The sequence below is a fragment of the Oncorhynchus masou genome, chromosome 1 (genome assembly GCF_036934945.1).
Source record: "Oncorhynchus masou masou isolate Uvic2021 chromosome 1, UVic_Omas_1.1, whole genome shotgun sequence".
Classification (NCBI taxonomy): domain Eukaryota; kingdom Metazoa; phylum Chordata; class Actinopteri; order Salmoniformes; family Salmonidae; genus Oncorhynchus; species Oncorhynchus masou.
The window spans coordinates 47,361,281-47,433,369 of NC_088212.1; the positions used below are offsets into that span (position 1 = coordinate 47,361,281).

The following is a 72,089-nucleotide window of genomic DNA, read 5'->3' on the forward strand; positions in this document are numbered from 1 at the left end:
TGAAGTCGTATTTTTATAGTTGAAGGATACTTCTCTGTACCCTAGGCGGGGCAGCGGCTAGTGGTTTCCTCACGATTGACTCAAGGGGCTTGTGGTCGGATTCCACAATGACTTGTCGTCCATATATGTACTGATGGAAACGTTTACATCCGAACAGAATGGCATAGAGCTCCTTTTCGATTTGAGCGTAGTTGATTTCACAGTCTGTGAGAGATTTGGAAGGGTAGCCGATGGGCTTTCCTTCTTGCAGTAGCACTGCATCTTGTCCATACTTTGACGCGTCCACTTGGAGTCTGAGCTCTTTGTCAGGGTCGTAGTAGGCAAGGATTGGTCCTGATTCTCTCGTGATCAAGTCTTTGACATTCTGGAATGCAATGTTGTGTTGCTTGTCCCAGAGAAACTCACTGGACTGCTTTAGCAGTTGACGCAGGGGTGCATTAGCATTGGAGAGGCTGGGTGCGAACTTGGCTAAGTAGTTGACCATGCTAAGCACGGTTTCTAGCTCTGCACGATTCTTTGGTGGCTCCATTTCTTTTATTGCTGAGATCTGGCTTGATTCCATTCGCTGTGAGAAGATGTCCGAAGTAGCTGACCACTGTAGCGCTGATCTAGAATCCATGACACTGAAGTAGTGTGCTCCCGCTAGCTTGTGTGTGACGCCATCTAGCGTCGGTAAAGGATAATGGGGGCGTTTGATAGCCTTGTTCAAGTCTCTTGGGTCGAGACCTACTCGGAGCTTGCCTGTGCGTTTACCCAGTCAACACTAACGCGTTTACCCAGTCAGTCGGTTCTGTAACCTTGGTGACTATGTCAGATTGCTCCATGCTCTCCAACTCTTTCTTCAGACAGGCACAGAGAGCAAGGGGAATCTTTCTCGGTGGATAGACCACAGGGGTTGCGTCTGGGTCAATGTGAATGGTACATTCTCCTGGGAATAATCCTATTCCTGTAAAAACATCAGCAAACTCCACTAGTACATTGTCTGTCTCTACTGGTGGTGTCACTGATAAAACTAGCTTGATGAGATCCATGTCTAAACATGCTTTAAGACCTAGCACTGCAGGTGCTCTAGTGTCAACAACATAAAAGTCCAACACCATTTCATTTTCCTTGTATTTGCATTTGAAAGTGCATGTGCCTTTTACTGGGAGCTGTTCACCACCATAACCAGTCAGTCTGCGTGTGGTGGGCTGTAGCTCACACTCAGATGTCAAGCTGTGGTACTTATTCGGAGGAATAATGTTTACTTGTGCACCAGTGTCTAGTTTGAACTTTAGCTTTGTGCCTTGTGTTCCTATCTCAATGTCAGCAAAGGCTTGCTCTGTCTCTGATATTTGACTTTTCTGTATCACTGAATCAATAAACAGTTCATCAGCATTTGACTCTTTGATTGACCTTTCATTTTCACTCACATCTTCACTCACTCTGTGTACCATTTTTCCACGGTAAGCTCTGCACACTATTGCAAAGTGATTATTTTCCACATTAAGTACACTGTTTGCCTTTAGCTGGGCAATTTCCTTGTTCCTCATGCACTTTTTATCGACAATATCCACATGTTTTGGGGCGTTTTCAGTCTGTGTCGCTTTGTTTTGGAGTTATGTCTCTCTCCGTTTTAAAACAGCTCTCTGTGCACCAGAGGTGTGCTTTGATGTCTGACTGACTGCGTACACTGCTTGTTCACGCGATGCGCTCGTGCTGCAGCGCGAAATGGTTTTCATCTGAGCCTGTGCTAGCTCGTGAGATCTGGCTATGTCGATAGCTTTGTCCAGCGTTTACCTCAGACCCAACATTCAAAAGTTTCTCTCTCACTCGCGTTGAGTGTATTCCAAATACAATTCGATCCCTGACCATCTCATCCTTGTTTGCATAATCACAGTCTTTCACAAGCAGATGCAGCTCTGTCACAAACTGTTCAAAAGACTCGCTTGCTCCCTGTACTTTCTCATGGAATTTGTACCTAGGGTTGGATCCTGTGTTTTACATTATAGCCATTGGTATATATATATGATTAAATATCATCTGATGTTGGTTGTGTGAGGTGTCTGCATTTGTGCACTAGAGCATCATTATGAGATTAAACAACTGCTTGCTACTTGCCTGTTTGTGTGTGACAAGAACTGAGTAACACGGTGTGACCTGGATGTTGCAAAACTGTAGATAACAGCCCAGCAGATGCTTTGTCCTTGTGTTTGTATGTAACAATATTGAACACATGGTGTGACTTGCTGTATCTTACAAAGTTGTGATAGGGAGGGGTGGTCATCACGAGGTTTAACTGAGATGGAAAAATACTGAACAACACAATAGCAGGAACTGAGCAACTAGGCTGTGATACCAGAACAGTAAGGATCTATACATGGAGGAGGGAGAACTCCAAGAAGCGCCAAGAGGCGGGGACACGCCTGAGCGCCTGCAATAGGTGGTGCAAGTTTAAATCACGCCCAGTCTCTACTGTGATAGGCCAACAGATGTGTTGGAACTATGTCTATCACAGTATAAAGAATACTGTTTACATACATCCTGTCAGTTCTCTGTTCTGCGTGGTATTACAGAGAGCCCGTATATACAAAAGTTGCATTTGCCATTTATTACTTAGCTAATAAAAAATACATAGTATAAAATCGGTTGTTATATTTATCCTGATACCAGATTTGAATTTACGCAACCCTAACACTAGCGAAAATCGTATTTGTCTTCAGCGCAACATATGCTTCAAAACGATCTTAGTATGTTTTCAGTACCTTTGATTCAGCCTTGGTAAGTGTCCATGTGTTGCAAATATCTCTCCCCTTTTCACCGATCCAGAGGAGCAAGTAGCTGCATTTTCCCTCTTCTCCTCTGTCCTTCAGATGACCCGTGAACATTAGCTCCACATGCTGTTTGAACTTACGCCATGCATCAGGTAAATTTGTAGACTCCCAGTCCATTCGAGGTGAAGGAACTCCAGAAAAATCCATCTTGTAAGACCTTTTACTCTGACACCATTTCTTGTTTTGCACACTTTGTACAAAATAATAAAATGCAGTACTATAGGATATTTCTTAACGTAGATCTATATTAGCTAGCTATAACTGGCATGTTCACATATCGCCAACCAGGATCAAAGCTGAGATGACCTAACCATTTGGGTGGTTACCAATCATAGCACAGTATGATATGGTGGTAAAATGCATCCAATTACAATTCAGTATGTTTACACATGAATATTATACCCACAGCCGTGGAAAGAGTGACTATGCGCTACAATTTGGAATTACAGTGTACAATGCTTTCAACACGTGCTACATGTTTTACAATAGCCAACTGTTTTACAACTTGAAACTTACACCATCAACACCCCTTTTCCCCTGTACCCATTGCCCAACAGGTGGTAATCCTCTGTATGCCATGGGCTACCCAGTGCTTAATTTGGCAAACCAAGTGAAATCTGTTTGGTAACATCAATAGTAATATGTTTTTGCAACAAAACATTTCACTAAACTTGCTGAAGAGTGATTAGTAATTATGTTCCGGCACCCAGACCATCCGCTCAACAAAAAAACTATAATAATGCTGCCTTGGCTGAATTTAGTTTAGTTGATGATCCCTGGCCTACGGCTATACGTTCTCTCCCAGACTCATGGATAGATATACACACACATACACAGTTTGGAGCATAGCATAAGATAATCAGTCCATCCAGGATGAATAATACAGCCCACACTCAAGGCGATTACTCAAATTTGTTTAAATTTGGAGTCTAGGCTCGACCAATGATAGCTTAAATCAGTTTTGTTTAATGTTTTTCTGCCATGCGTAATATGCGGTAGGCTATAATTGTAAAAAAAAAAAAAAAATTCAGGCCTGGGCTAATAAGCATATGCTCTAACATGCATATGAGTGTTTTGAATTAAGGCCAGATCATTCAAGATGTTCATAGATAACCAGTAGGGTCAACTAATAATCACAGTGGTTGTAGAGGGTGGAACAGGTCAACACCTCAGGAGTAAATGTCAGTTGGCTTTTCATAGCCAGGCGGAGGTCGAGAGAGTGGTAGAGATACAAAAATAGCAGGTCCAGGACAGGTCAGGGTTCCACAGCCAGAACAGCAGAAACTGAATCAGCAGCACAACTAGGTGGACAGCCAGGAGTCATCAGGTATGGTCCTCGGAGAGAGCGAGAGAAGGTAGTTATGGGAGGATCAAATCGGAGAGATATGTAGGAGAAAGTCCATGTAATGCTTTGTGGGTTAACAGTATAACCTTGAAATCAGCCCAAGCATTAACAGGAAGCAAATGGTTTTGTTCAATTTTTAAATTGACACCACCTGTTAGCTAGAGACGACATGCAGGAGCTTGTAATTTTGCTTGTCTGCTTTGATGCTTAGTAGCATTTCCAAATCCGAGTATAAGTAGAGCCAAATATATTGATAATTCCTTGTCTGAGAGAGATTTACATGGTTATCAAAATGTCACGCCCGGGTAATGCCACACGAAACAGCCCATAAGTGTTTCTAAAATCCTCCATGGGGAAAATTGGTGGAACAAAAACTGGAACTATTTCCGTTTGACCACTAGGTTTTATTATACCTCCACTGTGGGGCTCTATTGGACATCAATGGCAAGTAATCCATACCCAACTCATCCATACCCGTCGTAATGCACTCACTTCCAAATCTAGTTTTGGATTAGAGACTGATCAAAATGATCCTATTTACTCTTTATAGTCAGTTTTGACACTATAATCAATGTTTGACTCATATTGATCACACATAGGCTTTTAAAAACAGAAGTTGGTTTGAGGCAGTTCCCATTTAAGACCTAACCAATCAGGTGAGGTCCTAACTAATCAGTTAATTGATCAATCAAGTACAAGGGAGGAGCAAAACTCAGACAGTTCTGGGAATAGAGTTTGGCACCCCTGCTCTGTGGTGACCTCTCAATAGAGACAGAACCTGTCTGATACTCAGGCTGTTCCTCATAATTCTAGTCCAGTATCCAGTCTGGGTTTGTATTTATCTTTTTGGTCAAACACTATGAAATAAAATGAATATTCTAGTTGATCAGAAGATGTCTCAATTCAAAATGTACTTTAATCTTGGTCAATTAATACTGATTACCTCAGATCTGATTGAATCCTGGCCTTACTCAACAAGATGCGTAAAGAACACCTGCAGTTCCACTGTAACCCCACTAGATGACACACATGTAATAAGGAACAACTAGCTGATAAGGGGTAGAATTGCCTGCGATTGTAAAGCACTATCGCGCTTAAAGTAACTCCCCAATATTCAAGCTGTTTCATCAGTTCCAGAAGACTTGAGGTGAAAACACAGTGGACTGTGTTTTAGATCATGTGGAAAAATTAACATAGGATTACAAAGTGCATCCAGCCAGTGACGTCACCACCTGCTGACAACACTGAGGTCGTGTTTCTAGTTTATAGTCCCTCTATTTAAAAACCTAATTTCTCTGCAGTTGGGTCTTTATTTTTCCTGGCTGTGTCAGTCTGTAGGATATATTTATCTGATTCGCTCTGTTCTCCAAGGTGCGACGCACTTAAAAAAAAATAGGGTTCTTCAGGAAGGGTGATGTTCTGTGTGGAACTGTAATGACTAATTACTGAGCTCTTCAAATGGTTATTTGCAGTTCAGAAAAAGGGCTTTTTCGTCTTTTAGAGATAATTAAAATGTGGAGGCACATTACAATATTTTCGGGGTGTAACTTGTGCACAGCTGTTGTGCAACCGTGAGTCATTCCAGTTTATCTAATCTGTTGTTTTGCTGTGAAAAGGCTGGCTGATGCATAGCTGCTTTTAGCTAAGCAGGTCTTTTTATTTTACATACAATTAAGAGCAACGCTAGTGTATCGGGTTGCACAAAAACAGACAGAACATTAAATATTCTAATAATTCTATTTCAACTTTGCCTTTGGGCATGATGGTAGCTGATGCCCTTCACATTAAAAGGTTTTCACTGAAAGTCAGGAACAGTTCCTTCTCAAAATGCGAGATTTATTTGAATAAATATATAAAAACAGCCTAAAACGATTAAGACCTACAATAAAACAAACAGGTATTTCCTTGCTCACCTCTCACTCAAACTGGCAGTCTCCCACAAACATTTAAACACCTGTAGTGCATCCACTCAATTAGTGGGAGGAGCCCACAATTAGCCAACCTGTGTTGTCATACCAACATTCCACACACACGTTCAATTAAAGACAATCAACTGATTTAGGCAAAATGGTGGAAAATATATCACTCTATAGCCAGATGAAATGGTGATAGAAAACAGGGCCATTTATTTTTTTTTTATTTTTTATTTATTTTTTATTTCACCTTTATTTAACCAGTCTAGGCTAGTTGAGAACAAGTTCTCATTTACAACTGCGACCTGGCCAAGATAAAGCATAGCAGTGTGAACAGACAACACAGGGTTACACATGGAGTAAACAATTAACAAGTCAATAACACAGTAGGAGAAAAAAGGGGAGTCTATATACAATGTGTGCAAAAGGCATGAGGAGGTAGGCGAATAATTACAATATTGCAGATTAACACTGGATTGATAAATGATCATGTACAGATATTGGTGTGCAAAAGAGCAGAAAAGTAAATAAATAAAAACTGTGGGGATGAGGTAGGTGAAAATGGGTGGGCTATTTACCAATAGATTATGTACAGCTGCAGCGATCGGTTAGCTGCTCAGATAGCTGATGTTTGAAGTTGGTGAGGGAGATTTACACAATATACAGTACATTCATAAATACACAGAGCAAAACTTGGGAAATGTTCAGTCTTTTATTAAGTGAGGATGTGTTCACATCGTCACATATGTCATTACATGTTTTTTAGGACTATGGATTCATGTATGGCCTTGTGTCATTTGAGAACAGTTGACTAAATCAGTGGTTCTCAATTCTCTCCTCAGGGAACCCCAGCAGTAGTGATGGGAAGTTTGGCTTTTTTCACTGACTCAGATCTTTTTGACTCCTTCAGTCAAAAGAACAAATCTTTCGACTCATTTGAGCCAGTAATGCCCAGAGCACGCAGGACCCTCTACCGATGAACTGAAAACTCAAAAGAGTCATGATTCTACAAGCCTCTCGTTCACGTCATTCACCATAAGGGGCTTATTGGAGCTGTCATTTGTGACTGAAACTTGTAAACGTGTGCTTTATACAATGCAGGATATAGTTGTTAACTGCTAGCCATACAACTAAGGTTTCTTGAAACATTTGAAACAAGATCTAGTTGTGGCCGCAGCTGGACTTCATTGTGAACAACTCTTGGCGGAACGCATTGCTAGACTGCCGTGAGATGGTAAGCACAATGCCGTTCGCAAGTTCGGGTTTATTGAGCAGAGGCTGTGTATATTTTGGTTGTGCAAAGCTGTGTCCATAACATTTAATAATCAATTATTTGCAGTCATTCTTGCACCATGCAATCAATTATCAGTTCTTAACATGTTTTTTTCTTCTATATGCTCATGATCTATTTTCCTATAAGGATATGACAGACAGTTGACGGTTGGAGCATGTCTCTGTAGCCGCTGAGCCGGAGGAGCATGAATTAATCCTGCTGTAGTACTCATTGCGGCCACCACTAGCAGGTCAAACAAACGACTCAAATGAACGAGTCACTCAGAAAAAGTAATCATGTCTCTTGAGTCTATCATAGTATTCTCACATTTTGTTTGTGCATGCTGCCGCCTACCTTGCGGGAGTGTGTGGGCGATCATGTTACATTTTGTGATAAAAACAATTTTAGGGAAGAAAGAAAGGAAACAATAGCACCACCAACTAACCCTACACCTACAGTATACACCACAAAAAGTATATAAACTGTATGGATAAAAAAAAATGACAATACAAACACACCACCTCATTCCACTACTTTGACCCTAACTGATCCTATACCAGGCCGACAGCCTGGGAGGACGGGACTCTTTCATTCAACACACCTTGTAACTCTTCTGCATTAAAACCTCGTACACCCAAGTACTTCTCTGCAGCTGCCACCACAACATCTATTTTCTATGATATACTTTGCATTTCTGCAGTACACTTGATAACCATGGTAATGAATGCTAAGAAAGCCAACCTTACTGAAGCATAAATTCGTATATAATATAACATTTTATCCAAAGCAACTTACGGTCATGCGTACATAGATTTTACATATGGGTGGTCCTGAGAATCAAACCCACTACTCTGGCGTTACAAGCACCATGCACTACCAACTGAGCTACAAAGGACCACATGTTGGCCCATGCCACCTCTGTATTGGCCTATGCCTACTACTCACCCTTGACCCATCCTCCTCAACTCTCTTCACTGTCTCACCATAAGACACCTTCTGTTCTATTCTGACCCTGGTAACCTCAACCTGTCTCTCTCACACAGGACACTTTGATCACCAGCAACATTGGCACCTCCACTGTTGATACACATTTCTTTCCATCAATACTACACATTCCTTTGTTTCATGCCCTCTTGTACACTTCTCACATCTCAGAATCTCCCTCCTACACACTGCTGCAACATAACCTTAATCTTGGCATCTTAAACACCTTAGTGGGTTCGGCACAAAAGCTCTCACGGGATAACTTATATATGCCAAAATGACGTTGTCAGGTAAAGACGGATTCAAACCTCAAAAGGACAGCCAGTGTCTTCTCTGTTTCACCATGCTCGCCACCGGGTCTACGTCACACCAAACGGCGGGCATCATAGACACAGGTAATATTTCAATCTTTCATTCCACCTCAACACCCAATAATCACTCCTTTCAAAGGCGCCCTGCTCCAGAGAGCAAAGCAAGTCACAGATCTTGTACACTTAGAGCTACCTTCACCTATTTAACAGTACCCAAACGATTTTCTACCCAGCCTGAGACTACATATGGGTCAGCCAAAAGGCAGGACCAATTTTCTCCAAAAATGTAACTCCCACTGGGCTAGAATCATTGTTTGCATGACCACGGGGGCGAGGCTCAGACTCAGAGGCCTTCACCACACCTGCAACCACAGGTGGACATCCATCCATGCAACCATCATCACTCTCGTCAGGTTCAATTTCTAAGCCATCAGAGACAGCAGAGTACGGTTCTTACTTGGCACCGTTCTTCCTCACCACTGTTATACAGTGCCTTCATCCGCTGTAATGCACGGATGGCCTTTCTCCAACACCCAACTTCTGTCCCTTAGCCCAATTTACTAGTCTGGCTATCTCTGGCCTCTCCATGATATGCAAAACCAGGGCTACATTGCATCTGAGAGCATAGTCCTCCGGGGCTGACACTTGAGTCATTCAAAAGAACGAATCGTTCTCGACCTGCACATTAGTGTACATTGAATTAACTTTTCAATTAACACAATAACGCCTATGGAATTCTAACAATATACAGTTGAAGTCGGAAGTTTACATAAACCTTAGACAAATACATTTAAACTCAGTCTTTCACAATTCCTGACATTTAATCCTAGTAAAAAGTCCCTGTTTTAGGTCAGTTAGTATCACCACTTTATTTTAAAAATGTGAAATGTCAGAATAATAGTAGAGAGAATGATTTATTTCAGCTTTTATTTCTTTATCACATTCCCAGTGGGTCAGAAGTTTGCATACACTCAATTAGTATTTGGTAGCATTGCCTTTAAATTGTTTAACTTGGGTAAAATGTTTCAGGTAACCTTGAATTTTGGCCCATTCCTCTTGATAGAGCTGGTGTAACTGAGTCAGGTTTGTAGGCCTCCTTGCTAGCACACGCTTTTTCAGTTCTGCACACAAATTTGCTATAGGATTGAGGTCAGGGCTTTGTCATGGCCACTCCAATACCTTGACTTTGTTGTCCTTAAGCCATTTTGCCACAACTTTGGAAGTATGCTTGGGGTCATTGTCCATTTGCGACCAAGCTTTAACTTCCTGACTGATGTCTTGAGATATTGCTTCAATATATCTACATAATTTTCCATTCTCATAATGCCATCTATTTTGTGAAGTGCACCAGTCCCTCATGCAGCAAAGCACCCCCACAACATGATGCTGCCACCCCCGTGCCTCACGGTTGGGATGGTGTTCTTCGGCTTACAAGATTCCCCCTTTTCCCTCCAAACATAACAATGGTCATTAAGGCCAAACAGTTATATTTTTGTTTCATCAGACCAGAGGACATTTCTCCAAAAATAACGATCTTTGTCCCCATGTGCAGTTGCAAACCGTAGTCTGGCTTTTTTTATGGCGGTTTTGGAGCAGTGGCTTCTTTCTTGCCCAGCGGCCTTTCAGGTTATGTCGATTTAGGACTCTTTTTACTGTGGATATAGATACCTTTGTACCTGTTTTCTCTATCTTCACAAAGTCATTTGCTGTTGTTCTGGGATTGATTTGCACTTTTCGCACCAAAGTACATTCATCTCTAGGAGACAGAACGCCTCTCCTTCCTGAGTGGTATGATGTCTGCGTGGTCCCATGGTGTTTATACTTGCGTACTATTGTTTGTACACATGAACGTGGTACCTTCAGGTGTTTGGAAATTGCTCCCAAGCATGAACCAGACTTGTGGAGGTCTACAATTGTTGGCTGATTTCTTTTGATTTTCCCATGATGTCAAGGAAAGAGCCACTGAGTTTGAAAGTAGGCCTTGAAATTCATCCACAGGTACACCTCCAATTGACTCAAATTATGTAAATTAGCCTATCAGAAGCTTCTAAAGCCATGACATTTTTATTTATTTTCCAAGCTGTTTAAAAGCACAGTCAACTTCTGACCCACAGTCAATTATAAGTGAAATAGTATGTAAACAATTGTTGGAAAAATTACTTGTGTCATGCACAAAGTAGATGTCCTAACCGACTTGCCAAAACTATAGTTTGTTAACAATAAATTTGTGGAGTGGTTGAAAAACAAGTTTTAATGACTCCAACCTTAGTGTATGTAAACTTCCGACTTCAACTGTAATATGGCTAACCAGAATAAAACAAAACCTGTAGTTCTTCAAAAGGATCTATAAAGAACCTTTCAGATTGACGAACGTTCTTTTATAGAACCATTCTCCATAAAGATTCTATAAAGAAATATATAAAAAGGTTCTATATAGCCCCAAAAAGGGTTGTAACCGCAGCAGAACACTTTTCTGGTGCTATACTGTATATGCCCTTTTATTAATGGTTCTTCATATAACTTTAGGAAAGGGTTATTTAATGAACCATAAAGCTTACATTTAGAACCTTGTGAACATGTTTCTTTACAGAACCTTGACAACAAGGTTCTATATAGCACCAGAAAGGAATAACTAGTATTTGGCACTATATACTGTAGAAGATACGTTTTTTTGGTGTGTGTGTCGTTCTACATGTGTTTCTCTTCCTTAAGGAAATATGGTAAGGTGTCATCAATGAAATTTGAATTTAAATAAATATAGATTTATTGATCAAAGTCATGTTTCCCTATGTTTTATTCAAATCAGGACAGTTCACATCTGTCACAGAGATTAGTAAATAATATATTACAATTTAATATTTACACTTTTTTTAAATGTCACAAGTGTAACAACCTTTACTTTATAATAGTACTGTCACGTCCTGACCTTAGTTCCTTTTTCTATGTCTCTATTTTAGTTTGGTCAGGGCGTGAGTTGGGGTGGGCATTCTATGTGTTGTTCTATGGTTTTGTATTTCTGTGTTTGGCCTGGTATGGTTCCCAATCAGAGGCATCTGTTTATCGTTGTCTCTGATTGAGAACCATACTTAGGCAGCTTGTTTTCCCACTATGATTTGTGGGTAGTTGTTTTCTGTCTTTGTATTAGTTACCAGTCGGAACTGTTTCGGTTGTTCTTTTTGTTTACTTTGTATTGTAGTGTTCAGTTCAGGTTAATAAATGACGAACACTTACCACGCTGCGCATTGGTCCGATCTTTACCGTTACAAGTACATAGATGATTAATGTCAAAAAATGTCTGAAATATTATTCAAATAAGATTTTATACAGAGAGATTTGCAAAGCATATACAGATAAGGCATATTGATTCAATATTTTAAAATATACTTTTTTAAATATTAATTTTAACATGAACCATTTGCGAAGTAGGATCATAGTTGAGAGCATCATTTAATAAAATGTCTTCAACAAGAAGGCCACAGATCAGACCAGATCTCTGACCAGATCAGAGAACTTGTATAAACAAAGTACTATTTCATCTCCTCTCTCAGATATTACATAATCTGTAGAAGAAATGTTACTTCCTCTCTCCATCTCTCTCAACCCCCCTTATCGGGACTACATCTCTGTCAGAGAGACCTCTGATTGGCAGATATGTATATCAGGATGGTCAGCATCACCAAACTTTCCATTAGAGAGGTATGGGTACATTCTCTCAGTAAACGTGTCTTTGTATTTGTAGATGTGTGTCATGTCTTTCAGGTCGTAGAAAGACACCTCCCTCTTGTCATAGTCCAGCTGCACACTGGTCCTCTGGGGTTTCCTCTTCATTGTGATGCTTATCTCCTGCACTATATTTACCTCTCCTCAAATATATGGATTAGTATCTATACACCGTGGTTGCAAATATTTCCTTCTTCCTGTTGATTGACTCCTTGGCCACACCTATATGCCAGTAAGAGTGGTCCCCTACCTCAAGCTCCCAGCTGTCTTTTCTTGACCTGAACCCTTCAGAGCCTAGAACATTGGCGTAAATGTTGTTCCTCTCTGGGTTGTCAGGGAGCTGCTGCCTTTTTTCTAAATGTCTCACAGTGGTCAGATCATCAGACGGAGAGAGCCTACATTCAGCAGTATTGGAGTCCAGAATCACAGGAGTGTACTTGCCAATCCTTCGTATCTTCTTTCAGACTATGAACTGCAGATTTCCCAGGTGTTTGACCACATCTACCAGTGCTCCTGAGACCAGCTGTGGATCTGGCAGTGTGAACTGGGCTCTGGAGCTTGTCTGGGTGTGTTTGTAGCTCTTGAGAAATGACACATTCTGTTTCCGCAGGTTCTGTTTCACAGCAGGGATGATTTATGTAAGAGAGGTGATCTGGTCCTGAATGTTCTTTCTCTCTGGCGATTATCTTACCCTTCTCCTTCTCTTCCTCCATCCGTGCAGTCAGTCTGGCCTCCTCTTCTTCTCTCAGGAACTGGTGAAGCTTCTCAAGCTCCCCCCTGATCTGCCTCTCTGTCGCTCCCAGCTGCTTCCTGGAGCATTACATGTCTCCTCTAAGTCTTCACATTTGGTCTACTTGTCCTGCAGTGACTAAAACAGATGTTAGTTTTTCCTTCAGGTATTGCTGTAAGGGTATGAATGTGTGTCCATGGTCATCAGGAGATTCACATTTGTGACCCACAGCTCTCTGCTTCACCTTACATAACCACTTTGGTTCATCTGTATGTTTACTACAAATTATCTCTCTGTCATCCTTTGGATAACTATAATTTCTCCCTTCCCTGGACCCTCCTGCTTTCTATATCCCTGCATATTTGTCAGCCAGCTGCTTTAATGAAAAATGAATTGCAGCATCCTTAGAAGGTTTCCTCTTACAGACTAGACAGTTCTTGTTTTTGGTCTGATCCCAGTATTTTGGATACAGGTTCTCTGAAAGTCTCTGAACAGATATGACAGCACTGGTAAGTATCCGGTAGAGCTTTCTCAGCCATTTTCTTGAACAGTGCTGATGGTATCCTAGTGTCCTTTGATTAGCAAAAAAAAACAATTGACACTAGAGCAACCACTTCACTTCATATGCGTAAAGCTAAATTGTAGTTTTAACGCTAAATTGTAAATATTTCGCCACTATGGCCTATTTATTGCCTTACCTCCCTAATCTTACTACATTTGCACACACTGTACATAGATTAGTCTATTGTGTTATTGACTGTACATTCGTTTATCCCATGTTTAACTCTACATTGTTGTTGTCGCACTGATTTGCTTTATCTTGGCCAGGTCGCAGTTGTAAATGAGAACTTGTTCTCAACTGGCCTACCTGGTTAAATAAAGGTGAAATAAAATAAATATGACCAAAATAAATAAAGAAAATAAGTATGTGTCTGTGGTCAGACGCCTCACAAGTCCTTAACTGGCAGCCTCATTAAATAGTACCCGCAAAACACTAGTCTCAACGTCAACAATGAAGAGGTGACTCCGGGATGCTGGCATTCTAGATAGAGTTGCAAAGAAAAAGCCATATCTCAGACTGGCCAATAAAAAGAAAAGATTAAGATGGGCAAAAGAACACAGACAATGGAAAGAGGAACTCTGCCGAGAAGGCCAGTATCCTGGAGTCACCTCTTCACTGTTGACGTTGAGCCTGGTGTTTTGCGTGTGCTATTTAGTGAAGCTGCCAGTTCAGGACTTGTGAGGCATCAGTTTCTCAAACTAGACACTCTAATGTACTTGTCCTCTCAGTTGTGCACCGGGGCCTCCCACTCCTCTTTCTATTCTGGTTAGAGCCAGTTTGTGCTGTTCTGTGAAGGGATTAGTACACAGCGGTGTACGAGATCTTCAGTTTCATGGCAATTTCTCACATGGAATACCTTCATTTCTCAGAACAAGAATAGACTGATGAGTTTCAGAAGAAAGCCTGTTTCTGGCCATTTTGAGCCTGCAATCGAACCCAGAAATGCTGATGCTCCAGATACTCAAAAGGCAATTGATAGCTTCTGTATGCTGGCTTTGGACTCAGGTCTCACGGTAGAATTGGTTAAGGACCATACTGAACACCATTTTCACAATTTTCAGCCAGTTAGAGAGGGTGTTGAAGTTCACACTGTTCTCTGCCAAATTATCTTCCATGCATCTAGACACCATCTGTGGTCACCTTTGCCGTAACCTAGAGAGAGGACAGACCAGAACAACAGTTTAGTTTAGGGCATTTTCTAATTCAAAAAATCCAGTCTTCTAAGACAAATGTCTCAGAGAATAACACACTGTTGAAAAAAATGTGTTTCCTATTTTTTATTTAATTTAATTGGCTTATACTCCCCTATGATCTTGGCGATCTCACTGCAGAGTTACATGCCAGGCAGTCAGAGTGCTAATCCTTAGGAAGAAATCCCAACCATCCAGCAGACCCAATCTGGTGAGATTTGTTATTAAAGCAAGACAAAAACAAACAAAAAACAACAACAAGGCAATACACATATCACTGGAGGTGGGGAAAACTTCAAATGATTTGGAGTAACTGTCAACCATTACCAACATCTCTTTTTTCCTTTTACAGGCAGGCATGTGAATAAAACAATTTGCATATTTACCAAAGGGCCCCAGTGTAACGGCGTTCTTTTGTTGTTGAAGGAGAGTCGGACCGAAATGCAGTGTGTAAGTTACTCATGTTTATTGAATGAAGACAAAACGAACGAACTAACACGAATAACTAAATAAATACAAAAAAAACAACAAACAGAACGAAACCTAATACAGCCTGACTGGTGCAACCTACACAGAGACAGGGACAATCACCCACGAAATACAAGGCGAAAAACAGGCTACCTAAATACGGTTCCCAATCAGCGACAACGAGAAGCACCTGACTCTGATTGAGAACCGCCTCAGGCAGCCAACCTAATTAACACACACACACCCCTAATCAACTACCAACCCAAACACTACAAACCCCAATACAGAAATACAATACAAAATAACCCCATGTCACACCCTGGTCTGACTAACTAATAAACTAAAACACACAATACTAAGACCAAGGCGTGACAGAACCCCCCTAAGGTGCGGACTCCCGAACGCACCTCAAAACCATAGGGAGGGTCCGGGTGGGCGTCTGTCCATGGTGGCGGTTCCGGCTCCGGACGTGGACCCCACTTCAAAAATGTCATTGTTCCTCCACTTCGCGTCCATGGATAATCCACCCTAACCGCCGACCATGGCCGAATAGTCCTCACCCAGAACCCTACATAATAGAAAAGCAGCTCGTGACTGAGGGGCAGCTCGGGACTGAGGGGCAGCTCGGGACTGAGGGGCAGCTCGGGACAGAGGGGCAGCTCGGGACAGAGGGGCAGCTCGGGACAGAGGGGCAGCTCGGGACAGAGGGGCAGCTCGGGACTGAGAGGCAGCTCAGCACTGAGGGGCAGCTCAGCACTGAGAGGCAGCCCAGCACTGAGAAAAAGCCCAGTACTGAGAAAAAGCCCAGCCAGGAAGTAGAATCCGGTAGATCCAGGCTGACTGGCGGATCCTGGCTGACTAGCAGATCTGGCAGATCCTGGCTGACTGGCGGATCCTGGCTGAAGGCAGATCTGGCAGATCCTGGCTGACTGGAGGATCCTGGCTGACAGGCAGATCTGACAGATCCTGGCTGACTGGCAGATCCTGGCTGACTGGCGGATCCTGGCCGACTGGCGGATCCTGGCTGACTAGCAGATCTGGAAGAGTCTGGTTGACTGGCAGATCTGGAAGAGTCTGGTTGACTGGCAGATCTGGAAGAATCTGGTTGACTGGCAGATCTGGAAGAGTCTGGTTGACTGGAATGGTCTGGCTGACTGGCAGATCTGGAAGAGTCTGGCTGACTGGCAGATCTGGCTGCTTCATGCTGACTGACGGCTCAGGCTGCTCCATGCAGATTGACAGCTCTGGCGGCTTCCTGCAGATTGGCAGCTCCATGCAGACTGGCAACTCCATGCAGACTAGCAGATCTGGAAGAGTCTGGTTGACTGGCAGATCTGGAAGAGTCTGGTTGACTGGCAGATCTGGAAGAGTCTGGTTGACTGGCAGATCTGGAAGAGTCTGGTTGACTGGCAGATCTGGAAGAGTCTGGTTGACTGGCAGATCTGGAAGAGTCTGGTTGACTGGCAGATCTGGAAGAGTCTGGCTGACTGGCATATCTGGAAGAGTCTGGCTGACTGGCAGATCTGGAAGAGTCTGGCTGACTGGCAGATCTGGAAGAGTCTGGCTGACTGGCAGATCTGGAAGAGTCTGGCTGACTGGCAGATCTGGAAGAGTCTGGTTGACTGGCAGATCTGGAGGAGTCTGGTTGACTGGCAGATATGGAGGAGTCTGGTTGATTTGCAGATCTGGAAGAGTCTGGTTGACTGGCAGATCTGGAAGAGTCTGGCTGACTGGAATGGTCTGGCTGACTGGCAGATCTGGAAGAGTCTGGCTGACTGGCAGATCTGGCTGCTTCATGCTGACTGACGGCTCAGGCTGCTCCATGCAGATTGACAGCTCTGGCAGCTTCCTGCAGATTGGCAGCTCCATGCAGACTGGCAACTCCATGCAGACTAGCAGATCTGGAAGAGTCTGGCTGACTGGAATGGTCTGGCTGACTGGCAGATCTGGAAGAGTCTGGCTGACTGGCAGATCTGGCTGCTTCATGCTGACTGACGGCTCAGGCTGTTTCATGCAGATTGACAGCTCTGGCGGCTTCTTGCAGATTGGCAGCTCCATGCAGACTGGCAACTCCATGCAGACTAGCAGCTCAGGCTGCTGTATACAGACAGGAGGCTCCGGCAGCGCTGTAGAGGAGGAAGGCTCTAGAACCGCTGAACAGACGGGAGACTCCGACAGCGCAGGAGAGGGAGAAAGCGCTGGCTGCGCTGAACAGGCGAAGCGCACTGTAGGCCTGATGCGTGGTGCTGGCACTGGTGGTATTTGGCCGAGGACACGCACAGGAAGCCTAGTGCGGGGAGCTGCTACTGGAAGGCTGGGGTGTGGAGGTGGTTCTGGATAGACCGGACCGTGCAGGCGCACTGGAGCTCTTGAGCACCGAGCCTGCCCAACCTTACCTGGTTGAATACTCTCGGTTGCCCTGCCAGTGCTGTGAGGAGAAATAGCCCGCACTGGGCTATGTAGGCTAACCGGAGAAACAGAGCGCAAGGCTGGTGCCATGAAAACCGGCCCAAGGAGACGCACTGGAGAACGGATGCGTAGAGCCGGCTTCATAGCATTTGGCTCGACGCTCAATCTAGCCCGGCCGATACGCGGAGCTGAAATATACCGCACCGGGCTATGCACCCGCACTGGGGACACCGTGCGCACCTCTGCATAACAGGGTGCCTGTCCGGTCTCTCTAGCCCTCCGGTATGCACAGGGAGATTGCGCAGGTCTCCTACCTGACGCAGCCATACTCCCTGATAGCCCCCCCCCCAAAAAATTTTGGGGCTGCTTTTCGGTTTTCGCTCTGCGCCGCCGTGACTTTCTCTTTAACTCCATTCTTCGATAGCCCTCTTCGCACTGCTCCAGTGAATCCCAGGCGGGCTCCGGCACTCTCTCCGGGTCGGCCGCCCACCTATCTATTTCTTCCCACGTCGTTAAATCCCATGTCCATTCTCTGAATAATTCCTCCTCCCTTTGCTGCTCCAACTGTCGCTGCCTGTTAACACGCTGCTCCGGTTTACTCTTCGCCTGCTGCGCTTTAGGGCGGCTACACTCTTCTGGTTTAGCCCAGGGTCCTCTTCCGTCCAGGATTTCTTCCCATGTCCAAAAATCCTTATAACGAGGCTCCACTTTGCGCGGCTCTTTGCGCTGCTCCTGCCTGTTGACACGCTGCTCGGTCCGAGAGTGGTGGGTGATTCTGTAACTGTGTTCTTTTGTTGTTGAAGGAGAGTCGGACCGAAATGCAGCGTGTAAGTTACTCATGTTTATTGAATGAAGACAAAACGAACGAACTAACACGAATAACTAAATAAATACAAAAAAACAACAAACAGAACGAAACCTAATACAGCCTGACTGGTGCAACCTACACAGAGACAGGGACAATCACCCACGAAATACAAGGCGAAAAACAGGCTACCTAAATACGGTTCCCAATCAGCGACAACGAGAAGCACCTGACTCTGATTGAGAACCGCCTCAGGCAGCCAACCTAATTAACACACACACACACACACACACCCCTAATCAACTACCAACCCAAACACTACAAACCCCAATACAGAAATACAATACAAAATAACCCCATGTCACACCCTGGTCTGACTAACTAATAAACTAAAACACACAATACTAAGACCAAGGCGTGACACCCAGGGGACCAGTAATTCCCCCTTTGGACACATGACTCACATTGTGATTCATACGCCCGAAAATAACATCAACACTGCCTGTTAAATAAAAAATAAACTAATCAGAATAAAAAATGGAATTCTCTCTTGATAACTCCATAAGGAAATAATTGTATCCCATAAGGTAATGAATCAAATAGACTTAGAGACCGCTCACTCTCTCTCTCTGTCTGTCCTTGTGGTCTGAATTACACAGGACTATTGATAAATTATAAACTGCTTCCTGATTTTTTGTTTTTACAAAGCCCATAAAAAAACAAAACAATGTCTGCTGTCTTTCTCGTGAGGGTGATCAGGCCTCACCAGGACGTCAGAACAGAAGCCAGAGGTCAGTCAGCCCTATTAAGTGAGTGTTTGTTTTCCTGTACCCCAGACATTATTTAAAGATATTTCAAACATTTTGTGTATCAGGTTTACATTGGGTTTTTTAGTACATTTCTTCTAATCAAGAGAATTTACATATGTGCAACAGAAACTCTGACAATAGAAACTTTCATTTGTGTACAGCATCTTTCTAACCTGTGAAGAACCCACTAAAACCAAATAAAAGACCCCACACTTCTAAATCAAACAGAATATTAACCACTAACAAATATTAATTAATAGGTGGGTTGTTTGTGGGTGCTGATGTGTGTGTAGCAAAAAATCGTAGGGTAAACACAAACAGCATAGCAAGGCCTAGCTTAATTTGGGAGTTTCCGTAACTGCTGAAATCCGGGCACTTTTAACTGCTCTCCTAAGGAAGCCTTTCAAAGGGAGAGATACAGAATAATTGATAAACATTCAAAAAAACTTGGTAGCAGACATTCCATCAGAAAGAAAATAAACATGTACTTAGTTTTCCGTCCTAAAAAGTCTTAATCATTTATCGAGTTTACTGCATCTTGGGCAGGAAGTCTCGATAAACCCACGCGTATACAGAATTATACTTCAGACACATTTATACTTCAGACATATCAGATGATAGAGTGTCCCATAAAGCTGAATTGGGCACCTTCTAAGGTAAACAACTTTCTTGTAATCGTAATCTTTTTGACCAGTTGCATTGACATGTAATTCTGTACAAACTGTCCCTAATTTCCCCACTGCGTCGGTCACAGCCTGTTTGAGTTCAGTGTGTACTGGCGGCTATCTATTGTTCCACAGAAAGGTTATCTCTTAATCCTAACAAAAGATGACTTTACCACGAGAGCAGTGGACCAGGCCTTGAAGAGTGAGCAGCATCTAATTTAACATCAGTCCCAATGCTCAATTCATCTGTCTTACTCCTTCAAATTACTAAGATTATTGCCTTATTGGATTGCTATCTGAAAGCCAATTACCATTCACTTTGTTACTTTCAATAGTCTCCATAATCTATTCACTTCTACTAAAACCGCCTCTTTCCAGTAGAACAAAAAAAATCTCAATCACTAACTCCTAATTCACATGGATCACACTCAAAAAATGTTCTGCTTTTCCCCCTATTGCAAAGTTTAAAACAAACATGATAACTTTCTCCATATTGGAAGGCATTGTTTTCATTTTAGTATACCTTCAAAATGTTACTCTATATTTTTTTACCAATCTCTGTCGGATATTCACTTTCTGCTTCAATGTTTATTAAATGTCTATTATTTTAAGATTCCTATGTAATGCTTTGGAGGGATCAATATGTATTTACTGGGTTGGCACTTTATCAGTCCCCAGTAGATGTCACGCTCCGTCCATAATGGGCGGCAGGGTAGCCTAGTCGTTAGAGCGTTGGACTAGTAACCGGAAGGTTGCAAGTTCAAACCCCTGAGCTGACAAGCTACAAATCTGTTGTTCTGCCCCTGAACAGGCAGTTATTATGTTCCTAGGCCATCATTGAAAATAAGAATTTGTTCTTGACTGACTTGCCTAGTTAAATAAAGGTAAATAATAATAATAATACCTCTACCTAACACTTTAAACAGTTGAGTTGGTGAAGACAGAAAATCATTGGTTCTATTTAACAGGGTACGGGCTTATTTAAAAATGTTTTACCAGGGTGGAGGAAATCACATAAGTATGTATAGTTTTATTGGTTAGTGGTAAATCAAGTCCCGTTCAATGCTTTAACCTCATCTTCATCAAAGGATCCATAAAGGGACCACTCTGAACAGAATACCTTTTACACCACTTACGAACATCTGCATGTGGGTGTGCAAGCTGTATATATGTATTTTGTCTATTCTTACTTCATCAGATCATCATCGTAATAACCCATTATACAAATATTCTGTTACTTTATCTCTAGTAACCCATTATGCATTTGTATACATTTATAAATGTATAAATCTTTAGGTTTTCACCTCCACACTACAGCAACAATCACAGCGCAGCAGCCCGAGAGGTACAAATATCTTTCAACGGCTTCTCCTGTCAGTGCTCACTACCTATAGATCTAAAAACTCAGCTCACACAGAACTGGTTGGGGTATCCATTCTTTCACGCACTCAGTAATCCTCTTTCACACTGGAGCTAGTCCCCTGATAGCTCTCATTCACTCTGTACAGTCAGCTTAATATCCACATTTCAATCTCTTAACATTCAAATTTCAATCAATCATTTTATTATCCAAATTCCAAGGAGCTTATCACCCACATGTCAATCAATCAGCTTATTTTCCAAATTCAATACAAAACTTTCACATCCACATCCACTTAGTACTATTCCCAAACACACTCGGTATTCTATCTTATTACAATGTGCATCTTCAACAATTCTCTGTCATTACCTCCTACGCACCTTATGCATCTTCACTATACATATAAAATAGCACAGTGTGCACTTTATGCTATTCTCTACCAGTGGCTGCAGACCATGTAGACATTTCTCTTATAAATACCTACAGACTCTAGCCATCTTCATGTCATCTGTATCTTCAACGGTTCCTCTATAGTCTCTACAGTCGCCATAGTCTTTACAGTATCCATGATCCCTGAACATTTGTCGTCCCTAAGCATCCATAGTCCCAATAGCATCCATAGTCCCTATAGTTATAGCAATCTATGGTCCCTACAGCATCTATAGTCCCTCAGCATCATAGTATCAATAGTTTATATAGTCATAAACGCTATGGTTTCTATAGGCTCTTTAGTCTTGCCGCTTCCAGTACATGTAAATAACTCCCCGTATTCAGAAACACCTTGTGTTATTTTGTAGGCTAGTGGAACCCTCCTTCTACATCTTTATGTTAAATTTTATTGGTTTTATATTTTTATTTTATTTAATACAGATTCATTTAAATTGACTTACTGAAATCAGTTGCCGTCCCTCAATTGTTTGCGGATGATGTGTCTCCTCCTGGGCAGCTCACAGTAAGGGTCTGGTCTGGGCGGGTCCTCATCCTCGTTTGGTCAGATGGGAATTCCCCTAACGCTTCACAAAATGCTCCACAGGTTTTCCTCGCAGACCCCCACTGGAAAGCTCTGCAGGCTGAATCAATCATGCTGCTCGTGGAAATTCTTACACAGGGACACGCAAAGTCAAAGTTAAATTAATAATTGTTTATTTGTCAGTGTGCTGGAGAGGTTCTAACCAACTCAATTTACCATATACCATATATATGGCTATACACAGACAAGTTACATTTGCATGATTTAGCATAATTAATTAATCATTACCATTTTGTTTCATTCATGTGACCTACCAATACTGGTTCATAACATGTGATAGATCAATACCTCATGAGGCGTCTTTTCTCTCAGCTGAAACCTTGAAACTGAGACATTTTTAGTTTCAAACTGAGACGTCTTTCGTTCTTCTGAAAACAAGGTCTGGGCATACTGCCAAGTTGCAGCTACTGATAGTGAGGATTTGTTCAGTCAGCATTCTTGCATGAACACAGAAATTGGTTTATAGAACAGCACATGAATAGAACACAGACATTTGTTATAAGAAAGCACTAACATAAAAATGTCCATTACAATACATTTATAAAAAATGTAAAGCTGAATGGCTTGAGTCAATAAACATTCAACTCTTTTAAGTAAATAAATAAGTTCAGGATGAAACATGTGCTTAACAAGTCACATAATAAGTTGCATGGACTCACTCAGTGTGCAGTAATAGTGTTCAACATGATTTTTAAATGATTACCTCATCTATATACCCCACACATACAATTATCTGCAAGGACCCACAGTCGAGCAGTGAAATTCAAGCAAAGATTCAACCACAAAAACCAGGGAGGTTTTCCAATGGTTCGCAAAGAAGGGCACCTATTGGTAGATGGGTAAATAGCAGACATTGAATATCCCTTTGAACATGGTGCAGTTATTAATTACACTTTGGGTGGTGTATCCCAGTCATTACAAATACATATACAGGTACCCTTTCTAACTCAGCTGCCCGGAGGGGAAGGAAACCGCTCAGGAATTTCATCATGAGGCTAATGGGGATTTAAAACAGTTACAGAGTTTAAATGGCTGCAATGGGAGATAACTGAGGATGGGTCAACAACACTGTAGTTACTCCACAATACTAACATAAATGACAGAGTAAAAAGAAGGAAGCCTGTACAGAATAAAAATATTCCTAAACATGCATCCTGTTTGCAATAAAGGCACTAAAGTAATACTGCTAACACAAAAATCCAAAACATCACAGAGTACCACTTTTTGGGGGGTTCAAGCATGGAGGTGGCTGCATCATGTTATGGGTATGCTTGTCATCGGCAAGGAATATGGATTTGTTTTTCAGATACAAATCAATAGAGCTATGCGCAGGCAAAATCCTGGAGGATAACTTGTTTCAGACACTGGGAGACAAATTCACCTTTCACCAGGACAATTACTTAAAACACAAAGCCAAAAGTTGCTGAAGTTGCTTATCGTGATGACATTGATGACACTGAGTGGCCTAGTTAAAGTTTTGACTTAAATCGGATTGAAAATCTATGGCAAGACATGAAAATGGCTGTCTAGCAATAATCAACAACAAACGTGACAGAGCTTGAAGAGTTTTTTAAAGAATAAATGGGCAAATATTGTACAATCCAGGTGTGCAAAGCTCTTAAATACTTACCCAGAAAGACTCACAGCTGTAATCGATGGCAAAGGTGATTCTATATACAGGACGTTATGCACACTAGAGCTGTCACTTTATTTTCAAATTGCAAATTTCTTCAACGAATCTACCTCTGTTACAGAAAGTTCAAAGGTGAAACATTTGATTAACACACTAGCCATTTCCTGCAGTCAAATGACCCAGTGGCCTTGTGCTGGACATTTGTAATGTTTGTTCTTTTCTAATAACAAATTTCTGTATTCAATTCATGTGCTTTTCTAATAACCATTACCTGTGTTCATGAAAGTGACTGACTGAACGAATCCTCACTATCAGTAGCCTGCAATTTGACAGTATGCCCAGAACTTTGCTTTGAGAACAAAATATATCTCAGTTTCAAGGTCTCAGCTTAGAGAACAAGCCTTGTGAGTTATTGGTCTGTCACATGATATGAAACAGTATTGATCGGTCACATGAATGAAACACAATGGGTATGATTAATTCATTATGTTAAATCATGTAAATATAACTTGTCTGTGTATAGCTGTATTGTCACGCCCTGACCTTAGAGATCCTTATTATTCTCTATGTTTGGTTAGGTCAGGGTGTGACTCGGGTGGGAAATTCTATGTTTTCTGTTTCTTTGCTTTTGGCCGAGTGTGGTTTCCAATCAGAGGCAGCTGTCTATCGTTGTCTCTGACTGGGGATCATACTTATGCAGCCCTTTTTCCCACCATTAGGTTGTGGGATCTTGTTTTCTGTTTAGTTACTGTTGCCTGACAGAACTGTTCGTTTTCAATTTTGTTATTTTGTTTTAGTGTTTTTTAAATTAAAATCATGAACACCTTCCACCTTGGTCTACTTTTTCTACCACCAACGAGAGCCGTTACATGTATATAAGACAACCTCTGGGACTGCCCCAGCAGAGCTCCTGACAGACAGACGTTCACAATGGTGCATCAAGTTTGTTGGAACGTCTCCAGCGTGCTGACAATAAACAATGAATAATTTAAGATTGACTTTGAGTGTCCCTGTGTAATAATTTCCACAACAGCCTGATGGGTGGAATGTTAATCATATTTTTCACAATTGATTAACATTATTTAAAAAACCCACAGAATATCCAGTGTTTCTATATCAATCAATTTTGTTATATTTCAGTGTTTTGTGATGTGTTTATAAAGTGCAATATTGGAATGCAAACTCAAAATGGTATACATTTCAACTCTATATCTGACATGGTACATGTCTTCTTTTTTTAAGCCAATAATCATGTGTGTGTGAGGTGTATACTTTTGTTTCAAAGTAGATTTGTTTAAGATGACCAAGAAACACCCTGATTTAGCCCACTGCAGCATAAGGTTAAACGGGAACGCCAAATTCATATTGTTCTCGGGGTACAATGACTTTGTAGAAGAAAGATGGACACTTTCCACTGCTCAATTACCTTCCTGTATCTGCAAGTTAAGCTTTTGCAGCCTCCTTATCTCCAAGTCCTTTTTATTTTAGTCGCACCTGCATCTCCTCAATGTTCTTCTGCAACACTTTATCATTCTACTTTCATACTAGGAGGGTTTTTACTTTCTTGCATAGCTACAGATGTGATATAGAAACAGTGGAGTTGAAAACAAGCATCTCTTAAATACATGTATCTCAGTCAGACAATCCAAGATAAAAACGAATAAACATTTTCAGAAGCAATAGAAATGATGACTGCAAAAAAAGAGAGAAGGATTTTGAGTAATCAACTACAATCAAGAGCAATGAAAGCCATGCCTCTAAACAAACTCAGTGCCAGCGTCTACCTTTGTTGACAACAATGTAAAAGTGCTAGAATGCAAACTATTTCAAATGGGAGCCTTATAAAACAACTTGTATGTGTCTATCATTTTGGGGGAGACTTAGAATGTGGGCATTCACATTGCCTTGGCACAAGAGTTACAGTTAATCTGACTCTAGCTACGTGCACTGAACAAAAATATACATGCAACATGTAAAGTCTTGGTCCCATGTTTCATAAAAGAACCCAGAAATGTTGCATTCACACAAAAATCGTATTTCTCAAAAATGCACAAATTTGTTTACATCCCTGTTAGTGAGCATTTCTCTTTTACCAAGATAATTCATTCTTCTGACAAGTGTGGCATATTAAGAAGCTGATTAAACAGCATGGTTATGACACAGCTGCACCTTGTGCTGGGGACAATAAAAGTCTACTTTAAAAAATATACAGTTTTGTCACACAACACAATGCCACAGGCGTCTCATGTTGAGGGAGTGTGCAATTGGATGTTAATTTCTCTACCATAAGCCGCCTCCAACGTTCTTTTAGAGAATTTGGCAGTATGTCCAACCAGCCTCACAACTGCAGACAATGTGTATGGCATCGTGTGGATGAGAGGTTTGATGATGTCAACCTTGTGAACAGAGTGCTACTATGTGGCGGTGGGGTTATGGTAATAGCAGGCATAAGCTACGGACAAATGCATTTTATTGATGGTAATTTGAATGCAGAGATACCGTGATGAGATCCTGAGGCCCATTGTTGTGCCATTCATCTGCTGCCATCACCTCATGTTTCAGCATAATAATGCACGGCCCCATCTCGCAAGGATCTGTACACAATTCCTGGAAGCTGAAAATGTCCCAGTTCTTCAATGGCCTGCATAATCACCAGACATGTCACCCATTGAGCAAGTTTGGGATGCTCTGGATTGACATGTACGACAGCATGTTCCAGTTCCTTCCCATATCCAGGAAATTTGCACAGCCATTGAAGAGGAGTGGGCAACATTCCACAGGCCACAATCAGTAGCTCTTTGCGAAGGAGATGTGTCGAGCTGCATGAGGAAAATCATGGTCACACCCGATACTGACTGGTTTCCTGGTCCACACATTTCAAACAATTTAAATTAGTCACCCAAAGTATTGTCATTATACCCTGATGAAGACAGCTTGTCTGTCGAAACGTTGTTTATAAAAATATTGCGTCTGAGCTCCTAGAGTGTGAGGATCTCCTTTTCTTATTCAAGTGTTCTGCTCCTCTAGCCAGCACCTTGCCTAAACAGGTGTGTGTTTCTTTCGCATCCAGATTTTCCATCGGTGACAATTGGTGACATATTTTCAAGAGAATATTCTAAAATCAGCATAAATAAATTATGCGCATTTTCCCATCAGTGGTGTGTTTCCACCAAAAGGAGTTGTGGATAAAAACTAGTACATGTGATGTAGCGCACACAATCAAGGCAGGATTTAAAAAATCACAGGCCCTGGGGACTTTTGTTTTATCTCGCTCAAATGTTGTGCACAAGTTTGAGCATTTCTCCTTTGCCAAGATAATCCGTCCACCTGACAGGTGTGGTCATTAGGGTAACTAGCCCCTGGGGTAACTGTACCCCCCACCCCCATAATTCACATTAAGACCACAAGATGTCACAATTCTTTCCCCAAAACATTCCCTGACTGCCACTGCTCTTGCTCAACAAAAAAATGTTCTGTGCCATCACAACTTTTGGAGATATTTCAACAAAACGATTTTGTGGTAAGTTGATCTTGAAATTTGGAAAAAGTTGTAGATATATCGCAATGAAGTTAGATCTATGACTGTTTTTTATATATATATGCACAACTAGGAAAGCCTTGAGATAAATAATCCACTAGTGCGAAAAATGTAGATACTTTTTGAGTAAAGTAGTAATATGTTGGATGAGTGTGTTGGGGGAACTAACCCCCCCCCCCCCCCCCAACAGCACTTGCATAGAAAAATACGTTTCTCAGCAGATGTGTTTTATGTAAAACACAGTTATCAAAAAATAAATGTTCCAATATTTTAAAAAAAAGAAGAAAAATGACAGGAGCAAATATTACATCTTTAAGTGGGGTTTGGACCTCTTCATAGCTGTGCCCACATATTGATGGAGACATTTTATTAACTTTAGGGGTAACTGACCCCTGTTACTTTATTGTACTTTATAGCCTTTTGCTATTGCTATTAAATGTTATATTCCAATGTTATTTAATGTTATATTCCATTCCAGTATTATATTCCAATATTTGCATTTATTAATTAAAATCTATTGAAAACCTTTTGTTCCTGAATGTAATTTTAATGGTTACATGTGCAATACCCCCCACCCCCATAATTAATTAAAATAATGAAAATAAGATGTTAAATATTACTCACTAAAGAATTTCTAAATAAAATGATACAATTAATTTTAAAATATGCCATAATCTTCTACCGGGGTAAACGGCACCTCCACGGGCCAGATAACCCATGGAAGGGGGGGGGGAGTATTCAATTGGCATGCTGACTGCAGGGATGTCCAAAAGAGCTGTTGCCAGAGATTGTTATGTTCATTTCTCTACCAAAAGCTGCCTCTTAACGTAGTTTTAGAGAATTTGGTAGTACATCCAACCGGCCTCACAAACGCAGACCTCGTGTCACCATGCCAGCCTAGGACCTCCACATCCTGCTTCTTTAGCTGCGGGATCATCAGAGGAGGCGGAGAGGGGATTCTGATGAGTATTTCTGTCTGTAATAATGCCCTTTTGTGGGGAAAAACTAATTCTGATTGGTTGGGTCTGAAACCTCAGTGGGTGGGTCTGACTCCCCAGTGTGTGGGCCTATGCCCTTCCAGGCCAACCATGGCCAGTCATGTGAAATCCAAAGATTAGGGCCTAATGAATTTATTTAAATTGACTGATTTCCTTCTATGAACTGGAGCACAGTAAAATCTTTGAAATTGTTACATTGTGTTTATATTTTTGTTCAGTACAATTTTCAGTGGCACACTGACTCACCTAATGATGAATATGAAGCCATAGGCTACTCACGTTGATGGCCGATGCACTAATCGTGGCAAGTGTATTTCAGAATGAGCTACTTTGAAAAACAGTGCCGCTGTTGTTTCTATTGATTCTACAGACAAATTATAGGCTTCTCTTTTCAGCAGTAGGCATTTGCTTTCCAAACTACGTTTTTCCAGCGATTGTATTTTGAAATCTGCGAAAGGCAAACAGACATCCACAACCAGCCATAGAAATATAATCTATAGATGGCAGTTCCCATTCAAGTCAGAAGGATTGGCATACACTGTTAATTTACCCATGAGTTTAACTGTCAAATTACCAAGGTTACAAAACCCTTCTATGGATTATATGTCTATGGTCATAACGTAACAAGCTGTATATTTGGCATGCATGCTGCCCAAACTGCGGCCTTCCCGGCTGTAGGCATTCTTGAGCCCCCTACGGGCTTGGGCCCAATTCTTGACTCACACAATTGACATGTCACATGTATTTATTATGCAGTTTATTTATTTATTTTCATTTATCATTTACCCAATCAAGGCAGGGCTCCCCAGATACCCACATGGGCCCCCTACCTACTCTCCTCCCCCCATCTGATGATTAGCAGAGCAGCAGAAGGAAGCAGCAGGCTGTCTAAACTCATTGAGAACGCGCTCCTGAGTTTTCCTGTGGTTGGCGGTTGCATTAAAACACTAAATACTCTACTTGGAAGTATGTGAACATGTGGAACATCGCATTCCAAAATATGGAGTTGGTCCCCCATTTGCTGCTATAATAGCCTCCACTCTTCTGGGAAGATGTTGGAACATTGCTGCATGGACTTGCTTCCACCCAGCCACATGAGCATTAGTGAGGTCGGGCACTGATGTTGAACAATTAGGCCTGGCTCGCAGTCGGCATTCCAGTTTATCCCAAAGGTGTTTGATGGGGTTGAGTTCAGGGTTCTGTGCAGGCCAGTGAAGTTCTTCCACACCGATCTTGACAAACCGTTTCTGCATGGACTTCGCATTGTGCACGCAATCATTTTCATGCTGAAACAGGAAAGGGCCTTCCCAAAACTGTTGGTGACGCTTGTCATTGCGCATGGTGATCTTAGGCTCTTGTGCGGCTGCTTGGTGATGGAAACCCATATTCATGAAGCTCACTGAGCTGTTCAGTATGGGCCGTTCTACTGCCAATCTTTGTCTATGGAGATTGCATGACTGTGTGCTCGATTTTACACACCTGTCAGCAATTGGTGTGGCTGAAATAGCTGATTCCACTAATTTGAAGGGGTGTCCACATAATTCAGGCACAGTAGTGTATATACTACATACTGCACGTAATATATACTGTATATATTTGAAAACATTAAAACTTAATAAGGTACAGTGCCAGTCAAAATTTTGGACAAACCTACAAATTCAAGCATTTTTCTTAATTTTTACTGTTTTCTACATTGTACAATACTAGTGAAAACATTAAAACTATGAAATAACACATATGGAATCGTGTAGTAACCAAAAAAGTGTTAAACAAATCAAAATATATTTATATTTTAGATTCTTCAAAGTAGCCACCCTTTGATTTGATAACAACTTTGCACACTCTTCGCATTCTCTCAATCAACTTCACCTGGAATGCTTTTTCAACAGTCTTGACCGAGTTCTGACATATGCCGAGCATTTGTTGGCTGCTTTTCCTAAACTCTGCCATCCAACTCATCCCAAACCCTCTCAATTGGGTTGAGGTTGGGGGACTGTGAAGGCCAGACCATCTGATGCCTAGGTCATCTGAAGCAGCACTCCATCATTCTCCTTCTTGGTCAAATAGCTCTTACACAGCCTGGAGTTGTGTTGGTGTCCTGTTGGAAAACAAACAATAGTCCCACTAAGTGCAAAACAGATGGAATGGTGTATCGCTGCAGAATGCTGTGGAAGCCATACTGGTTAAGTGTGCCTTGAATTCTAAATAAATCACTGTGTCACCAGCAAAGTACCCCCACACCTCCTCCTCCATGCTTCACGGTAGCAACCACACATGCAGAGATTATCCGTTCATCTACTCTGCGTCTCAAAAAGACAAGGTGGTTGGAACCAAAAATCTCAAATTTGGACTCATCTGACCAAAGGACATATTTCCATCAGTCCAATGTCCATTGCTTGTGTTTCTTGGCCCAAGCAAGTCTCTTCTTCATATTGGTGTCCTTTAGTAGTGGTTTCTTTGCAGCAATTCGACCATGAAGGCCTGATTTACGTAGTTTCTTCTGAATAGTTGATGTTGAGAGGTGTCTGTTACCGGTCTTCCTTTCCTGTGGCGAACCTCATGAGAGCCAGTTTCATCATAGTGCTTGATGGTTTTTGCGACTGCATTTGAAGAAACGTTCAAAGTTATTGAAATTTTCCTGATTGACTGACCTTCATGTCTTAAGTTAATGGTGGATTGCCATTTCTCTTTGCTTATTTGAGTTGTTCTTGCCATAATATGGACTTGGTCTTTTACCAGAGGATTTTATTCTGTATACCACCACTACCTTGTCACAACACAACTGATTGGGTCAAACACATTAAGAAGGAAAGAAATTCCACAAATGAACATTCAACAAGGCACACCTGTTAATTGAAATGCATTCCAGGTGACTACCTCGTGAAGGTGGTTGAGAGAATGACAAGAGTGTGCAAAGCTGTCATCAAGGTAAAGCCCTTTTACTGTACTAACAAATGGCGGAAATAAATGTTACATTCTGTACATAATCATCTTTACTTTATTTAGATGTGATGGGCAATAGGCATACCCTAGGTTTTTAAAGCAACCCATTTAAGGGGGGAGAAGGGGAGAAAAGGGACATGAGAAAAAGTGAATGTACTGTATAGTTAATGAATTGTATCTATGATGTACAAACACATCTGTCCAAGCGTAGCAAAACAGAATTGGCTTTACCATGTTTGTAATATCTAACTGAAGCATTTCCTAATTAGAAGTTAGAACAATCACAATGATGCCAAACTCTAAAAGGTTATTGGCTCGTGGGCTGAGTCTGCCAACTGACTTTGCCGACCCCCCAGACCCCTTGATGACACAGTGATAATCCACTAGTTTGGAAACGAGAGAAAAGATGCATCCGAAATATCACCTTTTTAATTATATAGTGCACTACTTTTGACCAGGGCTATGGGCTCTGGTCTGAAGTAGTGCACTATATAGGGAATAGGGTGCCATTTTGGACCCAAGTAAAGACAGAAAAGCAGCAACTCCCCAATGAGACATAGAGCTGACTTAACGAGGCTTCGTCACATTTTTCTGCCTTAAGACCCTTTCCTGCAGTCAAATGACTAAATCGCCATCGAGTGGCCTCATGGGTGGAATATTATTTATTTATTTTTAAATTTCATAATTAATAAGATTTTTTAAATATCATATGGTTTTATAATATTTCAGTGTTCTGTGATGTATATAATGTGTAATATTGTGAGGCAAACTCAAAATGGAATACATTTCAACTTATTTTTTGTAAGCCCAAAATTATATGTGTGAGGTATATAGTTTTGTTTCAAACAAATGCGCATGGTTTTGACCATTGCGCTAGGGGTGAGGTAATAAGCAAAATAAAACAGCAAGTTTTTTGGTCTCCATATATGATGAATTCAAAGCTAGCACTGTGAAGTCTGTGCAAAGAAATAACGTCAGGAAAGGAATAACGACACCAATTGTTCATATTCCAACACCAGAAGGACCATTTAAGCACTTAGTAATGGACTATGTGGATATGATAAAACCGGTTAATGGCAAGAGATACATGTTGGTGATAGTTGACTGATTTAGTAGATAGGTAGAAGCAGTACCATCAAAAGATCAGGGAGCAGGCACAGTGATTACATTTCTAACAAGAGAAGTAATGCCAAGATTTGGAATCCCAACAGAAATAAGCCCAGACAATGGTTCAGAATTTATAAAAAGAACGGTAAAACAAGAAATACAGCAGCTTAGAATTATGCAAAGGCTGGGATGTGTGTATCATCCGCAATCGCAAGGATTGGTGGAAAGGGCAAACTGTATAATTAACCTCTAGCGTCGAGCAATCCCGTATCCGGGAGCATAATCATAGCCTCAAGCTCATTAGCATAACGCAACGTTAACTATTCATGAAAATCGCAAATGAAATTAAAGAAATATATTCACTCACAAGCTTAGCCTTTTGTTAACAACACTGTCATCTCAGATTTTCAAAATATGCTTTTCAACCATCGCTACACAAGCATTTGTGTAAGAGGTACTGATGGCTAGCATAGCATTAGCCTAGCATTCAGCAGGCAACATTTTCACAAAAACAAGAAAAGCATTCAAATAAAATAATTTACCTTTGAAGAACTTCGGATGTTTTCAATGAGGAGACTCTCAGTTAGATAGCAAATGTTCAGTTTTTCGCAAAAGATTATTTATGTAGGAGAAATCGTTCCGTTTTGTTCATCACGTTTGGCTAAGAAAAAAAACAGAAAATTCACTCATTACAACGCCAATTTTTCCATTTTTCCAAATTAACTCCATAATATCGACAGAAACATGGCAAACGTTGTTTAGAATCAATCCTCAAGGTGTTTTTCACATATCTATTCGATGATAAATCATTCGTGGCAGTTGTGTTTCTCCTCTGAAGAAAATGGAAAAATGCACGCAGCTGGAGATTACGCAATAATTTCGACGGAGGTCACCAAGCGGGCACCTGGTAAATGTAGTCTCTTATGGTCAATCTTCCAATGATATGCCTACAAATACGTCACAATGCTGCAGACACCTTGGGGAAACGACAGAAAGTGTAGGCTCATTCCTGGCGCATTCACAGACATATAAGGAGACATTGGAACACAGCGCCTTCAGAATCTGGGCCATTTCCTGATGAAATGTCATCTTGGTTTCGCCTGTAGCATCAGTTCTGTGGCACTAACAGATAATATCTTTGCAGTTTTGGAAACGTAGGAGTGTTTTCTTTCCAAAGCAGTCAATTATATGCATAGTCGAGCATCTTTTCGTGATGAAATATCTTGTTTTAAAATACTTAAGGCTAGGCATAATACTGCCCCCTTTGGATGAATTGGGTTTGTACGTTTATAACATCCTAAAGCTTGATTCTGCACTTAGTTTGACCAGTTTAGTCGACATATAATATGTAATTTTGAAGTTTTGATGCGCAACTGTTCTGGACCAGAAGTCATTTTTTGGTGCATTTGAGCTGAAAGTGGTAGCATATGCTACTATATGGACACACGAACTGAAACAAAACAATGTATTGGGTAAGTATGACTCCTTCCACTACATTCTGATCGAAGACCATCAAAGGTAAGGGAATATTTATGTTGTAATTTTGTATTTCTGTTGACTCCAACATAGCTGAGAAATATTGCTGGGGGGTCTGAGCGCCGTCTCAGATTATTGCATAGTGAACTAATTCCGTAATGTTAAAAATAAATGTGACACAGCGGTTGCATTAAGAAGCAGTGTATCTTTCTAACTATATGTAGAACATGTATATTTTGTCAAAGTTTATGATGTGTATTTCTGTTATCTGGCGGAGCTATCTATAATTTCTCCGGACATTTTTGAGCATTTTCTGAACATGGCGTCAATGTAAACGGAGATTTATGGATATAAATTGCATATTATTGAAAAAAACATAAATGTACTGTGTAACATGTCCTATTACTGTCATCTGATGAAGATTTTCATAAGGTTAGTGAATGATTTTTCTTTTAATCCTGCGTTTGTGATTGCATCTTTTGTTTGACAAAATGGCTACATATCGTCTGTGTCTTTGTGGTGGTTTGACATAAATATGTGCTATGTTTTTGTCGTAAAACATTTTAGAAGACTGACACGCTGGGTAGATAAACAAGGTGTTTATCTTTCATTTGAGCTATTGGACTTGTTAATGTGTGGAGGTTAAATATTTCTAAGAATATTTTTGCATTCTGTGCGCCACCGTTTGAGTTGAGCAGGGGGGTGTTGGTCCCGCTGGGGACCCTGTACCATTAACAAGATTTATTAAAACGGGAACGTTTTTTATCCAAAAATTAAAAGAGCGCCCCCTATATCGAAGAAGTTAAAGCAAAAATTACCAAGATATGTGAAACCGTAAAATTGAATTGGGAAGATGCACTCCCACTAACACTAATGGATTACCGCATGGAAGCTAAGAGAACAACTGTCACGCCCTGACCTCAGAGCTTTTTATGTCTTTATTTTGGTTTGGTCAGGGTGTGATTTGGGTGGGCATTCTATGTTACTTTTTCTACGTTTTTGTATTCCTTTGTTTTGGCCGTGTATGGTTCTCAATCAGGGACAGCTATCTATCATTGTCTCTGATTGGGAACCATACTTAGGTAGCTTTTTTCCACAGCGTTTTTGTGGGTATTTGTTTTCTGTATAGTTTAGTTTCCTTACAGAACTGTTTGTTTTCTTCTTTGTCATTTTTGTTCAAGTGTTCTGATTTAATAAAATATCATGAACACGTACCACGCTGCGCTTTGGTACAGTCATTTACAGGAGAGGATCGTTGCAACAACGCATCTAACACCGCATGAAATGCTAACCATGAAATGCTATGCCTGTACTTGTGCTAAGGAGACCATATGACAGACCCCCATTAGAACAGCTAGAACTGGAGTTCAGAGAATACATTCAGCAATTAACCATTATAAACTCGGCAAAAAAGAAATGTCCTCTCACTGTCACCTACGTTTATTTTTAGCAAACTTAAAATGTGTAAATATTTGTATGAACAGAAACAAGATTCAACAAGTGAGACATAAACTGAACAAGTTCCACAGACATGTGACTAACAGAAATGGAATAATGTATCCCTGAACAAAGGGGGGGTCATGCTGGAGGGTCATGTCAGGATGAGCCTGCAGGAAGGGTACCACATGAGGGAGGAGGATGTCTTTCCTGTAACGCACAGGGTTGAGATTGCCTGCAATGACAACAAGCTCAGTCCAATGATGCTGTGACACACCGCCACAGATCATGACGGACCTCCACCTCCAAATCGATCCCGCTCCAGAGTACAGGCCTCGGTGTAATGCTCATTCATTCGACGATAAACCCGAATCCGACCATCACCACTGGTGAGACAAAACCGTGACTTGTCAGTGAAGAGTACTTTTTGCCAGTCCTGTCTGGTCCAGCAACGGTGGGTTTGTGCCCATAGGCGCCGTTGTTGCCGGTGAGGTCTGGTGAGGACCTGCCTTACAACAGGCCTATAAGCCCTCAGTCCAGCCTCTCTCAGCCTATTGCCGACTTATTTCCTGAACACTGTTTGAGGGATTGTGTGTTCCTGGTGTAACTCGGGCAGTTGCTGTTGCCATCCTGTACATGTCACGCAGGTGTGATGTTCGGATGTACCGCTCCTGTGCAGGTGTTGTTACATGTGGTCTGCCACTGCGAGGACGATCAGCTGTCCGTCCCTGTAGCACTGTCTTAGGCGTCTCACAGTACGTACATAGCAATTTATTGCCCTGGCCACATTTGCCGTCTTCATGCCTCCTTGCAGCATGCCTAAGGCATGTTCATGCAGATGAGCAGGGACCCTGGGCATCTTTATTTTGGTGTTTTTCAGAGTCAGTAGAAAGACCTTTTTAGTGTCCTAAGTTTTCATAACTGTGACCTTAATTGCCTACCGTCTGTAAGTTGTTAGTGTCTTAACGACTGTTCCACAGGTGCATGTTCATTAATTGTTTATAATACATTGAACAAGCATGGGAAACTGTATTTAAACCCTTTACAGTGAAGATCTGTGAAGTTATTTTGATTTTTAAAAGACAAGGTCCTGAAAAGGGGGCGTTTCTTTTATATTCATTCTACCTTCCGAAAATACCTAATCTTTTCTGACACCTGATGTTTCGAACTGCATGTAACTGTGTTGACAGTCATTGATCTACAAGTCATTTTGCATGCTGAACTAACCAAGGCAGTATCACTAGTCAGACACTAGTCATGTTCCTGATCTTGCACATCTGCATGGTGACTGGGAATATGGCAGAGTACAAACAGAGTAGTCAATCCCTCCACAAGGGAATGTCAGTATAGAGACAAAGTGGAATCGCAATTCAACGGCTCAAACACAAGACGTATGTGCCAGGGCCTACAGACAATCACGGACTACAAAAGGAAAACCAGCCACGTCGTGGACACCGATGTTTAGCTTCCGGACAAGCTAAACACCTTCTTTGCCTGCTTTGAGGATAACACAGTGCCGCCGACGCAGCCTGCTATCAAGGACTGTGGGCTCTCCTCCGTGGCCGATGTGAGTAAGACATTTAAATGTGTTAACCCTTGCAGGGCTGCATACCTAGCCGCGTTCTCAGAGCATGCGCAGACCAGCTGGCTGGTGTGCTTACGGTCATATTCAATCTCTCCCTATCCCAGTCTGCTGTCCCCACATTCTTCAAGATTGCCAAATTTGTTCCTGTACCCAAGAATGCAAAGGTAACTGAAGTAAATGACTATCGCCCTGTAGCACTCACTTCTGTCATCATGAGGTGCTTTGAGAGACTTGTCAAGTATCATATCACCTGTCACCCTAGACCCACTTCAATTTGCTTACCACCCCAATGGGTCCACAGACAATGCACTCACCATCACACTGCACACTTCCCTATCCCATCTGGACAAGAGGAATACCTACTGTGTGTAAGAAAGATGCTCATTGACTATAGCTCCGCACTCAACACTATAGTACCCTCCAAGTTCATCATTAAGCTTGAGGCCCTGGGTTTGAACCCTGCACTCTGCAATTGGGTCCTGGACTTTCTAACGGGCCGCCCCAAGGTGGTGAAAGTCGGAAACAACACCTCCACTTCGCTGATCCTCAACACTTGGGCCCCACAAGGGTGCATGCTCAGCCCCCTCCTGTACTCCCTGTTCGCCCATGATTGTGTGGCCAAGCACGCCTACAACTCAATCATTAAGTTTGCAGACGACACAACAGTAGTAGGCTTGATTATCAACAACGATGAGATAGCCTACAGGGAGGAGGTGAGGGCTCTGGGAGTGTGGTGCCAGGAAAATAACCTCTCACTCAGAGATGTTACAGCACCTGATGTCACAGGAAGGCCTAAAATATCATCAAGAACAGCTGCCTGTTCACCCCGCTATCATCCAGAAGGCGAGGTCAGTACAGGTACATCAAAGCTGGGGCCGAGAGACTGAAAAACAGCTTCTATCTCATGGCCATCAGACTGTTAAATAGCCATCAATAGCACAGAGAGGATGCTGTCTATATACACAGACATGAAATCAATGGCCACTTTAATAATGTCATTGTAATAATGTTTACATATCTTACATTATTCATCTCATATGTATATACTGTATTCTATACTATTCTACTGTATCTTAGTCTATACTGCTCTGACATTGCTCATCCATATATTTCTATATTCTTAATTCCATTCCTTAGATTTGTGTGTATATTGTGAAATTGTTAGATGTTACTTGTTAGATATTGCTGCACTGTCAGAACTAGAAGCACAAGCATTTCGCTACACTCGCAATAACATCTGCTAAACATGTGTATGTGTCCAATAAAATTTGATTTGATTTGTATGTTGCATACATTTTCTAAATGTTGTAGATGCAAATGTGAACGGCCTGGCAACACCAGGCAAGGCAACACCACTACTAACTGCATCACAAGAGGGGCATGAGTGCTATGTGGAGGTACCCTTGAAGCACGGTGTCAACCCAAACCTGCCCTGTGACATCAGCTGGCCACAGCTTTCTATCCACGCATTCTATCCGGCCATAGCAGGTATATACACAACACAAGTTCGGATGCTTTCCACATTGAAATATATCATACCATAATCCAGAGGTTAAATGTACAATATAAGGCTTAGAAATATGTGTGTCTGTCTGTAGTGTCCTGGCAAGGCTGATTGCTGTGACGGATCATGTGTGTGACCGTGGAGATACAGTGGTGAGTCCGCTGTACTCAGCTGGAGAGAGTGATTATAGCCTGTATGTGGAGCTGCTGTTGATAGAGGGCTTTAGGCCAGATGCCCAGGACTGCAGCTCTATCTTTAACTTCTTGGAACTCTAGGGGCGCAATTTCATTTTTGGATGAAAAACGTTCCCGTTTTAAACAAGATATTTTGTCACAAAAAGATGCTCGGCTATGCATATAATTGCTACTGTTCGAAAGAAAACACTCTGACGTGTCCAGAAATACAAAGATCTTCTCTGTGCGTGCCCTTTAACGTGAGCTTCAGGCAAAACCAAGATGAGATGGCATCCAGGAAATGACAAGGATTTTTGAGGCTCTGTTTGTCATGATCTCCTTATATGGCTGTGAACGCAAGAGGAATGAATCAACCCTCTCTGTCGTTTCCCCAAGGTGTCTGCAGCATTGTGACGTATTTGTAGGCAGATCATTGGAAGATTGACCATAAGAGACCACATTTACCACGTGTCCGCCCGGTGTCCTGCGCCGAAATTGGTGCGCAAAAGTCACCTGCCAGTATTTTTCCAAGGAATACAGAGAGGAAAGCAAGCTTCCACGAACTGCATGTCAATGAAGAGATATGTGAAAAAACACCTTGAGGACTGATTCCAAACAACGTTTGCCATGTTTCGGTCGATATTATGTAGTTAATCCGGAAAAAGTTTTACGTTGTAGGTGACTGCATTTTCGGTTCGTTTCAGTAGCCAGGCGCAATGTAGAAAACGGAACGATTTCTCCTACACACAGACGCTTTCAGGAAACACTGCGCATTTGGCATGTGACTGAGAGTCTCCTCATTGAAAACATCAGAAGCTCTTCAAAGGTAAATGATTTTATTTATTTGGTTATCTGGCTTTTGTGAAAATGTTGCGTGCTACATGCTACACAAAATGCTATGCTAGCTTTGCATACTCTTACACAAATTAGTCCATTTCTATGGTTCAAAAGCATATTTTGAAAATCTGAGATGACAGTGTTGTTAAGAAAAGGCTAAGCTTGAGAGCAAACGCATTATTTTAATTTTATTTGCGATTTTCAGAAATCGTTAACGTTGCGTTATGCTAATGAGCCTGAGGCTTTAGTCACGATCCCGGATCCGGGATGGGGAGTTTCAAGAGGTTAAACAATGGGACCCCACATCACTGCTCGCCTACACCCTCTCAATCGGGACCCCCTAATCTTGAGGTAGCCTGCATACTCACATACTCACACACACTCGCCGTTATCCATTGCCACACAGCCTGGCCTAATTTCTTCTCTCAGTGGTTCAACCCAGTTGTTGGTAGTTGCAGTGGCAACTTTTATGGAGGAGATATGGTCCTATATTCTGGCCAACTGTGCAATAGAGGCGCTGAAGTACATCCTCCAACACAGGGGAATACCTTGACTAGAGCAACCGAGCAGGAGCATCTCCAGCCCAGAGCAACCGAACAAGAGCACACTAACTCGAGAGGAGTTGCGTGAACTGTTGTGTGAGGCACTCAGTGGGGTGATCTGCGCCTCCTACTGGCTACCCCCACTACTCCCTCCCTACTTCTGCATCACACATCTAACATGTAAGACACACACACACAGACAGACTCTCATTAAGGTGCTGTTTATTGATAATTCTTAAATACATGTATTGTGTGTGTTGTGTGTTGTGTGTGTGTGTGTGTGTGTGTGTGTGTGTGTGTGTGTGTGTGTGTGTGTGTGTGTGTGTGTGTGTGTGTGTGTGTGTGTGTGTGTGTGTGCGTGCGTGCGTGCGTGTGTGTTTGCATTTGATGCTTGTAAAAGGTCCATTGCAGCTGAGTTTATCGCAAAAGCATAACTTCTAGGTAACAATTAAGTACATTCCTGTGATCATTTTTTACCATTTTAAATTAAAACAAACAAAAATAGCTTCTCAGCAAAGGGCAATATCTCAAGCAAGAGTTTTGCTAGGACTTTCTGTGAGTGGTTTGAGCGGGGAGGAGAAAACAGAAAATTTGGTTTGGAACTCTTAACTAATTTACCGCATGGGGATGTCGACATGGAAGGCCAAAACTCCATCCCACCAAAACAGCCTGAAATGTGTATAATCACATAAAAATCATGTTTTTGACTGCACTGGGCCTTTGAAAAGTGTTTAACACTATTTTTATTTGAATTCTTCCTGAATGACAGCACACTTTATATCTGAACATTCTGTAACTTTGCAGCCTTCTGAACAGACCCCATATTACAGCATCAGTGACTTTTGATGAGTCAGCGTAGGTCAAGGTTTATGGGATGAGCGGGGAATGACCAGCTGCTGTTGACCCCAACATTGTTTTATATTATGGGATAGTTGACACACATGGCATGTGATACAGGAGTGCCAGTGCCAATGTTTTGGCGTCAAACTGGTGGCAGTTGTGAAAAAAGTCAACCAACTATTGCTGAGTTAATTCAAAATAAGGCTATTGTTGATTAGATGCTTTTTTACCCCTTATTAGGCTATTTTCTTTTTAACTATGGTCTATCTACTGGAAACTCATGGACAATAAGGTCAGAGATATAATAAACGAATACTATATATGAATGAAGAAATAGACAGTTATTCAAGTATTCACTACCAAAGTTATGATAGATTGCTATAGATTTTCCCGCTTTGAGGACAATACAGTGCCACTGACACTGCCTGCAACGGAAACATGCGGTCTCTCCTTCACTGCAGCCGAGGTGAGCAAGACATTTAAACGTGTTAACCCTCGCAAGGCTGCAGGCCCAGGCGGCATCCCCAGCCGCGCCCTCAGAGCATGCGCAGACCAGCTGGCCGGTATTCAATCAATCCCTATACCAGTCTGCTGTTCCCACATGCTTCTAGAGGGCCACCATTGTTCCTGTTCCCAAGAAAGCTAAGGTAACTGAGCTAAACGACTACCGCCCCGTAGCACTCACTTCCGTCATCATGAAGTGCTTTGAGAGACTAGTCAAGGACCATATCACCTGCACCCTACCTGACACCCTAGACCCACTCCAATTTGCTTACCGCTTACGGCTTGATTACCAACAACGACGAGACGGCCTACAGGGAGGAGGTGAGGGCCCTCGGAGTGTGGTGTCAGGAAAATAACCTCACACTCAACGTCAACAAAACTAAGGAGATGATTGTGGACTTCAGGAAACAGCAGAGGGAACATCCCCTATCCACGTCGATGGAACAGTAGTGGAGAGGGTAGCAAGTTTTAAGTTCCTCGGCATACACATCACAGACAAACTGAATTGGTCCACTCACACAGACAGCATCGTGAAGAAGGCGCAGCAGCGCCTCTTCAACCTCAGGAGGCTGAAGAAATTTGGCTTGTCACCAAAAGCTCTCACAAACTTCTACAGATGCACAATCGAGAGCATCCTGGCAGGCTGTATCACCGCCTGGTACGGCAACTGCTCCGCCCTCAACCGTAAGGCTCTCCAGAGGGTAGTGAGGTCTGCACAACGCAGGGCAAACTACCTGCCCTCCAGGACACCTACACCACCCGATGTTACAGGAAGGCCATAAAGATCATCAAGGACATCAACCACCCGAGCCACTGCCTGTTCACCCCGCTATCATCCAGAAGGCGAGGTCAGTACAGGTGCATCAAAGCTGGGACCGAGAGACTGAAAAACAGCTTCTATCTCAAGGCCATCAGACTGTTAAACAGCCACCACTAACATTGAGTGGCTGCTGCCAACACACTGACACTGACTCAACTCCAGCCACTTTAATAATGGGAATTGATGGGAAATGATGTAAATATATCACTAGCCACTTTAAACAATGCTACCTTATATAATTTTACTTACCCTACATTATTCATCTCATATGCATACGTATATACTGTATATCATCAACTGCATCCTTATGTAATACATGTATCACTAGCCACTTTAACTATGCCACTTTGTTTACATACTCATCTCATATGTATATACTGTACTCGATACCATCTACTGTATCTTGCCTATGCTGCTCTGTACCGTCACTCATTCATATATCCTTATGTACATATTCTTTATCCCCTTACACTGTGTATAAGACAGTAGTTTAGGAATTGTTAGTTAGATTACTTGTTGGTTATTACTGCATTGTCGGAACTAGAAGCACAAGCATTTCGCTACACTCGCATTAACATCTGCTAACCATGTGTATGTGACAAATAAAATTTGATTTGATTTGATTTAGATGTTCTGTTAATTACCAACATTACTGAAGATTCTTGTGACTTTGGTAAATTACCAGCTGCTTTGTAACCCTACATATACAGTGGGGGGAAAAGTATTTAGTAAGCCACCAATTGTGCAAGTTCTCCCACTTAAAAATTTTCATCATAGGTACACTTCAACTATGACAGATAAAATGAGGAAAAAAATCCAGAATATTACATTGTAGGATTTTTTATGAATTTATTTGCTAATTATGGTGGAAAATAAGTATTTGGTCACCTACAAACAAGCACGATTTCTGGCTCTCACAGACCTGTAACTTCTTCTTTAAGAGGCTCTTCTGTCCTCCACTCGTTACCTGTATTAATGGCATCTGTTTGAACTTGTTATCAGTATAAAAGACACCTGTCCACAACCTCAAACAGTCACACTCCAAACTCCACTATGGCCAAGACCAAAGAGCTGTCAAAGGACACCAGAAACAAAATTGTAGACCTGCACCAGGCTGGGAAGACTGAAGCTGCAATAGGTAAGCAGCTTGGTTTGAAGAAATCAACTGTGGGAGCAATTATTAGGAAATGGAAGACATACAAGACCACTGATAATCTCCCTCGATCTGGGGCTCCACGCAAGATCTCACCCCGTGGGATCAAAATGATCACAAGAACGGCGAGCAAAAATCCCAGAACCACACGGGGGGACCTAGTGAATGATCTGCAGAGAGCTGGGACCAAAGTAACAAAGCCTACCATCAGTAACACGCTACGCCGTCAGGGACTCAAATCCTGCAGTGCCAGACGTGTCCCCATGCTTAAGCCAGTACATGTCCAGGCCCGTCTTAAGTTTGCTAGAGAGCATTTGGATGATCCAGAAGAAGATTGGGAGAATGTCATATGGTCAGATGAAACCAAAATATAACTTTTTGGGTAAAAACTCAACTTGTCGTGTTTGGAGGACAAAGAATGCTTGAATCCAGTTGAACAGCATCCAAAGAACACCATACCTACTGTGAAGCATGGGGGTGTAAACATCATGCTTTGGGGCTGTTTTTCTGCAAAGGGACCAGGACTACTGATCTGTGTAAAGGAAAGAATGAATGGGGCCATGTATCGTGCGATTTTGAGTGAAAACCTCCTTCCATCAGCAATGGCATTGAAGATGAAACGTGTCTGGGTCTTTCAGCATGACAATGATCCCAAACACACCGCCCAGACAATGAAGGAGGGGCTTCGTAAGAAGCATTTTAAGGTCCTGGAGTGGCCTAGCCAGTCTCCAGATCTCAACCCCATAGAAAATCTTTGGAGGGAGTTGAAAGTCCGTGTTGCCCAGAAACAGCTACAAAACATCACTGCTCTAGAGGAGATCTGCATGGAGGAATGGTGTAACGGTTTTCTTGAGTCGAAGGAGAGGCGGACCAAAACGCAGCGTGGTTATTATTCATGGTTCTTTAATAAAGAAACTATACATGAATAGACTAACAAAACAAGAAATGTGAAAAAACCAAAACATCCCTATCTGGTGCAAACACAGAGACAGGAACAATCACCCACAAAACCCAACAGGCTACCTAAATATGGTTCCCAATCAGAGACAATGACTAACACCTGCCTCTGATTGAGAACCATATCAGGCCAAACACAGAAACAAACAAACTAGACATGTAACAGAATGCCCACTCAGATCACACCCTGACCAAACAAAACATAGAAACATACAAAGCAAACTATGGTCAGGGTGTGACAAATGGGCCATAATACTAGCAACAGTGTTTGAAAACCTTGTGAAGACTTACAGAAAACGTTTGACCTCTGTCATTGCCAACAAAGGGTATATAACAAAGTATTGAGATAAACGTTTGTTATTGACCAAATACTTATTTTCCACCATAATTTGCAAATAAATTCATAAAAAATCCTACAATGTGATTTTCTGGATTTTTTTCCTCATTTTGTCTATCATAGTGTCCCTATGATGAAAATTACAGGCCTCTCTCATCTTTTTAAGTGGGAGAACTTGCACAATTGGTGGCTGACTAAATACTTTTTTGCCCCACTGTAGCTCTGATACTGTATATCCAAGGACATACATGAAACATAATAAACACAATAAGTTCTCACTCTCTCCCTCCTTCCTTCTTTTGAATTACTTTCTCTCCAGGAAGAGAGATGAAGAGAACATGCAAGTAAGAGGAGGGAGAGAGAAAGAGAGAGGTGGATAATTATGACAACTTCCAGAGAAAGTCCTCCAGCCTATCAGTCCAACCAATCAAAGGACCAAATAATTAATCTAGTACTGAAAGCATAAACTACAGCTAGCTAGCACTATAGTGTATAAAATGTGGTGAGTACTTGACTCAAAGAGAGAGAAGGACAATAGTTGAACAAATCAATTTCTTCCAAAATGAAGGAGAAGCAAGAGAGAAAGAGAGAGAAAGATTGTCCTTTTTTCTCTTTCACTTACTTAGCTAGGAAATGCAGCTAGCTAGTTTAGCCTACAGAAACACCTTGCTCAAACAGAGGGTTGCTATGTTAGCTAGCTGGTTATGACTTTCCTACACAACACTGGAATTCTTCCTAGTCAAGGTAGGCTTTTGGTATTACTAATTTATTGCCACCCGGGCCCGCATGGATTTGACTGCTTGCTGACTGTACACTGTAACGTTACCGCATGATTGTAGCGGGTTTACTAACCTGTTAGTTCTATTAGCTATGCTTACTATGACATTACTTTAGCTAACAATGACAACGATGTAGGCTATGTGTAGCAGTTTGGCTTGGAAAGGTTTTTTCGCCTGGTCACATACAGCTGTTGTGTTGTGCATTGAAGTCCACAAGCGAAGGGAAGAGGTGAGAGGAGGAGCCCGCATAGATTTGACAAGGAATACAATGTGGCTGCTATGAAAGTGATCTGTGTTGACACGTGATCAGGGGTGTGTTCATTCCGCCGATTCTGTTGAAAAACGTTTCTTAAAACCTGTTAAGGCAATACTGCCTCCTTTGGATAAATTGCGTGCCCATAGTAAACTGAAAAAGAATCTGTCCAAAATTGCTAATATATGCATATAATAATTATTATTGAATAGAAAACACTCCAAAGCTTCTAAAACCGTTTGAATTATGTCTGTATGTAAAGCAGAACTCACAGGGCAGCCAATCTCCCAAACTATTTCTCTCATCAGGAAAGTTGGGCCAACTTTGAGGTCATCGCCCCCACCCTTCCCAACCAGCTATGGATCTGGGAACAGTTTCTATGTCTTCGGCGAGATGTCTTCTTTCAATAGAGCGTGTAATTGTGCAAATGCCGCGAGCTTTGACCCTTTGGCAGGCTAAATACTGAAGTGTCGCGAGAAAATAGATGTGCGTTCTGGCACAGTTGTACACAGTCATTCCTTTGTTCCAGATTGTCTGAGAGGAGTTGCGTTTCTCCGGTCGAATCGCCAATTGTTTTGTACGTTAATAACATCCTAAAGCTTGATTCTGCACTTAGTTTGACCAGTTTAGTCGACATATAATATGTAATTTTGAAGTTTTGATGCGCAACCCCTCGAGACCAGAGGAAATTTTGGCTGCATTTCATCTGGAATTTGTCGCGTTTGCTAATACAAAGACACACTACTTGAAACCAAACGCTGTTTTGGTGTAAGTATGACTCCTTCCACTACATTCTGATCGAAGACCATCAAAGGTAAGGGAATATTTATGTTGTAATTTTGTGTTTCTGTTGACTCCAACATAGCGGAGAAATATTGCTTACTTCTGAGCGCCGTCTCAGATTATTGAATAGTGAGCGATTTCTGTAACGTGAAAAAGAAATGTGACAAAGCGATTGCATTAAGAAGCAGTGTATCTTTCTAACTATATGTAGAACATGTATATTTAGTCAAAGTTTATGATGTGTATTGCTGTTATCTGGCGGAGTTATCTATAATTTCTCCGGACATTTTTGTAGCATTTTTTGAACATGGAGTCAATGTAAACGGAGATTTATGGATATAAATTGCATATTATTGAAAAAAACATAAATGTACTGTGTAACATGTCCTATTACTGTCATCTGATGAAGATTTTCAAAAGGTTAGTGAATTATTTTTCTTTTAATCCTGCGTTTGTGATTGCATCTTTTGTTTGACAAAATGGCTACATATCGTCTGTGTCTTTGTGGTGGTTTGATATACATATGTGCTATGTTTTCGCCGTAAAACATTTTAGAAATCTGACTCGCTGGGTAGATGAACAAGGTGTTTATCTTTCATTTGTGCTATTGGACTGGTTAATGTGTGGAGGTTAAATATTTCTAAGAATATTTTTGCATTCTGTGCGCCACTTTTTGTGTGGGGGGGGTGCCCTTGGGGAACGTGTAGCGTGAACAAGGTTTACGGAAGCAAACGGAACAAAACGGGGATAAGCATACCTGAATTTGTCCAATAGAAACTCTTGTTTGCAACTGTTGGACTAATGATTACACCCACTATCAGCTAGATGCAGGCAAGAGTGTGCAAAGCGGTATTGAATGTCACTGTCTGTCCACGTGTCACTGTTTGTTACCTCAAATTTGTCTCTCGATTTGTGTGCACCTACGTTGTAATCTTTCATTCATAAGCTAGGTTGTAGTAACCTCATGATGGGCATAGGGAAAATTTGAGTATCATGTAGTAGCCTAAACCTATAACTGTTACATTAAACTGGTTGAATGGAATATGAATGAGAGTCATCCAATATGCTGAAATAGAAATAACGGCATGGTCATGAAAAACAAATCATCCTCCCTCATCTTAAACGGCACTGACCGCCATTGGTGCAGAGGCATTTTTGAGTCCGTTCCCGGAGGGGGGCAGGTGAAAGCCAGGTCATGTTCGTGGAAGATCATGGCTCTTTTTAAACATGGCTGAATTATGCTCTGGCTGTTACTGGAGATGCATTTTAAAGGAGCATTGGGAGGCTTAAACCAAGGCCAACGACAATAAATAAAGGTTAAATAATAAAATAAGGGCTCTATGGTTTTGAGGTAACTCCACAAACAAACACACACACACAGATATACACACCGAGATACAAAATCCCACACTCATGGACACAGTCTGAAGGTTGTTTGCCTCTGGTTGACCGTAGTATAATAAATAACATTTTGATTTTTCTAAACCACATGAAACCAACATAATAATTTCAGAAAACTTCAGTCATAAATGCAGAAAAAGAAAATCTGAAAACTAAACAAGAGTTTTTGGAATGTTAATAGAATGCCATAGAAAAGAGCTTTAACGACAACCATGCATGTTTGGGTGTTGGAGTCATTGCTATGCAGACAGCAGGCATAGCGTGTGGTTTGTGGTACAGTATGCTCTGTTACTGTAGGCTCTGGCAGATGCCTGAATCAAACAACAACCTCCTCTGGCCACAGGGGAATAAACAATCACTGGAAAGAGGGACCTACCTGGCAACGCTCTGATCCGGAAAACACACCTTGTGCCTACACACACACACACACAAGCACGCTTGTACAAACACACTCCCACACACACTCTATAGGGGTCCCTCATGGAAAAAGCTTGTTTGTTCGCCATGGCGACAGGGGAAGTGGAAAAGGACATTTGACCTGTATGTATAAGACAATACACACACACATACACACACACACAGGTGTTTACACCTAATTTTCTCAGAAACATTGTGTCGCCCCGTATATGCTGTGACCTCATCTGTACCTCAACTGATACTGTTAGTGAAACACCCAGTCTTCTTCGCTAATCAACTTCTTTAAGATCTGTGTTTATGAAGAATAAGCTTGTAAATAAATTGGAAAAAGCTACAATTATTGGGAAATTGGTATGTCCAGACTCCCCACTGAGTTCAGTGCTTGACAACAACTCTGGACACACACCCTAGAGGACAGTCGGTAATGGGGCGCGATCTTAACATCATCCTTTCATCATCATTACTGCCGAAAGAGACCAAGAGAAGATCTGCAGTCCCAGCTGACTCCTCACACACACAGACACACACTCATGCACGCATACACACTTTTTCCCTCTCTCCATCTCTCTCGCTCTTTTCTTTCTCACTCTCTCCATCTCTCTTTTCTTTCTCACTCTCTCCATCTCTCTTTTCTTTCTCACTCTCTTTCAGGGAGTCTGTCTGGGATGGATCAGTCCCAGTCTTGTGACCAGCTGTCTATTATCATTATCAGGCCAAGCCTCATCCTCATACTCAGCTGTCGGCCAGTCTGGCTGGCTGATTGGACTGTGGATCATTAGGTGCCATTTCATCTTGGCCCATTGGTTAGTTAATGATTCCAGAACTTTCCTCAGGGAAATACAGGCCACTTGGTTGGGTGTCTGTCAGCAACTCTGTCTGTGTACACACATGGATAGTGACATCAGCAACTTCTGTGTACACACTGTGGATTTAGCTCATTTTAATTAATGAACATAAAACTTAAAGCCTCACTCTGCGATAGGCTACTTACAGCCGTTTTCAAACCAAGTGGTAGGACTGTCGTTTTGCTGTTTTTCGAATCCTGGATTGTCTCTTTAAAGGGCTATTTCACCCAGATTTCAAATGTCGCCAGTCGTTAATCTGACTACTTAGCTTGGATGTGATCTGTACAGCAGGACACTGATCACTTCCTTCAGGAAGGTGGAGTAGAGGGGATGAGAGCCATTACTGCATTAAGAGAATAATTAAGTCTGAGCTGCTAACCTCAATATACTAATAATCAATGTGGAAGTGGGAGGATACCCATATCATTTACTCAATCCTCTTACTGCTGCTGAGGTAAACGACAACAAAAGCTGCATCCTGGGTTTGAACTCAAATCTGCAACCACCAGAGTAGGTTTAAAGATTAGATCAGAAACACACACACGCGGTCTCACACTCATACTCACAGTGTCACACACACACACACACACACACACACACACACACACACACACACACACACACACACACACACACACACACACACACACACACACACACACACACACACACAGAGAGAGTTTTTGCTTACAAGCAAAGGTTTGAGTTTTAAAGACAAGCTTTTACCTTGAAAAGGACATTGGATGGAAAAGTGGCCTCAACCCCAGCTTATGCTGTAAACAAGGCTGTGTGACATAAAATATAAAAACAACCACAAGGAACAAATCGGTAGTTGACCCCTTAGTTGTTCAAGATTTTTCATTAAGTGTATGCTATTATTCTAGGTTGTAACTTGTTGTGTTGTTCTTATTATTTATATTATTATTATTATATTAGAGAAAGATTGTGTGTGTGTGTGTGTGTGTGTGTTACATTGAGCCTCGGGTTCTGTCTGTGTGGTTGTGTGATTGAGGTCTGTGTAATTGTTACCCACCCTGACAAACTCAGACCTTGTGAAAATACTTTCCTGCCAACAATTGCTTTTCCTCTCCTGAGTCACATGGCAGGTAATTAGTTTGACTCCCAATCCACACAGACATCCGCAAACACATACACACACCTTCTTACATCACCTGGCTAGCCACATGCAGTATACATACACCAGAGGAGGCTGTAGGAGTGCAGGTTCATTGTAATGGCTGGAATGGAATCAATGGAACGGAGTCAAAAGTGGTTTCCATATTTGATGTGTTTGATACTGTTCCATGTACAGTGGGAAGAAAAAGTATGTGAACCCTGTAGAATTACCTGGATTTCTGCATAAATTGGTCATAAAATGTTATATGTCACAACAATAGACAAGCACACTCTCCTTAAACTAATAACACACAAACAATTATACGTTTTCATGTCTTTATTGTACACACCGTGTAAACATTCACAGTGCAGGCTGGGAAAAGTATGTGAACCCTTGGATTTAATTACTGGTTGACCCTCCTTTGGTAGCAATAATCTCAACCAAACGTTTTCTGTAGTTGCGGATCAGGCCTGCACAATGGTCATGAGGAATGTTTAACCAAAACTGTTTCAGTTCAGCAATATCCTTGGGATGTTTGGTGTGAACTTGAGGTCATGCCACAGCATCTCAATCGGGTTGAGGTCAGGACTCTGACTGGGCCATTTTCTTCTGTTGAAGCCATTCTGTTGTTGATTTACTTCTGTGTTTTGGGTCGTTGTCCTGTTGCATCACTCAATTTCTGTTGAGCTTCAATTGGAGGACAGATAGCCTTACATTCTCCTGCAAAATATCTTGATAAACTTGGGAATTCATTTTTCTGTCGATGACAGCAAGCTGTCCAGGCCCTGAGGCAGCAAAGCAGCTCCAAACCATGATGCTCCCTCCGCCATACTTTACAGTTGGGGTGAGGTTTTGATGTTGGTGTACTGTGACTTTTTTCTCCACACAGTGTTGAGTGTTCCTTCCAAACAAATCAACTTCAGTTTCATTTGTCCACATAGTATTTTGCCAGTAGTGCTGTGAAACATCCAGATGCTCTTTTGCAAACTTCAGATGTGCAGCAATGTTTTTTTTGGACAGCAGTGGCTTCTTCCGTGGTGTCCTCTCATGAACACTATTCTTGTTTAGTGTTTTACGCATGGTAGACTCGTCAACAGAGATGTTAGCATGTTCCAGAGATTTCTGTAAGTCTTTTGCTGACACTCTCAGATTTTTCTTAACCTAATTGAGCATTCTGCTCTGTGCTCTTGCAGTCATCTTTGCAGAACGGCCATGCCTAGGGAGAGTAGCAACAGTGCTAAACTTTCTCCATTTTTACTGACAGTTTGTCTTACTGTGGACTGATGAACATCAAGGCTTTTTTTGTAACCCTTTCCAGTTTTATTCAAGTCAACAATTCTTAATCTTGGGTCTTCTGAGATCTCTTTGGTTTGAGGCATGGTTCCCATCAGGCAATGCTTCTTTAAGCGCTGTGTTTGTCTGTTGTTGTGAATAAGATGAAGATCAGATCAAATGTTATGTCAAATTTATGCAGAAATCCAGGTAATTCCAAAGGGTTCACATACTTTTTCTTATCACCGTATTCCATTCCAGCCATTACAATGAGCCTGTCCTCCTATAGCTCCACCCACCAGCTTCCTCTGACACACACATTCTACTCTCTTGCTATCAACAGACAACCACTTGAATATTATTTTTGCACTATGTCCATGTCAAAGAAACCACCTACAAATGCACTGAACAAGCCATATTCACTCACGGTATGAAATAGTTTGTCACTGCAAGCTAAACAACAATAGCCTGGTCCGAGATCAATTTGTGCTATCTAACTAAATGTGATAGTCATTTTAGTTGACAGCAAGACAGCTGGAACCAGGCTAAAACAATAATGCAACCACACAGCAAATTTGCCAGTTACCTAGTAATTATTTTTCAGTGTAACATTTCTAGTGATACATTAACTCGGTAAGTATTAAATGAACACTCATTGGTGTAAACAAATGCCAGTTTGTGTTGAGAACCCTTGTTAAACAAAAAAACAGCATGCTCTATTGCAGGTCGATTTTTAAAAATTGTTTGTTTCAAAATCTATGTTTTGCATGTACATTGATTGATTAATTCATCTTATGCTACTCAAATTTAAATAACATAAATGTTTCTAAACTAATCCAATCTGTTGGGTTTATTGCACCCATTACTGAAATGGTTATTCTAGTTTAGATGGTGTAGGTAGTCTCAGGGTTTTGAAATAATTGTTGTATTCTGTTAAAGAATTACAATATAATTCTATATTAGCTTAGGATCTTACTTGGTGAAGGCCACAGGAAATAAAATGGATGAATGCAACATTCATATCTCTGACACTGTAACACTGAATAATGCTATAGACACTGGACCAGTGTCCAATTTGACATTGTCAGTAGCTAGGTTTCCATCCAATTTGGAACAGATTTTCATGCAAATATTCTAAAATATGCATAGAACAATATGCGCATTATCCACCAAAGATGTTTCAATCTAAACTACTTTTTAAGAATAAAATATTGCGTGATGACGTAGTGCACATAAAAATTACTTTTGCCATTTAAATTCCCATTTACCGAATGCAAAAAAACAAGTTAGATGTGTTTCCATTGCATTTTCAACTCTACTGATGGTTTTGTCACAAAAACAGTTGCATTATATAGCAAATGTGCCCCCTCTGGTCTTGGAAAATGTGCTTTAGCCAACAGGTCGCAGATACAGTGCGGGTAGGTTACCTAGACTATGAGATTATTATGGATAAGAGCGATATTATTTGCATTTGTCAAACAGCAGCCAAGCATCAAATCATAATGTCACCAGAATAAGACCCTCGATAGTTATTGGAAAGGAGCATCAAACTCATCACCTTGCACTTTCACCACCCTGTGAGGTTCATCATAATTTATTTAATCTGTCGCCTAATAAACTGTATGCTTTCCAGAGTTGTAGTGGGAGGACCACACAACGTATAATCGCGTGACTCCAAGTTTACTTCGATATGATGGTTATTGTATCAATATTTGTGCATAAAGGGGTTTCCAAGGACATTTCTTGCATGACTCATTTTCAAGACATAAAAAGAAACCACCATATCGAATGAAGAAATTGTCTGTTGGCATTTGTACCGGCATTCCGGCATTCCATGTTTCCATCAGCCTGGTCGTGACTTCTTTCATCCACATGAAATGGCTGGATGGAAACATGGTTAGTGTTGAGTTAACACTGGAGAATTTGCTGTGCACCACCAACCAATTTTTCCAGCAACCCTTCACATATGGTTTCCTCCCAGCTCATTACCTCCATTGGAACACACTCAAAGACAGAGGTCCAAACAAGTGCTTTGGCTTGAAGTTCAAACAACGAACTTGATGCAATCACACAGGCCTTAGCCCCATAGGAACCCATCTCCATGGTGACAGGTGGGTCCTCACTTACTTCCTGGGCACATTCACAAACAGGGAGACACAAAAACACCACGGCCTGTATTCATAAAGTGGCTCAGAGGAGTAGGAGTGCTGATCTAGGATCAGGTTCCCCATGATCATATCATCTTATTCATTATTATCTGCAAGGCTAAACTGATCTTAGATCAGCCCTCCTACTCTGAGATGCTTTATGAACACAGGCCATTGAGGTAAAGCTGGAGTTCACCCACCCCATCTGGCTGTGGTTACCTAATTACGCAGAAATATATTTACTAGAACAGACATTCCCATTTAAGTCAATGTTCTGTAATTCCGTTTCTATGCTTAATTAGGGTCTCTTTTTTAGTTTGGCTCAGCGGCCACGACTACACAAAGCATCAATGGCTAATGAACTTACTTTGGTCACCTTTGAATTCTAAAAAGAACCAAAGATGATTCAAAAGAGAACCATATGCCATAGAACTAAGAGACTCCCAACTAGGAGCGGTGCTGCTGTAAGACTGGGCCAAACTCTCTTTGACCAAATGTTCCCAGAGTGGGTTTTGTCTTGTGTTTTTGACTGTTGAATGATCTCATTTCTGATTGAAGAAGAGAAAAGATCATTAGTGCATTCGTACTGTGAGGAGAGAAAATGCTAAGAGTGTAAAGAGAGAAAAAGAGTCCAGGGTCTGTATTCATAAAGGGTCTCAGAGTAGGAGTGCTAATCTAGGTTCAGGCACTGAATGAAACAATGAAATTACTCCTAAATAGTTGCTGAATGGTTGCTTTTCCCTCTCTCCACATCTACTCACATATTGTCTAGTCTAGTCATAAAACATACCAGTCAAAGCCAACAAAACAATCTTCATAATTCGCACATCCAATTTCTCATCGTTGGTTAACAGCAGCTGGGTGCTGCTACATGGATGGTGGATGAGGTAAACGACAATGTAAAGCACTTTGAGACCCAATGAAAAGGTGCTATACAGTGGGGAGAACAAGTATTTGAAACACTGCCAATTTTGCAGGTTTTCTGTCATTTCTATCATAGGTAAACTTCAACTGTGAGAGACGGAATCTAAAACAAAACTCCTGAAAATCACATTGTACGATTTTTAAGTAATTAATTTGCATTTTATTGCATGACATAAGTATTTGATCACCTACCAACCAGTAAGAATTCCGGCTCTCACAGACCTGTTAGTTTTTCTTTCATAAATGCACGCCATAACAGCCAAATGAACCCTTAATTAAATGAGGTCCACATTTCATAGTCATGAGGTTATTTTTATTGGAGTAGGCAATAGAGAAACCGAGTGAAGTGAGACTTCAGGGTGGAGAAGCAACTTAACGACTATAGCACCTATTCTACTGTCTGACAGTGTGCCATCACTACAGATGTTTTTATAGCACGCACACACATGCACAGACGCATGTACGCACACACACAACCCTACACACAAACGGCAGGTTGTAAATTAGAGCGGCTCTCGTAGCGGTTGAGTGTAGTGCTTTGTTGTTGTTGTGGGGTTTGCTTCCTGTCTTGCATTATTCATTTCTGATGTTCACAGTTGACCTGTCTTTCACATTATTTTGGTAGACCATCTTTAGATGCTCTACAGACTACCAGAAACATTTCAACTAACTATCTAACCCTAACCTTAACCTTTATTCTAACCCTACACTTAACCCTTAACCTAACCCTAACCCTAACCCTTATTCTAAACCTTATCCTGCCTTAGCAAGCATTTGTATATCAACAGACAGTTTGTTGATAGTATGATCATCTGTAGAGCATCTACAGATGGAAAATCCAGGCTATCCAAATAAAGTGCTACCAAAAATAAAGAGGCTTGTGCGTAAAAAAAAGTGTTTATCATGAAGAAGATTTAAAAAAGAAGGGAGGAGGAGGAGAGGGAGGGCTGCGGGGAGAGAGGAAGGAGATAAGCTAAGAAGTGTCTGGGAAGAGTGAGGTAGACTTCAGACCCAGACACAGTCTGATAAGGAGACAAAGAGGAAAAGAAAAGTTGGAGGCCTTCGTGGAAACTGGGATCAGAGCTCTAGGTAGCTAGTGCATCGGAAGGAGATGAAGAGAGGCGGATGAGATGATGAACTAACAAGGAAAGAAGGGAGGGAGGAGTGGGTGATGAGACGAATGAGGGAGGGAGGGAAAGAGAACGAGGGTTGAGAGGGAGGAGTAGAGGAGTGGGGAGTGAATCCCAGAGGTCTAGGATAAGAGGAACAGGGTTGCTCGGTGAAGTGCACCCCCCAAGGAGAACCTCGACAGTGGTGCAGCTTTTCATTTTTGAAAAAAAAATCCAGCATAAAATCCCTCCCTCTACGTAACACCCCACCCTACACACACACACACACACACACACACACACACACCAAAAAAAGCAGAGAGAGAGCACAGAGACACAAATAGAGATTAATATAACTGTTGAAAAGGGCATATGCAGCAAATAAAGGGTGTGTGTGTGTATGTGGGGGTTGGGGGAGGTGTGTGTGGGGGGGGAGATTTTCTGAGATCTCTTTTGTTCGAGGCATGGTTCACATCAGGCAATGCTTCTTGTGAGTAGCAAACTCCAATTTTGTGAGTGTTTTTTATAGGACAAGCCAGCTCTAACCAACATCTCCAATCTCGTCTCATTGATTGGACTCCTGGTTAGCTGACTCCAATTAGGTTTTGGAGAAGTCATTAGCCTAGGGGTTCACATACGTTTTACAGCCTACACTGTGAATGTTTAAATGATGTATTCAATATAGACAAAAAAATACAATAATTTGTGTGTTATTAGTTTAAGCACAATATGTTTGTCTATTGTTGTGACGTAGATGAAGATCAGATCAAATTTGATGAGCCAATTTATGCAGAAATCCAGGTAATTCCAAAGGGTTCACATACTTTTTCTTGCCACTGTTATTAGAAGAACAGATTATGGGGCTAAAGCTGAAGAGTGTAATCGGTCCAATGGAATGAGATCAAGAGACCCCTCCAATACACCTGTCTGGGAGTCCCAAAGTCCCAAAGGTCACTTGAGGATCTTACTTATTCAACCGCCTTTCAGCCATGCATGTACTTTGAGATATTACTACGGTGATTTAACAAAGGCTTTCAGGCAACATACAGTTTGTACAGTTTGTATGTTGCCCAAATCAAACCCACAATTCTGTTGATAAAAGCACCATGCTCTGACCTCCAACCAAATCTGAACAATATTAGCGATGTTCACCTAGATTGTATGAATCCAATGAACTCATTCAGAACACGCATTCCCGACTAAAAGTTATAATCGATGGATTGATTGTCTGTGGAAGTTTGAGCATTTTTATAAGTACGTTGGTGATGTGTCTCGTTCATTGAAAACTGAGGTGGACTTGGTACATTTGCTGCTCTCATCTATTCTACAATAATTACTATTGCTAATACATTCCTTACAAAATCAAGGAAATGACACAAAGGCTAAGATGTGCTTGCCTTTCCCAAAGCTTTTAACGATCTTGATTGAGGAGAGAAAAAACCTTCAGACCTTATTCATAAGTGCCACTAATTCCACTTTATGTCAAGTGATAAGCGCAGTCTCTTAGCAATAAACTGAAAAGGTCAAAGATTTTTACCCAAAGTCTCATTCTCAAATAAATGTCTATATTGAATGGTATGAGAAATGGGGAGGTTGAAAAACCCACTCACATTTGTATTCAAGTAATAATCAAATGCTGTTATATACTCATCCTTCACCTTCATCTTTAGATCTCTGGATACATCTTGAATGACACACAACGTTGAGGCTTTAAAGACACGTCATCATTTCCCAAGAAATATCTTCACAGTAAGATGTCTCAAGATGTCTTCACAAATATGTCTAAGGACGTCTTAAGGCATAGTTATGGCTGAAAAGAAATCATCAAAATTTGCATATTAACAAAAAGGAGGGAAAGATTCAAATGTTAAGTCTTATGTCCCTTCAAAGTGTTGGGATGAAAGATCGACAGAGAAAGTATGTGAAAGACAAATAAATCAGAGAGAAGAATGGGAGAGAGGGGTTGATGGAGAGAGAGCAGGGGGCAGGTGGAAGAGGGAGGAGGGATTTCCCTAAGGGGTCGATGTGTTTGTGCTTGCTTTGCGCTCTCTCTCTCTCTCTCTCTCTGTCGCTCTCTCTCTCTCTCTGTCGCTCTCTCTCTCTCTCTCTCTGTCTCTCTCTCTCTCTGTCAGTCGCTCTGACACTCAACGGAATCACACTCAACACCACACTCTCACTCACTCACTCTTTTTGACACAGAGGCAGACACACACACATATCCTCAGTGTAACGCGGGGCAAGCACACCACAAACAGCAGAGGAGAGGAAAGAGGAAGAAAAGGAAGGAGGGAAATAAAGGAGGAGAAAGGGAAATATTGAACGGAATTATCTAACACTTAGATTTTCTCAGAGACTTTGAAAGGAGATCAGACACGGAGGGAGTTGAGAGAAGAGGAAAAGAGGAGGAAGACAGAGGAAACCCTAGACACAGGTTCAGTGTCACAGTGACTCAGGTAAGACCTCTCTCTCTCTTATTCACACACTGAATTTTTCACACACTTTTAATATTAAGATCCTTTGAAGTATAAAAATATATATACACAATACCGTTCAAAAGTTTGGGGTCACTTAGAAATGTCCTTGTTTTTAAAAGAAAATGTCATTTTTTTGTCCATTAAAATCACATCAAATTGATCAGAAATACAGGGCAGACATTGTTAATGTTGTAATTGACTATTGTAACTTGAAACGGCAGATTTTTTTATGGAATATCTACATTGGCGTACAGAGGCCCATTATCAGCAACCCTCACTCCTGTGTTCCAGTGGCACGTTGTGTAGGCTTATCCAAGTTTATCATTTTAAAAGGCTAATTGATAATTAGAAAACCCTGTTGCAATTATGTTAGCACAGCTGAAAACTGTTGTTCTGATTAAAGAAGCAATAAAACTGGCCTTCTTTAGACTAGTTGAATATCTGGAGCGTCAGCATTTGTTGGTTCAATTACAGGCTCAAAATTGCCAGAAACAAAGCACTTTCTTCTGAAACTCATGAGTCTATTCTTGTTCTGAGAAATTAAGGCTATTCCATGCAAGAAATTGCCAAAAACGGAAGATCTCGTACAAAGCTGTGTACTACTCCCATCACAGAACAGCACAAACTGTCTCTAACCAGAATAGAAGGAGGAGTGGGAGGCCCCAGTGCACAACTGAGCAAGAGGACAAGTACATTAGAGTGTCTAGTTTGAGAAGCAGGCGCCTCACAACGTCAACAGTGAAGAGGCGACTCCGGGATGCTGGCCTACTATCGATTAGCTAACACAACGTGCCATTGGAACACAGGAATGATGGTTGCTGATAATGGGCCTCTGTACGCCTATGTAGATATTCCATTAAAAATCAGCCGTTTCCAGCTACAATGGTCATTTACAACATTAACAGTGTCTACACTGTATTTCTGATCAATTTGATGTTATTTTAATGGACAAAAAAAAGATTTTATTTTAAAAATAAGGACATTTCTAAGTGACCCCAAACTTTTGAAAGGTAGTGTATATTTGATGTTTAATTTGGCCTTAATTGGCTATTAATTTTATTTGGCCTTATTTGGCTATTAGTCCATACAAACGCATTGAATAACAGATTCACTACATGGAACCATAGACAGTCCCCAAAAAATGTGTTCTGAAGTGTCTGTTTAGTACCAAAAATAAGTGGTTAAATACATGTAAAAAAAATATATATATATAAAAAATGTTTGCCGATCTTTATTATATCTCTCAGATATAGGAAAGATCAGGAAACATTTACAAATTATACATGTACTGTATAGTTCCATAAAATGTTTCAACTGGCAAGTACGTGTTTGTGAGAGCCTCACTTTTCCACAGAGGGGTCATATTAGTGTGTAGGCCAAACTGCTCGGACGCTACAGACAGACGTTGGCAGATTGGCTGTATCGTCTTAAGAGGAGTCCCAAGACGCTTGTAGCAGTCATAGAGCGAAACGGAGAACACCATTGTGTTCGTGGGAGTCTCATCTTTCTATAGAAGGGTAATTAACCTCTCGGACGCTACATACGATTTTGTGAGAGAACCTTTTTTTGGGGATATCTCATGGTCTGGCAAACACCGCTTTAGCTCTGTCACCACAGATGCATAAGTGCGACATCGGGGGATGCGGTGGATTGAGATGCATCCAAGGCAAAAACACTGATATCGGTAGCTAAAACAGACAGATTGTTATGTGGATTTTTTTATTATGCTAATTACATTTCTGCAGGGGTCCGGACATCGGCTCTAGGGGTTATCCTAAATTCAATGACATGGTGACATTAATTGAAGTCGGTAGCCAGTGGGAGTGGTCTGTGAATGTCACTTTGGTGTGTGTGTGTGTGTGTGTGCGCGTGCGTGTGTGCGTGTGTGTGTGTGTGTGAGTGTGCGAGATATAGATGCTGGTAGAGAGAGGAAGAGGGAGAGAGAGTGAGAGAGGGGGGACAGATAGATGCTCACAGAGAGAGAGAGAGAGATTTATGATATGGTCTTTTAAGCAACAGCTAGTGGAGAACTTGTGGTATGTGGATAGACAGGTAGTGGTGGACACAGCATGTGTTGTGGGCTGCATATATTACACACCCATCGTGAATCACAACTCCAGTGAAGTATAAACCACAACTGCCTTGGACTCTGAACATCATATTCATGATAGTCATATCCGTCATGTTGTAAGCCAACCTCTCTAACTAATCTGGCATGTGTGACAGTCACTGTACGAGCAGTAGTTCACAACTCCAGGGTAGTGAAAACCAACCACAACAGTCTGATTCAGTATGTGAATATTATGTTCTTGATCCTGTCATATCAATCATGTTGTGAGTAAGCCAACCAACCTCTCGAACTCATTCAAGATTCATTGTAAATCAATTGCCAAAGTAGGGGGTTTTACCATTCTCTTTTTATGCTAATTTAAAATGAACCCACAAAATGTATATTTTCAGATTTCCCCTTCCCATTTCCAGCAAGCTTGAGGAAACCACCAGCCAAAGGAGTAAAAGTAAAACTATCCAAACAATGTTTGACCTTTGTAATGTTTGGAAAGTGTAGATGTGGTCCGAGAGATACGGAGGGAGCGATAAAGGGAGGGAGTGACGGAGAGGGGGAGTGATAGGGAGGGGCGAGATAGAGAGTGGGGGAGCGATAGAGAGGGTGAGACATGGTCAGAGTGAATAGAGCCTCTGTCTCTGAATCAGTCACTAACCGGGACAACAGCACCATGTGATGTGAGGAGTTGTGGCTTTATCTTTATCAAGACATCCTGTGGCTCATCAAAACAAAATCCCCACATGGCCGGGTCAATGACCGATTCAGGGATAAACCTTTTACGACGCCAATAGTGGTACCATTACTTTGTTTTAGCTGTCTTAGAAAGTCATGTAAAAAAAAATCACATAGTACTGTACTTTGAAAAATAGTTATTTTTATCATACAGAGTGTGCCCAGGTGTACTGTACATGTAAAACCTCTCTTCATTCAGACTGCATTCACCTCCTAAGCAGAGTCACAAAGGCACTGTTACATATGGATGAGGTTGACTCTGTCGTAATACCGTACCCTGGCTTTGACACACTGTGTCCTCAAGCTAACTGAGTCAATGCTCAGTCAGAAACTATGATGCATGTGTGGGAAAATGGATTGAACCCATATTGATAAAGCTGCTGTTGACATAGAGATATGGAAGCCATAGAGAGGGTGTCAGGTAGCCTAGTGTCTCAGATCGTTGAAGAACCCCCTAATTGATCCTGTAAATCGCTCTGGATAAGAGCGTCTGCAAAATGACAAAAAATGTTAGAGAGGGACAATGAAGAGATAGGTGAGGAGGGGGAGAGGTTCAAAGATAAACAGAGAGAGTGAGAGAGATATACATAAACAAGAGAGAGAGAGAGAGAGAGATACACATAAACAAGATAGAGAGAGCGAGAGTAAAAGAGAGAGAGGACAGACAGTTCATACAGTGTGCTTCAGTGGTTATAATTACATACATGAGAGAGAGAGTGAGAGACAGAGAGAGAGAGAGACAGGGAGAGAGAGAGAGAGAGAGAGAGAGAAAGTCACCCAGCCTCCCTGTGCACTGGCCTGCACTGTATAAGGGGTCTCTGTCCGTCACTGTGTCACCTGGCCCTGGTCACTGAGTTTCACCTGGTCACTGAGTGTGTGAGTGCAGGCCAGGCTGTGTGGAAACTGTGTGTTTGGGCACATTAGGAGGCATTAGCAGGGGGAGCTTGCGAAGCAGCTGTGAATAATACATGGACATTATTTATGAGCAGAGAGCATGTCCTCTGGAGGGCAATGAGGCGCATGCTACGGCTACACACTCCAAAAAGTTACAGTGGGAGGGGGGACGGGAAGTGTTTGTTTACTTTACACTGTAAATCGATAGAATCGACAATACCTTTCCCAGTATATTTTCTCACCAGAAATAGCCAACTGTTGATAATGTTGAGGTCATCTAGCGGAGTGTTATTTAACTAAGTGAGTGTGTATTTAGCTGAGTGCTAACAGTGTGTGTTTACAGGAGCTCAGGGAGAAAGTTCATTCATCTGGCAGACCTCCACCATGTCAGTTAGAGTTGGGGCAAAGATCCTCTCACCTTACAGTACGGGTGGCACAAGTGCACAATGACCTCAGCTCATCATAGACACACACACACACACACACACACACACACACACACTGATCTTTGTGGAGACAGAGTCAGTGTTTGCTAGACCATCACACTCCAGTTGGTTTAAGGAGAGGTGACAGGACCACCCACTGACCACCAGATGGACGGAGCAGGAGAGGTCCCACATTACACAGACACCAACAGACTTACGAACGGATGGACACACAGACTGTGTTTCTGGGGTTGGGCTAGGTCTGGCTCTTTTGGTCTGGGGTTAGCTCTTTGGGGTTGCTGGGCAGTGGTTAAGATAAAGTGGGATAAAGTGGGGCAGAGAGTCAGAACAGTGAGCTCTGGGTGGGCTGTTTGGGTGGGCCTAGTCTGTGTGGTCATGAAGCCCCTAGGTAGGATTAGGGTCAGGGGAGAAGGGTAGTAGGGTGGAAGGCTGGAGGGAAAAGGGCATCGAAGAGGAAATGCCAATATAGGACTGGACTCTAAAGACCAAGTCCTATAACACACCCATTGACTGAAAGAACTTCCATGCTGTTGTGTCAATCAATCAAATCCAATCAATCCAATTTGTATCATATTTCTCTGTTTGTACAACTGTAAACTGTCTGTCCCCTAAAATCAGACCAAGGACACCAGACAGTGACATTGGCAAATCTCTGTTGGGCAATACTGTACTACTGTACATGGCATTGGTTTGACCTTGATGGTGAAAACACCATAGGAGGGGTTTAAGCTGAAAGCCCAAGGTGGGAGTGAGGGATGAGGGAGGGACTGAGGATCGCACTCATTAATTTCCGGTCACAATGAGAGCCTGAGGACTTGGGGTATGGGGAGAGGAAGGGTGGAGAGGTAGGGTGAGAGGGTGGTGAGCAAGAGGGTGAGGAGGGCGATGGTAATAGTCTTAAGTGCTTGGTCAATCAAAACCCCCCTGCTAAAACCCTGATGTTCTAATGTTTCCACCTCCGCCCCCCTCGTCTCAGTGTGTGTGTGTGTGTGTGTGTGTGTCAGTCTGGAGAAGCAGTGGGGTATACAGCACGGAGGCACACGGGCTATTAGATATGTCACAGAAAACCACTATGAGAATACGAGGGACAGCGAGAAGGACACAGAGAGAGAGAGACAGAGAGAGAGAGAGAGACAGACAGACAGACAGACAGACAGACAGAAAGAAAGAAAGAAAGAAAGAAAGACAGAAAGAAAGAAAGAGCCGCCCTCTTCCCTTTTCATCTCACCTGCAGAATCAACTAGCCCTGAAAATGGACGGCGCTGGAGCGTTGGGGCCATACCCAGCCGGGTATATTACTTCTACCACTCCTCTTTCTTTGTCAGTTCCTCTCTCTCCCCCACTTCCTTCATCTCTCCATCTTAGTCTCATGGTCCTAGGTGAAAGGGTTACAAAGAATGATTTTAGGTCCTTCTCTCCTCATTCCTCAGTAAATGTTTTTTATTTTATTTAACCAGGCAAGTCAGTTACAAACACATTCTTATTTACAATAACGGCCTACCGGGGAACAGTGGGTTAACTGCCTCGTTCACAGGCAGAATGAGAGATTTTTACGTTGTCAGCTCCGGGATTCGATCCAGCAACCTTTCGATAACTGGCCCAACGTTCTAACCACTAGGCTACCTGCCGCCACTATCATCTTATTTACTATTTCTCTTTCTTTATTTCTCTCCTTCTTTCCCTCTCTCCTCCTGTCTTCATCTCTTCCGTACCCTCTTCCCATATTAAATCTAGAAAGGCAGAGTTCAGGAAAGTCACCCAATAAAATACTACTTGAGTAAAAGTCTAAAAGTATTTGGTTTAAATATACTTTATTATCAAAAGTAGATGTTAAGTATCAAAAGGACAAATAAAAGTGTAAATAATTTCACATTCCTTATATTAATGCAAACCAGACGACACAATTGTATTGTTGTTTTTTTAAATTACAGATAGCCAGGGTCACACTCCAACACTCATAATTTACAGGTGAAGCATTTCTGTTTAGTGCTTCGGCCAGATCAGAGGCAGTGTGTGAATTGGAGCATTTTCCTGTCCTGCTAAGCATTCGAAATGTAACGAGTACTTTAGAGTGTCAGGGAAAACGTATGGAGTAAAAAGTACATTACCTTCTTTAGGAATGTAGAGAAGTAAAAGTAAAAGTTGCAAAAACTATAAATAGCAAAGTAAAGTACAGATACCCCCGCAAAAATACTTAAGTAGTACCTTAAAGTGTTTTTACTTGAGTACACACCACTGTTCACTAGCCCATAATGATATTGACCAGACAGACCTCCCCCATATGTCTACTTGCCCCCATTCCAAACACCCATACGCACATCCCCCAAACCACATACACACACCCTTGCTCATATACAGTACAGTACACAGATGTACACACACCCTGCCCACACACATAGATCCTAATTGACTCTGTCACAGACTCTCGGTGGACACAGACTCTCGGTGGACCCAAACACAGACACACACACACACACACACACAGACAGACACACACACACACACACACACAGACAGATCAGAATTGACTTTCTCTTGACAACAAACAGCCAGTGAAATGAGTGACTGTAGTTTGGTACCAGGAGCTACACAAGCACACAAGATTCATCACGGCTTAATGAGAAAGAGGAGTAAAAGAGGAAGTGAGAGTAGCCCACCTATCCTGCTTTCACTCCATCAGTGATCCACGTGTCAAACCTGGTTGTTTATATCCACTGTGATGTAATGTGCGAGATAGTGACAGCAGGCTGTCAGAGCTACAGTACGTTACTGTGTGAAAACCAACATATGTGCTACATTGGACAATGAGCATGTAAACAAGGGTGTGTGCGTGAGGGGGGGAGTTGTGTGTTTGAGTGTGTGCGTGCACACGTGTGTGTGTGTATTGGTTGGCTGATATGTGGGTGAAGGGAGGTGCCTGTATGCTTCTGTGCGCTCTTAGCTACCTCTGTGCTCTCTTAGCTACCTCTGTGCGCTCTTAGCTACCTCTGTGCGCTCTTAGCTACCTCTGTGCGCTCTTAGCCACCTCTGTGCACTCTTAGCTACCTCTGTGCGCTCTTAGCTACCTCTGTGCACTCTTAGCTACCTCTGTGCGCTCTCAGCTACCTCTGTACGCTCTCAGCTACCTCTGTGCATTTGTTTCAAGCCTACATCTGTGCATGTAACTGTGTGTGTGATTCAGCATCAGGAGTCAGCGCTCCACACTACACTAGACTGTATCGTGGGACCTTCTGGTGCAACTAAACAGACTGACAGCCAGCCTGTTATCTTTCTCTTTCTGACTGTCTGTCTGTTTTAACCTATCCAAATCTAAATGGCACAGGCTGCCATGTTAACACACACACATGCACACACACACGCATGCACTGCCCTATGCCAGACTGCCATGAACAGTAAACTCACACTCCAGACATTAGCATGGGGTGTATGCCAACGCCTGCGCCCAGACACACTTGCATGCCAGAGGCATCTTTAATTAGATCCCAAACACACACACACACACACACACACACACACACACACACACACACACACACACACACACACACACTTTCTTTTACAAACACATATACACTCCCCCGAAACACCCTGTTTTTAACCCAGACACCCCCCTGCCCATCTCTCTGACACACACACACATACACACATCACCATCCTCATTATCAATGCGCCATACACACACAGACTATAGAGAGCTCTTTTGAGTGTTTGATACGATTGACCCAGATCTTAAAGCGCGAATGGCTGGGGAGGGGAAGAAAAGTGTGTCTGGGGTGGGGTGTGTGTGAGGCGGGAGAGGGTTGGGCGGCTGGTGTGGAGTTTTTGTAAAGAGTCTAATTTGAAACCCATTCGGGCATCGGTGGGCAGATTTCTGCAGTCAGTGTCTTTGCTGGAGAGAAGGGGAGAGAGACCGAAAGAGCAAGAGGGAGAAGGAGTGAGAAAGAGAGGGGTCAGGGAAACAGAGACTTTCTGGACCCAGATAACAGGCGTTATCTCCAGAACGTCTCTCTCCCTTTCCCCCCTCCCTCTCTTTTCAACCCTCATTCTTCTGAAGAACGAGATCTTGGGAAACAGAAAGGGTAGCTTGCCTGTGACAGGAGTAGTTCCTGACCATGTGAAGTGAACAGGAAACACGAATGTTTACCTAGTCACGTCATACAATTAGATAGTATTCCAGATCCTACATTTGACTACAGCTTAAAATGTTCTGTCTTTGTTGTGAAAGCTAGCTTCGTTGTGGTAGCTAGTTTATGGAATAGCAAGAAAATGTTTGAAGTAGTCCCAAACTCATTAGTATGACAGATTTGTCTCTCTCATGTCCTTGTTGAATTTGTTTATAGAGACTTTCTGGACCCAGATAACAGGCGTTATCTCCAGAACGTCTCTCTCCCTTTCCCCCCTCCCTCTCTTTTCAACCCTCATTCTTCTGAAGAACGAGATCTGATGTTCAAACTTAAGCCTGTTCATGTAAAGGAGGAGTACACGCCGAGGGGCTTCTTAAGGCTTTAGGAGTGCCTTTTTGGCACACAAACACACACAGATACTATAACAAATTCAGATGCTGCATGGGCTCAAGAAGACATCATTAGTCTTACTCCTCAAGGTTGTGACCAGTCTGTCAATGAAATAGACGTTGTCATATAGACACATTCCCCCAGCCGCATTCTGAAAAGTCGCACACACAGTTCTTCCCCAGAAAGGGTAGCTTGCCTGTGACAGGAGTAGTTCCTGACCATGTGAAGTGAACAGGAAACACGAATGTTTACCTAGTCACGTCATACAATTAGATAGTATTCCAGATCCTACATTTGACTACAGCTTAAAATGTTCTGTCTTTGTTGTGAAAGCTAGCTTCGTTGTGGTAGCTAGTTTATGGAATAGCAAGAAAATGTTTGAAGTAGTCCCAAACTCATGCAATGAGTATGACAGATTTGTCTCTCTCATGTCCTTGTTGAATTTGTTTATAGATCTCCCTTGGATTATTTTTGTCTATCCACACATGGAATGAAAATATAATGAGACTATATGAAGATTTTCTTTGTCATTTGTGTGTGCAAATACGTTATATTGAATAATATGGTTGGGTTTGTTGTGATAGTTGTCTGAAAGAATGATAACACATTCACAGTAGTAATATATGCCATTTGGCTGACGGTTTTATCCGAAGCGACTTGCATGCATTTTTCAGAAGGGTGGCCCCAGCGGGAATTGAACCCGCGACCCTGGTGTTGCAAGCACCACTCTCTGAGAAAGAGAAATGAGGAGACCGAGAGAGAGAAAGGGGTAGACCGGGATAGAGAAAGGAGGAGACCGAGAGAGAGAAAGGAGACCGAGAGAGCAACAGAGAAACAAATGGAGAGAAGGAGACAGTAAGAAATAGAGAGAAAGAAACAGTCATAAACAGAGAAACAGAGAGAAAGACATAGAGAGACTTTATCTACTGTCCAACAGCCTTGGTGATATGGCTAGGCTGGCAATCAACTAGATTTCACCATGCCACCCCCTACTAGGGCCAATCTCATTGCCTGCGTTACACACACACTCCCGCTGAGAACACACACACACACACACACACACACAGACTACATCTGTCCCCTCCATCCCTACCCGCCTTCCCTCCATCCCTCCCTCTGTCCCTCTGTGCAGGATAATCCCCGACACCCCCAACCACAAATACCAGCACCCACCAAAAGATAGTTCTAAGGCACAGAACGGCAAACAGAGATATGTGTTCATATGCACACACACAAAGAGTAAACACATGCAGATTGAGATACAAAGTAAGAAGCAGCTCACCAAACCATGCAATATTCAAACTAACAAAATCCACACACCCATAAACTAGCCAAGAAAAAGCAAGAGGAGAAAGAGAAAACAGAATAAGCACTGCTATATTATATAGTATATTATCAGGTTTCAGGTATGACCCAGATGCAAACAGTGTCGAAGAAACAAAAGTATATTTATAGTACAGGGGCAGGCAAACGACAGGTCAAAGGCAGGCAGAGGTCGGTAATCCAGAGAGGGTGCAAAAGGTCCGGAACGGCAGGCAGTCTCAGGGTCAGGGCAGGTAGGGGTCAATAATCCAGTGATGTGGGGCAAGGTACAGAACGGCAGGCAGGCTCAGGGTCAGGGCAGGTAGGAGTCAATAATCCAGTGAGGTGGGGCAAGGTACAGAACGGCAGGCAGTCTCAGGGTCAGGGCAGGTAGGGGTCAATAATCCAGTGAGGTGGGGCAAGGTACAGAACGGCAGGCAGGCTCAGGGTCAGGGCAGGTAGGAGTCAATAATCCAGTGAGGTGGGGCAAGGTACAGAACGGCAGGCAGTCTCAGGGCAGGTAGGGGTCAATAATCCAGTGATGTGGGGCAAGGTACAGAATGGCAGGCAGGCTCAGGGTCAGGGTCAGGGCAGGCAGGGGTCAATAATCCAGTGATGTGGGGCAAGGTACAGAACGGCAGTCAGGGTCAGGGTCAGGGCAGGCAGGGGTCAATAATCCAGTGAGGTGGGGCAAGGTACAGAACGGCAGGCAGACTCAGGGTCAGGGTCAGGGCAGGCAGAAAGGTCAAAACTGGGAAGGACTAGAAAACAGGAGCAAGGGAACAAATGCTGGTAGGTTTCACGAAACAAAACGAACTGGCAGCAGACAAACAGAGAACACAGGTATAAATAAACAGGGGATAATGGGGAAGATGGCGACACCTTGAGGGGGGTGGAGACAAGCACAAAGATAGGTAAAACAGATCAGTGTGAAAGTATATTACATCTATATTTCACAAATAACTAAATTCATTAAAGTTTCCTCTCTCAGCCTAGAAATACTGTTAGTCCATGTGGAACTCTCACAGCCCCACTCACCATGGACAATCTAAGCCTTGTGTTGTTGTGGTTTTTGCATGGTGCCAAATTGGAGTCACAAGGAGTAGCCTGCTGTCTGCTAGTGGGAGAGAAGCTCTCCTATTGAACAGAGCTGAACTCAAAGCTGGCATGAGCAACAAGACCTCACAAAATTGTGAAATTGACTTCAGAATTCAACGTTTGCCCACGGGAGGTAAAACATAGATTTTTGAAGGTTAAGTTGAGGCAGTCATTCTGGTTAAGGGTTAAGGTTTGGGATAAACAAATAAAAGACATGTGCCTAGCACTGGGATCTGCCTGGGCTAGAGGCCCTCCTCTGACTCTATAATGAAACACCAATCCCTCCCCATTCACTCATTACTGTAAGGTCCACTATTAATATGATAGGTGTCCTTTTTTCATGACTTGACCCTTCATACCAAGTATCTAAAAGTAACTGGATGTGCATACACATACTACCTCTGAACTCCTCTCATATCAGCCGTCTCTGCCAGTGTTGTGATAAGAGCGAGAACATTCATGATGTACTGTGTTTCGGACTGTTCCCAAAGCAAGTTTCTGCCACTCTATTCTTACCGAAATAGTTTATTTTTTATTTTTTTTAAGTTGTGCGATTAGAACATTTCAGGGAACTGAGTGTGATGCAAGGTGGGATTGTAGAATGATTCATTGATGAGTAGATAAGAGGTTTCTGTGTGCGTTACCATAGCCTTTAGGGTAATTCCTCAGCTATCATGTATTATATTCATGTCTGCATCTTCATGTGAGAGATATATATAGGGATATAGGACAAAAAGGAGAGGGGAGAGAGAAAAATTTTGAAAGAGGAGAGGAGAATATAGCGAAATGGGGAACGAGAATAATAATAATTTATAAAATGGCTTTTGTAAAGAGAGAGCGAGAGAGAGGGTTCATTCCACTGGTCAATGATCCAAGGCCAGCTCAGTTAATGACCTACCATTGTGACAATGAGTCATCATAATGCTGGATCAAATGTACATGATCCTAGGGGCATTGGCAAACACAATGTAAGTCACTTAATTTATGTGCCCCTAATTGCACCGAATACTTCTGTTTATCCTACAGCTAGTGTATGCAGTAATCATGAGCCTATGAACCAGAGTTACACTGTTAGCACTGAGGCGGTGTGCAATAGTAGGAAGACCACTTTGTGCAGCCCTGCACCCTGCTCCAAACTAAATTACATGAGTAAGTCTACTTCTGATACGCTTCCCAGTAAAGCATTAAAAACAATCAAGCATCCCAGAAAACTGATAAAAATAGCCCATATATGCAGCTTGAGAAACAGGGTCCATGAAGTCAATAACTTGCTTGCAACAGATGACATCTCTGAAACTCTCTGAATACCTTTGATGATACAGTGGTAGCAATACATGGTTATAACATCTACCGAAAATACAGAAATGCCAACGGGGGAGGTGTTCTGGCCAATATTCAGAACCACATTCCTGTAAAGCTTAGAGACTGTTGAAGTAACATGGCTACAGGTTAATCTGTCTCAGCTAAAGCCCATTCTTGTGGGAAGCTGCTATAGACCACCAAGTACTAATAGTCAGTATCTGGATAATATGTGTGAAATACTTGATAATGTATGTAATATCAACAGATAAGTATATTTTCTTGGTGATTTAAATATTGACTTGCTATCATCAAGCTGCCCACACAAGAAAAAACTCCAAACTGTAACCAGTGCCTGGTACAGGTTGTCAGTCAACCGACCAGGGTAGTTACAAACAGCACAGGAATTAAATCATCAACATGTATTGATCACATCGTTACTAATGCTGCAGAGATTTGCTTTAAAGCAGTATCCAAATCCATAGGATGTAGTGATCACAATATATTAGCCATATCTAGGAAAACCAAAGTTCCAAAGGCTGGGCCTATAATAGTGTATACGAGGTCATACAATACATTTTGTTGTGATTCATATGTTGATGATGTGAAGAATATTTGCTGGTCTATGGTGTGTAATGAGGAGCAACCAGACGCTGCACATGTAAAAACTGACTGTTAAATACCCTTGGATTGATGAGGAATTGAAAAATTGAATGGGAGGGATGAAGAGAAATGTATGGCAAATAAGTCTGGCAACCCAACTGATTGGCAAATGTACTGCAAATTAAGAAATCATGTGACTAAACTAAATAAAAATAAACTATACTATGAAACAAAGATCAATTATATAAAGAATGATAGTAAAAAGCTTTGGGGCACCTTACATGACATTTTGGTGAAAAAAAAGCCTACTTGGCTCCATCATTCATTGAATCAGATGGCTCATTCATCACAAAGCCCACTGATATTTCCAACTCCTTCAATTACTTTTTCATTGGCAAGATAAGCAAACTTAGGGATGACTTGCCAGCAACAAACGCTGACACTACACATCCAAGTATATCTGACCAAATTATGAAAAACAAGAATTCTCAGTGTGGAAGAGTTGAAAAAATTATTGTTGTCTATCAACAATGACAAGCCACCGGGGTCTGACAATCTGGATGGAAAAAAACTGAGGATAATAGCAGACGATATTGCCACTCCTATTTGCCACATCTTCAATAGCCTACTAGAAAGTGTGTGCCCTCAAGACTGGAGGGAAGCTAAAGTAATTCCGCTACCAAAGAATAGTAAAGCCCCCTTTACTGGCTCAAATATCCGACCAATCAGCCTGTTACCAACCCTTAGTAAACTTCTGGAAAAAATTGTGTTTTACCAGATACAATGCTATTTGACAGGAAATAAATTGACAACAGACTTTCAGCATGCTTCTAGGGAAGGGCAC

General features: G+C 41.9%; 1 protein-coding gene and 1 pseudogene across 2 annotated transcripts in view; one reads left to right on the forward strand and one right to left on the reverse strand.

Annotated features, from left to right (window-relative positions):
• Positions 1-12,254: 12,254 nt before the first annotated feature.
• On the reverse strand, positions 12,255-29,941 carry LOC135529229 (nuclear factor 7, brain-like; annotated as a pseudogene).
• A 28,026-nt stretch (positions 29,942-57,967) lies between these two features.
• hs3st1l2 (heparan sulfate (glucosamine) 3-O-sulfotransferase 1-like 2) overlaps positions 57,968-72,089 on the forward strand; it is a 22,854-nt gene continuing 8,732 nt past the window's right edge. For both annotated transcript variants that reach the window (XM_064973338.1, XM_064973349.1), the window contains exon 1: positions 57,968-58,271. The gene's annotated coding sequence lies outside the window, so the exon portion shown is untranslated. The remainder of the gene's footprint in view (positions 58,272-72,089) is intronic.